Genomic DNA, 72,089 nt, shown 5'->3' with positions numbered 1-72,089 from the left:
CAGATGTGGCCCACACATGGGCTGGCACAAGGCCAGTTGCAGACACACTGGTGGTCCTGTGCTGGCCCAGAACAGTTGCAGCTCTGGCCCCAGATGTCAGCCTAATGTGTACTTTAATCAAGCCATGTAATAACAACATGTGCTGGAACATAATAGTGCAAAAGTAACATGAGGAAACTCTGTTCAGACAGTGAATGGACTGATTCTTATATAGCGCTTTTTTACTCTCCCGGATTACTTCAAGTGCTCTATACAACATGCCACAGTCACCCAATCACACACTTTCTGTAAACTGAGTCCTTCCTAACTACATTCACATTCTTGACATGCAGCCTGGAGGAGCCAGGGATCGAACCACTAACCTTCCGATGAATAGGTGACCTGCTCTACCTCCTGAGCTACAGCCACTCAGTGGTAAACTGTCACTAGGTTTTGGGTAAAGTGCACACTCACAAACCTGTCAAACCTGCATTTGAAACGTTGGCCACCATAGCAGTGTAGTATTGCAACATGGCATTTGGGTCTTCTAACTAAAATAGGAAAACAGGAACATAAATACATACATAAATAGTGCCATCATTGCCAGACCTGACCGACATCCGGTTGACATACACCCTGCCATGACACCAGTCAGTCACAAGTTCCAGCTTGATGCCAGATCCGGGCCAGACCTGCTTTCTATGGGACTGGGCCACATACACCAAACTATAATCGAGCCAGTTATGGCATGCCATCACATAGCACTAGAATTACTGAGCCTTTTTTCCCAGGTGCAAGTCCCTATTACTAGATTTACTAACCCTGCACAAATTTGCGTAAATTCCCCTGAACCTAACACCTCCTAGCACCCCGCTGAAAGGCCTTCAGCTCTATTGTTCTCCTGCTTTTGTTGTGCAAACACACCCTCCCCCAACCCCCAACCAGGAGAGAACCAGGAGAAGGTCTTTCCTTTCAATCGTTCCAATCGTTGTCAGACTCAACAACAAAGTACCTGCAGCCTACAATACACCATGCTAGTTTTTATGTGCAGTATTTCTCATGTGCAATATTAGTTCTTGTCAATCCTAGTCACTACGTTGCATGCCTGTCCGTAGACACATATACACAGAGTTGTACATATATTTATATATCCACACCTTACATAATATACATAAAGTCTAGTTGTGTATATATATATAAACACCCAGCACGCCCCTGCGGGTGGTTTATCCTTCAAGCTCGGGTCCTCTACCAGAGGCCTGGGAGCTTGAGGGTCCTGCGCAGTATCTTAGCTGTTCCCAGGACTGCGCTCTTCTGGACAGAGATCTCCGATGTTATTCTCGGGATCTGCTGGAGCCACTCGCCTAGCTTGGGAGTCACCGCACCTAGTGCTCCGATTACCACGGGGACCACCGATACCTTCACCCTCCACATCCTCTCGAGCTCTTCTCTGAGCCCTTGGTATTTCTCCAGCTTCTCGTGTTCCTTCTTCCTGATGTTGCTGTCATTGGGAACCGCTACATCGATCACTACGGCCGTCTTCTTCTGTTTGTCTACCACCACTATGTCCGGTTGGTTAGCCACCACCATTTTGTCCGTCTGTATCTGGAAGTCCCACAGGATCTTAGCTCGGTCATTCTCCACCACCCTTGGGGGCATTTCCCATTTTGACCTCGGGACTTCCAGGTTATACTCGGCACAGATGTTCCTGTACACTATGCCGGCCACTTGGTTATGGCGTTCCATGTATGCCTTGCCTGCTAACATCTTGCACCCTGCTGTTATGTGCTGGATTGTCTCTGGGGCATCTTTACACAGCCTGCACCTGGGGTCTTGCCTGGTGTGATAGACCCCAGCCTCTATGGAGCTTGTGCTCAGAGCTTGTTCTTGTGCTGCCATGATTAGTGCCTCTGTGCTATCTTTCAGTCCAGCTTTGTCCAGCCACTGGTAGGATTTCTGGATATCAGCCACCTCCTCTATCTGCCGGTGGTACATACCTTGCAGGGGCCTGTCCTTCCATGATGGTTCCTCGTCTCCCTCCTCTTTCTTGGGTTTCTGCTGCCTGAGGTATTCACTGAGCACGCTGTCAGTTGGGGCCATCTTCGTGATGTATTCTTGGATGTTTGTTGTCTCATCCTGGACTGTGGTGCTGACACTCACCAGTCCCCGGCCTCCTTCCTTCCGCTTAGCGTACAGCCTCAGGGTGCTGGACTTGGGGTGAAACCCTCCATGCATGGTAAGGAGCTTTCTTGTCTTTATGTCAGTGGCTTCTATCTCCTCCTTTGGCCAGGAAACCTATATATATATATATATATATATATATATATATATTTTTTTTTTTTTTTTTTTTTTTTTTTTTTTCAATACACGTGTCCATATTTATGTTTCCAGATTGTTTGTATAGTGCACTTTCTATACTGTACTCTTTGTAAAGTTTTTATTTTTGCTGCTTTTGTCTTGCACTGTCCACTTTTCTGCAGTGACAATGCAGATTTTCCACTTGTGGGACTAATAAATGCAGATTTGCTGCACGTGTGTGTGTGTGTGTGTGTGTGTGTGTGTGTGTGTGTGTGTGTGTGTGTGTGTGTGTGTGTGTGTGTGTGCAACATTGGCATTTGTTTACTCAGATCCAAGGCAGGCCAAACCTCTGTGTTACAACCTTCAGAAGTTCCTGCCGTATCGATACAAAAGACACACATTCACAATATATGGGTACACAAGTCTGTTTTATTTCAAAGTGTTTCAAACTTTACAGCATTTGCAGACCCAGTGTCCATCATCCCTGCATTTGGCACAGATGAATTTCTGACATGTTGCACGGGTAAACAGGCCACTTCTAAGCACTGAAGCGGACAATACCTCTTGCTGTGCAGTGTCTTTTGCAAGTTGTGGAAGCCAGACTTTATTCACCGTGCCCAGTAACGTTGTTTTGCGCTGCAGCAGTCTGTGCGACAGTGACAGTGAAGTAAAGAAATTGTCCGTTGTGACGTTTCTCCCATCATCCAAAAACGGCTCCATCAGTTTCATGACCACGTTCTCTGCCAGCCTCTCTCCCTTCTGACAACTGGGGTCCTTTCCCAAGTAAGGAGATGCACTGCAGACATATTTGGTCTCCAAATCCGTGGCCATCCAGAACTTGATCCCAAATTTGTCTGGATTGGTTGTGATATACTGTGTGAATGGACATCTCAGCAGGGGTGATTAACACCTCAGGACTTGCACCAGAAAATAAAAAAGCCAGCAATTCTAGTAGGTGTTGGGTTGAGGGAAGTTACGCAAATTTGCGTAGGTTTAGTAAATCCAGTGATAGACAGTGCCATCTACACCAAGCTCGGCCCATATCTGGATCATGCCAGAAGTCAGCCAGCAGTGCTTGATACCAGATCTGGGCCAGACCTGCTTGCTATGTAGGAGAGGGTCATTTTGCCTCTAAACAGGAAAATGAGCAGTGAAAAGGTTAAAGCAGATTCAGCAGGTTGAGGAACCGTAAAATCAGTTGTAATGGCTCAGCGTGGGGAAAAGAATCAGAGGTCACAATAATTTCTATTAAGAGCTACAGTAGATTTTCTAAACGTCCAAGGTTGAGATCAGCTTATCTAGGCTACTGCTGCTGAGGTGTACTGCTCTTTAAGGATTTACACAACTGAATTTAATAAGAGTCAAAGTGGAAATCACTCAGTGGATCTCAGCATCACCTAAAATTCACATGAATCTCTGCTACACTTGCTGTAACCTGACTCTGACCTTTAAACCACAGTCACTGTGCACCAGTCACACACTGTTCTTTACTTTAAATCCATCACAGTACAGCAAGCTAACCTGTTTATCCTGCACTAACCTGCAGAGGATTTTCATGCGGCCTTTAAATAGCAGTTAGTCTACCTATTTCGTTTGTAGCATGTTTCCTCATTGAAAAAAACCCATAACATCACACGTACAGACCCAATATCTGATTTAAAAACAAGAAGATTACATTTGAGTTTCAAATTTTCATTTTATCAAACCCTACAGAGCATCCTTACCTTTAAATCTTTCTTATCTTTCTCCATCTCTGAGTGAAGTTTGCTCTCTTTCTTTTTTCTCCCTGTCAAATACAGCAGCTGCACCTTTAGCTGCAACATACTGTGAGACAAACTGCACACAAAGATGGAAACAAAACAAAAGAAACGTCCCACTATGACCCCTGACTGTCGCACACAGTTTTTGCATGTAGGGAGTAAAATGAAAAACTGGCCAAAACAAAAACGAGTCAAGTAAAGTACAGATACCTGAAAGTTCTACTTAAATACAATAACAAAGTGTTTGTGTAACCCTGGTTAACATAGCTGTCAATAAATAAAAGCCTGTTAGTAAAAACGGTCATAAGAAATATATTACAGGTGATAAATAGATCATAATGGTTAGAAAATTCATTAAAAACATCAGCAATGATATAATTCATGGTATAGGATTTCATTTGTGTTTAAAAACATGTTAAAAGGGTACAAAACTTGCTAATTCATGGTGTTTTATGTTAATTCAGGTAAAATGGTTAAAATATGTGTTCAGACTCTTATTGTGAAAGGGCACGCTGCAGCGTGACTCCTGTGATAGCCACACCCAATCGGGTTGTTCCTTCTTTTTGATGCTGGAGAGGGAGAAATGTAGACAGTCCTTGCAGAGCTGCTGCTTAAACGAGTGAAAAAATAGTAAAAACAAGCCACAAGTCTACTTAAAGCCATTTTTGTACTCTGGAGAATATATTTTTGTTTTTCCGACCTGTCCTTGCCTCGGTGACGTTGTGAACATAACCGAACGGGACTTGGTGAGTTCAGAAATTGTATTTTGTTTCATTCAAGAAATGTTTTGTTGTATTATATTGCTCATTTCATGCAAACGGAAAGTCAAGGTAGCAGATTTAAGTTGTTTTATGTTAAAAACGGTGGATTCGTGCTTAACTGACACACAGGCTGCAGTTCAAAGGCCTTTGACGGTGTTTCCGTGCACCATATTGGCATCACCTCATTTACGGCTAAATAAGCTGGAAAAATGGACTTTTACTGTTATTTAAGGATTTAAGTGTGTTATTTTCGAATGTTTATGCACTTTATTTTGTTGTTATGGTAGGCCATTTAGGTTTGGATCGGGAAATGCCGAGCTAGAATCGGAGTTTGATCCGCTGAGCAAGAAACAAGATGGCGAGCCACCCACGGACCCATTGAACTGGAAAAGGGAAAACGCCCCCTGCTGGACGTTGAGCTCTTTCGCTAAAAAAAACTGGTAGGATTAATCCATACACCTCTGCAAAAGAACAGCGGACTTTCAAAGCACCGGATAATCATTCGGAGTAATTCCAGGATTAATAGTTAAAGGACACAGAGACAACTTTCTTTTGTTTGTTTGTTTAAGGGATTCATTCAGCCTTTTGCTGAATTGTTTTCAGTTTTTACATGTTTTTTGTAATTTATTTTGGTCAACTTTACATTTTAATGCTGTAATGGTGTTGATGGAAATGTAAATAATTTTGTTGGGTTAAAACAAAATAAGAACTGGTTGAAATTGAAAGGTGAACCTAGACCAAGATTAAATTAAATCTTGGGCCTAAAGAACTGAACTTGATTTAAAATAACACAGTGTTAATGCAAATAGATCAAAGGATAAACTTGAACTTAGAACTTGAAATAAATAAAAACAATAACCTAGGTTGAAAATAACATCCTTCTAAAGCCAAATAAAAGGTTTTGAGATAAATATGATAAACTAACAGAACATACTGAACAAAAAGGGGAAAGAAAATATCTTGCTTTCCTTAAATGTGCGATGTTGAATGTTTTATGTAATGTGTGTTAACTGTCTATTCTCTGTCTTTACAAAATAATAAGCCGGCAATTTAAACGTATTTTCTGGTCTGTGGTCTTTATTACACGCTACACTCATTACTACTCTAGTAGTCGAACCTAACTGGTCCTAGTATACTGTAACGACTCCAGAAGTGTTACATTTGCACTTCCTTACTTCCCACCTCTGATGGTAGGGCTGACAGACGATTTTAAAATTTAGTGGGAGTACAATCAAGAATCAGCTCTGACCCCCTTTCTTGTTTGCAGGTTTACAAGAAGAAGAGGTCAGGAAGGAGTCTGTGTACTAAGATGTTTGACACTGTGATCTGTAGTGAAAGAGCAGGAAGACAGAATACATGTGTGTGAATGAGAGGGAGACAGGGCGAATAGATAAGATCCAAAAAGTAGTTTTAGTGAAGATGGACAAGAGAGACAGTGCAAAAGAGAGGTAAAGAAAAGAGTGTAGTGTAGTGGTGTAGTGGGTGGAGGCGAGTGTCAGGGGTGACATAGAAGGATGGCAGCAAAGTAAAAGGGATGATTTACAAGATAGTAGTGAGACCCAGAGACACGGCGACAGAAAACGATGGGAGTGATGGAGGTGGAAAAGCTTAGAAATGTATATATCAGAGGGACAGCTCAGGTTGAGCAGTTTGAAGATTAGATTAGAAAAGCAAGCCTGAGATGGTTTTGTCATGTTCAGAGGAAGGATAGTGGATATATTGGACAAAGGATGTTAAATATGGATCTGCCAGGCCGGAGGAAAAGAGGAATCCCACAGAGAAGAATCCTTGTGGGACAGAAGAGGATGCTATGAAAGAAGACGTTCCTTCAGTTATGGGATGTGTATAAAAATAGCTGGAATCACTTAACAGTTAAGGCTAAATTTTTGTTAAACCTTTTCTATCGAAGCTGAAACTATACACTTCAATCACATGTTGATTGCTTGATTTTAAACCACATCTATCCATCCATCCATCCATCCATCCAACCATCTCCTTCGGGTATCCGGGGCCAGGTCGCGGGGGCAGCAACCTAAGCAGAGAAGCCCAGACCTCCCTCACCCCAGCCACTTCCTCCAGCGTGTCCTGGGTCTGTCCCGGGGCCTCCTCCCAGTGAGACATGCCCAGAACACCTCACCCAGGAGGCATCCTTGTCAGATGCCCGAACCACCGCAACTGGTTTCTTTCGATGTGGAGCAGCAGCGACTCTACTCTGAGCCCCTCCCAGATGGCTTAACTTCTCACCCTATCTCTAAGGGAGAGGCCAGCCACCCTTCGGAGGAAGCTCATTTCTGCCGCTTGTATCCGCGATCTCGTTCTTTTGGTCACTACCCACAGCTCGTGACCATAGGTGAGGGTAGATCGTCCGGTAAATTGAGAGCTTCGCTTTTACGCTCAGCTCTCTCTTCATCACAACAAACTGGTGCAGCATCCGCATCACTGCAGCCGCTGCACCAATCGGTTGATCTCCCGCTCCCGTCACTCATGAACAAGATCCCGGGATGCTTAAACTCTTCCACTTGGGGCAAAACTAGTCCCTGACCCGGAGTGGGCACTCCACCCTTTTCCGGCTGAGGGTCATGGGCTCAGATTTGGAGGTGCTGATTCTCATTCCCACCGCTTCACACTTGCCTGCAAACCGTTCCAAGGCGAGCTTGGATCACCCAATGAAGCCAACGGAACCACATCATCTTCGAAAAGCATGAGATCCTGAGACCACCCAAGTGAAAGCCTTCTGCCACTTGGCTGCACCTAGAAATTCTGTCCATAAAAATCACGACAGAATCGGTGACATAAAGCAGGCCTGGTTAGAGCCCATCACCCACCAAGAACGAGTTCGACTTATTGCCGGCTATGCGGACCAAGCTCTTGCAACGGTTGTATATGGACTGAATGGCCCGTAGCAATGGGCCAGACACCCCACACTTCCGATGCAGAATATTGTGTGTGTTATTTTGTGCAAAAATTGTGCAAAAACATGTGACTCCAGTGTTTACTCAAGCTTCTACTTAACTGGGAACGCTTACAGCAGCAGCATCACGCCTGTGCTGAGCAGCAAGCAATTTACTATTTACAACTGACAAACAAATGATCACAAACGTGCTGTTTTTATATCTCTGTCATCTCATATTTGAGCTTCTCTTCCTTCTATGCAGTCATCTGAAGTAAAAAAGTTGCTCCACTACTTGTTCATTTCAACAAATCACCTCTTTATATTTCAACATGAATGGATGGAAACATTCAGTACCTTAGAGTTCATCTGCAAACTACCATGCCTTTTACTAAAATTTATATACAGTGTGAAAGATGGATGTGACTTCTATGTCTAAAAAGTGAAGCCAAATCACCTTACAGTCTGCAAGGGGTGACTCCTCTTGATGCAGAAAGGTTTTCCAGTCATATAGAAATGTAGGAGAAAGGTAATTATTTTTCTGATAACTTAGTTAATTTCGAGGTATACTGAACAAAACATTAATTTAATTTTATAAATGATGGTAACTGTTAGAGTCAGAATGAAGATGAAGCAGGGTACGCTCGCTAGCTGACAAATTGTCAATTGCAAATCATTAAGTCTATAAGCGCGCAGTGTCTTCAGTTTCTCAGTCGGATCCACCCCTCATTCATCACAACCAGATTCAACGCATCAAGATGGGGATGGGAAAAAATGCTTTACTCAAGGCTTCACTAACCATTGATTGATGTCATGGTGGCAGTATCCATCTTTATTGTTGTCCAGGGCTGGGACACGTCTTCCCACCAACTCATCTTCCTTCTGTGCATTTAAAACTGGCTTAATCACTGACTTCACCAGTGTGCTGCTCAGTGTGCCACCTAGTGTCCAGTCAGTGTCATCTAAGAACTTCATCCCTAAAACACTGATCTTCTGCCTATATGCTCTTTTTGAAAAAAATGACGCAGAACACTAAATTTGTAGTAATCGTTATATGACTTTACAAGATTGTCCTCACTAAAGTCGCAAAACTGACTAGTTCATGTCAAAGCACTTTTGGATGATAGCTAAGAAAAAAATATTCTACTGCCAGAAGTGGCACCTAAGGAGCACAGCACTGGAATGTGAATGGGCCAGATTTGAAGAGCTTATTCCAACCTAAGCCTCTCTCTGAAGGATAAACATGGCACACAAAAATGAAACATTTAGTAGCTAAAGAGAATAAAAACATAATCATCCATGTAGTGTGGCGCTAGTGTTTGACTATGAATGACCATGGTGCTAAAGAGCTACAGTGGAGCTGGCTGCAATTCAAAATAAAAGCCCACACACAACAAGGACAGTTGATGGACATGCTATGTCGACAAGACTTTTCACTGAGGACATAAGCAATTTCACACTTTCACACAGAATTTTCTAGAACAAACTAAAAAAAGCTTTTATTTATTATTTTTGCATACCTGCAGAATTTCATTGAGCTTAAAGCTATGGGCTCAAAATGTGGTCATAAATATGTTGTACTTGTAAAAAAGATTTGTGTGTGCGTAAAAAAGATTTGTGTGTGGACTTAGCCAAAAAAAAAACCCTGCAAGTTACAAGTACGAATTTTGACCCTATTTTTCTTCCTTTCATCTGATTGGTCAATGTCATGTCAATCACAAATGTAACAATCCAATCAGAGAACAGATGGGTTTGGCTGTTGGAGGGGAGCTTTTTTGAACTGCAGGTCCTTGAAGGGTGATACAGTTTGAAGCTGGAGGATCTCTGTATAAATATCCGATAGCAGCTAGGTCCCCTAACTTTCAGCAGCTGTTGAAAGGAAAAAGGTGTGCTATATCAGTGGTTAGAAATACCATAATTACTTTAGGATTAGTTTAACACAAAGTCAGGGCTGACCCGGGACCATTGCTGTGAGTCACAGTGCGCAGCATAAAGGTCCTTTCACATCGGAAGCAGGATGTGCTGCTAATGCTAACTGCTAACTAAAAGCAAAGGATCCAGAATTTGTTGCGCTGGCTGCTGAGCTCTGTGGGTTTTTGCAGCAGCTCTACCTGTACTAGATGCACCTGCTCCTTGTCTTTTCTATCTCTGACTTTATGTCCTCTACAAGAGTTTCTGTTTTTTTTGCTGGTTCTTCAAATGTTCAATAAAAACATCTATGCTAATTCATAATGAAGAAAGCTTTGTAATGAAGACTGTCATTTCCAAAACACTGCCCGTCCCCACCCCGCGGTCCGCAGCGCTGTTGAAAAGGCTGTGGAAGTCCCTGTATTAAACACGTAGACCTGTGACACAAAAATCACCAAACTCAGACGACCACAGACTGTTTTACTTCGTGGTGATGAAGGAAAACGCTGGGTTGGCATGTAAAAGGGTATTTATTCCCTTCAAGGACCTGCAGTTCAAAAAAAGCGCCCCTCGACAGCAAAACCCATCCGTTCTCTGATTGGATAGTTACATTTGTGATTGACATGACATTGACCAATCAGATGAAAGGAAGAAAAATAGGGTCAAAATTCGTACTTGTAACTTGCAGGGGGGTTTTTTTTGGCTAAGTGCACATACAAATCTTTTTTACGCACACACAATTTTTTTTTTTTTTTACCCATACAAATCCTGATTTACAAGTACAAAATATTTATGACCATATTTTGAGCCCATATAAAGCTAACTAACGACTAAGTGAGTGAGTGTGTGGGAATGATGAGAATGTAGGGGTTACCAGTGTTTTGAGTGGAAGCAATCATTTCAATGTCATTTTTCAAATGTGGTTTGTAAATGTTGGAAGAACCACTGATTTTAAACAACTAATCCATTACAAGTAAAGTTATGTAGGACGGCAATTTTATGTCTGTGAAGGTTCTCAGTCATCCAGGTCATCGTAGTCAAAGGAGCTTGCAAAGAAAAGCGTCTGGACTTCTTTAAGTTACTTGAAGACGTTTCACCTCTCATCCGAGAGGCTTCTTCAGTTCTAAGGTCAAATGGTGGGGAGTCCCAGATATAAACCTGGTGGGAGTGTTCCCCCACAGAGGGACAAAAGGACCCCCTGATGTTCCTCTAATCGCCTGAGCCAAGGTGTGGAACTGGGTGTGGGTCCCAATCAGCCAGAGTTTCGGGTGAGTTCATTGTGAAACCTGGCCCCACCTTATCATGCGAATTCCTGAGGTCAGATGGCCCAGGGTGTGAGTGGGCCTTAAGGCGTCTGGGAAGGGATCTCAAAACTGGATTATAGATGGCAGAGAGTTGGTGTCGTAAACCACCGCCTCTGTTCAAAGATGGTCGCTCACAGTGGACATAGATGCTTCTTTCACTCCTCTTTCAAACCATCTGTCCTCTCTGTCCAAAATGTGAACATTGGCATCCTCGAAAGAGTGTCCTTTATCCTTAAGATGCAGATGGACAGCTGAATCTTGTCCTGTGGAGGTGGCTCTTCTGTGTTGTGCCATGCGCTTGTGAAGTGGCTGTTTGGTCTCTCCAATGTAGAGGTCTGGGCATTCCTCGCTGCACTGTACAGCATACACCACATTGTTAAGTCTGTGTTTTGGCGTTTTGTCTTTCGGGTGAACCAGTTTTTGTCTGAGTGTGTTGCTGGGTCTGAAGTACACCGGGATGTCATGCTTGGAGAAAACCCTCCTGAGTTTCTCTGATACACCGGCTACATAGGGGATGACAATGTTGTTGCGTCTGTCCTTCTTATCCTCCCTCGCTGGTGTCTGATCTTCTTTTCTGCGCCTCTTTGCTGACTTTAAGAATGCCCATTTAGGATAGCCGCACGTTTTGAGTGCTTCCTTTACATGTGTGTGTTCCTTCTTTTTCCCTTCAGGCTTAGAGGGAACATGTTCTGCCCGGTGGTGTAGGGTCCTAATTACTCCAAGTTTGTGTTCCAGAGGGTGATGGGAGTCAAACAGGAGGTACTGGTCTGTGTGTGTGGGCTTCCGGTAAACTTCGATGTTGAGGTTTCCATTCTCTTCAATGTGCACAGCGCAGTCCAGGAAAGGCAAACAATCATCCTTTGTGTCTTCCCTGGTGAACTTGATGTTTTTATCCACAGCGTTGATGTGCGCAGTGAAGGATTCCACTTCTTGTGTCTTGATTTTGACCCAGGTGTCGTCTACATATCTGTACCAGTGGCTGGGTACTCTGTCCCTCTGTCCCTCTGTGGGGGAACACTCCCACCAGGTTTATATCTGGGACTCCCCACCATTTGACCTTAGAACTGAAGAAGCCTCTCGGATGAGAGGTGAAACGTCTTCAAGTAACTTAAAGAAGTCCAGACGCTTTTCTTTGCAAGCTCCTTTGACTACGATGACCTGGATGACTGAGAACCTTCACAGACATATTGCCGTACATTTTGGGAGGAACACCCTTCAACTGGTGCGGGAGTATGAAAGGGAATCAAGGAAACTAGCGGATTATAGGAACCACCTCCGTTTCAACCTAAGATGCAGACAAACCAGAGTTGTTCCTAAGAGCCTGCGCCTTGGATCCACTGTCAGGGGATACAGAGCAGACTTGATTCTACAGAGAGCGCAAAATCACCTTTTAAGTGAAAGGATAAGACAGGTCCATTTCACTATAGATGCCCTCCAGATCAAGATCAGCCAGACTCTGCAGGAACTGGAAACCCTTCTACCCTCTCCAATCTTAGAAGAGGTTTACAAGTTTGTGGACAAGGCTCAGCGGGCCCAACACTCGAAAGGAAAAGAAAGACAACGCAGGAAATTTCACACCTTGCTTTCAAAAACACACACTCCTCTTTCTGAATCTGAACCTACACAACCCATAGAAGAAAACACACCTGAAGACAGTCAGGAGAAATGGGTTAAGAACTTTTCAGACAGGAATCTCACTGAACCTGAAAAGAGAGTATTAGCCAAAGGTCTCAATTTTGCCATTTCTCCACAACAGTTGCCCATAGTGGACCTCATCACAGCCACAGAATCTGCCATACGGATTAATAAATTATCACAGACAGAAGCAGAGCAAATCAGGATGAAAGTCTCAGCCACCCTCTCCAGTGCCAAAGTCCCTCCGTCCAACCTCACAATACAGGAAAAGAAGGCCGTCGCTTCCCTGAGCAAAGACCACAACATCACTGTTTTACCAGCGGATAAGGGAAGATGCACGGTGGTCCTAAACACTACAGATTACCATACAAAGATCACTACTCTCCTCAGTGACAACAATACCTACGAAGCCTTAAAGCGGGACCCCACAAGCAGCTACAAAAAGAAAGTTATAGCTTGCCTTCAAGACTTGGAAAAGGACAAAATCATTGACCGCCTTACTTATCACCGCCTTTACCCAGGGGATGCCATACCCTGCATTTACGGACTTCCAAAAATCCACAAGGAAGCTGTCCCACTCAGACCCATAGTCAGTAGCATAAACTCAGCCACTTATAACATTGCAAAACACCTGGCTACCATCCTTGCTCCTCTCGTGGGGAACACCCCACACCACATCAAGAACTCCACCGACTTCACTGACAAGGTCCAGAAACTTACCCTGGATCCAGATGAAACCATGGTGTCCTTTGATGTAGTCTCTCTCTTCACTTGCATACCCACCACAGAGGCAGTGGAGACTGTCAGAAAACGACTACAAGAAGACAGCTCCTTGGAGGACAGGACCAACTTCACACCCGATCAGATTTGCACACTGTTAGACCTCTGCCTCACCACTACATATTTCAAATACAACGAAGGCTATTACAGACAAAAACATGGCTGTGCCATGGGCTCCCCCGTGTCACCTATTGTAGCCAACCTTTACATGGAGGAAGTGGAAAGGAAGGCTCTTGGCTCCTTCAAAGGAAGAGTACCCAGCCACTGGTACAGATATGTAGACGACACCTGGGTCAAAATCAAGACACAAGAAGTGGAATCCTTCACTGCGCACATCAACGCTGTGGATAAAAACATCAAGTTCACCAGGGAAGACACAAAGGATGATTGTTTGCCTTTCCTGGACTGCGCTGTGCACATTGAAGAGAATGGAAACCTCAACATCGAAGTTTACCGGAAGCCCACACACACAGACCAGTACCTCCTGTTTGACTCCCATCACCCTCTGGAACACAAACTTGGAGTAATTAGGACCCTACACCACCGGGCAGAACATGTTCCCTCTAAGCCTGAAGGGAAAAAGAAGGAACACACACATGTAAAGGAAGCACTCAAAACGTGCGGCTATCCTAAATGGGCATTCTTAAAGTCAGCAAAGAGGCGCAGAAAAGAAGATCAGACACCAGCGAGGGAGGATAAGAAGGACAGACGCAACAACATTGTCATCCCCTATGTAGCCGGTGTATCAGAGAAACTCAGGAGGGTTTTCTCCAAGCATGACATCCCGGTGTACTTCAGACCCAGCAACACACTCAGACAAAAACTGGTTCACCCGAAAGACAAAACGCCAAAACACAGACTTAACAATGTGGTGTATGCTGTACAGTGCAGCGAGGAATGCCCAGACCTCTACATTGGAGAGACCAAACAGCCACTTCACAAGCGCATGGCACAACACAGAAGAGCCACCTCCACAGGACAAGATTCAGCTGTCCATCTGCATCTTAAGGATAAAGGACACTCTTTCGAGGATGCCAATGTTCACATTTTGGACAGAGAGGACAGATGGTTTGAAAGAGGAGTGAAAGAAGCCATCTATGTCCACTGTGAGCGACCATCTTTGAACAGAGGCGGTGGTTTACGACACCAACTCTCTGCCATCTATAATCCAGTTTTGAGATCCCTTCCCAGACGCCTTAAGGCCCACTCACACCCTGGGCCATCTGACCTCAGGAATTCGCATGATAAGGTGGGGCCAGGTTTCACAATGAACTCACCCGAAACTCTGGCTGATTGGGACCCACACCCAGTTCCACACCTTGGCTCAGGCGATTAGAGGAACATCAGGGGGTCCTTTTGTCCCTCTGTGGGGGAACACTCCCACCAGGTTTATATCTGGGACTCCCCACCATTTGACCTTAGAACTGAAGAAGCCTCTCGGATGAGAGGTGAAACGTCTTCAAGTAACTTAAAGAAGTCCAGACGCTTTTCTTTGCAAGCTCCTTTGACGACGGCAATTTTACATGTTAGCGACCTCTTAGGATTGACCAAGATATTATGTCATAATAAAATGTCACAGAGATTTTAATGAGACAAAAATTATTTTTCTGAACATATTCGGGATGTATGATATCAGATAATGTCCCTTCACCATGGAATGGGTTCTTATTACTTACACTTGAATGCAATATCATGGAAACTGAATTTTACCACTGCTTGTAGTTTGGACTATTATATACATTCATAGAGTCTTTTTTTCCATTTCTATCTTTATTTCTTGCTTAAATCACAGCTTTCAGAAAATGATTGAACTTTACAGCTGTGGTTTATTACCAGTGTTGGTCAAGTTACTTGAAAAAAGTAATCAGTAACTAATTACTGATTACTTCCCCAAAAAAGTAATCCCGTTACTTTACTGATTACTTATTTTCAAAAGTAATTAATTACTTAGTTACTTAGTTACTTTTTAAAAACACGATTTACAACCTGAATAGGTGATAAAGTGATAGATCTTTCAGCCCAATTCTACTTTTTCTACATAATCATCATACAAAATGTAATCAAATGGAAAAGTCTCTTTTTAAAACTTGTTTTATTAGTTTTAATCTTTTAACTTTATGCATCAAGCAAAAATTTAATTATCTGCAACATTCTCTGACTGGAAGAAATTAGTTTAACATTTAAACCTATTTTCTGCACATTCCAGCACATAAAATAAAATATTTTTGTGTTTACACTCAGTCTTTCAAATAGATGCAAGTAAAACACAGCAGAAAATAAATAAAATCAAAGACTAGCGGTCCTGTTGCTCTATTTTCACCTGTAAAGCAGGAGTGGGGTAGGCGGAGGTTTATCCTGGTGCAGGTGTGCCGCAGCGGTCAGTGGAAGAATCCGCAAGTTTCTCTGTGAGTTTCCCATTACGTCATAGCTACTCGCTGCTTGCTCGGAAGTTTAGGGGTTTTTTTCGCTGTAAAAAGAAGTTTTCTTCCCACGCACAACGGACACTAATGTTTTTGTCACTTTTTATGGAATCAAACTCAAAGTAAGGTCAGTACTTCCACGCTTTAAACGCTGCACGCTCATACTCTCTCTGCACTCGATATATGATCCATTGTTGATCTGCACACAGCTGTTGTCACGAACGTCGCACTCGCTTACGTCACTGTCATGAGACATTCTCGCAAAAAAATCACGGTTTTAGTAACGCAGTAACGCAGCGTTCCTACGGGAAAGTAACGGTAATCTAATTACCGTTTTTGCAATAGTAATCCCTTACTTTACTCGTTACTTGAAAAAAGTAATCGGATTACAGTAACACGTTACCATCTCTGTTTATTACCACAGCATGGGTAAATTCAGCTATATTATATAATATTAAAAAATGTAGTTTGATTATGAAAAACTTTAAACTCACAATACTGCATGTTGATCAAGTTTAAAATGTATTAAGAAAGAATGATCCAGCTCCTTGTTTACCGCTTAGATACCAAAACTTTGCACTTGCCTCTAAGAGTTCAGACTGTTGTTCTCTAATAGCATTATTTCCAGCCAGCCTTTTACTATTCTCTGTGTGGAGGCAGTGAAAGAGAAAGCAGTAACTACTATAAAAATGTTCTTATTTAAATACTGAAATAAAAATGTCTAAGGAAAGGTTTTGCTTAAAAAGATTGATGCTGTGTTTCAGCAAGAAGAAGAAGAGAGTTTCGTGTGGTAATTATGTGGGATCTCTGTAATGCCCTCTTGATTGGTGTGATCGCAGAGGTGACGTTCAACTATCACAAAGGAGGGACGTGTCAGGATGAGCTGTGAAGCACCTCATCATGCTGAGAGCCATCATCTAGCTTTCTAGCAAGCAGCCGAAGATTCTCTGTGAACTCATACAGCTCAAGTGTCTTCTTATTGGAGCTCACATCAGTGTCAGTAACAGCATTTATCTCACAATAGATTTGTGGGAAAAATTATCCACCTGTCACAAAGCTATGTGCTGTGTGGCAGCTCTATTTGTCTTCCTTAGTGTCTTCTAAGGGCTCGTGCATCTGTCAGAGATCTTGCCAAAGGGCAGCAGAACTTCTCTCTGTGTGCAGAGTGTTTAATATCCCCGTTGTCCTAGACGTGGCGCCTTCACCTGACTATGTGACAGCTGGGGGGCTTTGCAGGATAGAGCTGGGGTTCTGAACTGGCTGAGAGCCTGACTTAATCAACATTAAGTCAAAAGCAAAGCCTTAGAGTGCTTCATACACGTTGCCTGACTCACTGAGAGCAGCAGCTTGCCAGAGTCTGTTTATTGGCTGTAGAGCTGCTGTACAGTAATGCCCTTACAGCTTTAATATGTTCTGCCAGCCCTACTGTGCTCAGCTTGATTTTCCGTCTCAGTGGGGAAAGCTTCTTTAACCCTGAGACATGAACTCCCACTGAGCTTGAGTCAATGGATCCTCTACTTACACCCTTGTTGTCTTAGATCCACTTATTGTGTTTTCAGTAACACCCCCTGCAGCTGTCAATGAATTTTTAATAGCAAAGTCAGAAGTGTGCCGTACCACACAAATGTGGGTTGGTTCTTAAAACTGATTTTAATTGTCGATCAAATTCCCTCCCCTGGTTACTGCTCTAACCACCTCACCTCATATTTGCGGGTAGTTTAGCTCAGGATTCGCCTACTCCACGCCACTGATGCTGTTCTCTGTGCGAGTTCATACCACAAATGTATTGGCATTCCACCTTTCTGTTCTCTATAGACCAGCGGTCCCCAACCTTTTTTGCGCCACGGACCGGTTTATGCCTGACAATATTTTCATGGACCGGCCTTTAAGGTGTCGTGGATAAATACAACAAAATAAAACTAGTACCGGTACCGTAAAAAAGAAGATTTATTCATAACACACGTGAAAAGACCCAGGAAAACAGAGTAAACAATAAAAACAATAACAAAATAACGCTGAAAACCGATAAAAACCCTGAAAACCATACATTTCACACCTGAGCCTCAACTCTCGCGGCCCGGTACCGGTCCGAGGCCCGGGGGTTGGGGACCGCTGCTCTATACCACTGCCACAGCTCTCTCCCTGTGTGGATACCCCTTTAGTCAGTAATAAATATTAACATGCAAACATGCGTCTATACTCCACAATATAAAGTCGAATATGTACTCTGTACATCAAACCAGCTATGGACTGCACCCATAGTGTCACAGCCTTGCTAATGCAGTATAGAGGTAAATGAAACACCGTGAGTGAACAACCTCCACCACAGTTTATTTTCCCTGGGTGTCATTTGTTTGCTCTTGCCAGTTATTTCCCCAGCCATCAGTTTCATGACTTATAATTAGTACCAATTTTCATTTTACAGCCACCAGCGGAATTTCTTTCTGTTTTAAGATTGAATATCCACGAACCATAGTATGACAGTTGTTTACTGGGATTTCTTTGTTTTACTGCCTTGATAACATCTGTTTATCCTGGGGTCTGTAATCAAAGAAAACGCACATAATCGGCTCTTACATCTTGACGCATGCTCAATCATCCCGATAAGAAAATCCCAGAAAGTTGATTCTGTTTATCTGGATGTAGCGTTTCCACTTATCCAAGTGACTTCTTCAGTCCCAGCTGACTGCAGGTTTCCCCAACTTCATAAACAGTACATTTGCATAATAATTGAAATTAGCTCCACTTTATGAACATGAAAGGGAAAAGACCATCTCTGAAGCTGAGGAGGGGGCTTAAAGGTAGATCTTTAACCATCAGTGTTGTGATTGTAGCGTTTCCCTAACTCTCTTTAAATAGCACTCATGGCCATTGATCAGTGGTCATGATTAGTAATAATAATTAGCAATGTTAGTCAGTGCTGCTAGTTTGGGAATTGCTGCTACATTTATGGAAACCTGCAGTCAGATAAAAGTAAAGAAGTCACTTGGATCAGTGATGAAATGTTTCTCCCACTGAAAACGCTACATCCTTTCTGAAATAAACTATTGAATCACCCACTGTGTATGCTTTTTGACAATAAAGTTTTATCAAAAGCACACAGGCTAAAACAAAACATCCAAAATCACATTAAACACAACTCTTGAAGTGGACTGTATAACCAGTGTGTTACTGAGAAAGCTGTCCACGGGAATACATATTACAGTCAGAGGACAATACAAACAATGAATTAGAAAAGCAGCATACTCATACCTGACACTGCACCACAGATGTCTACTATCAGTGCAGGAATTGGATATTATGCATGTTGTGATATGTGCAAATTGATTTCTTCACTTAAAGAAGTAATCCATAAAAGCTCCAAGTGCAGTGGAATTGCCTCCCCAGTATGGGTGCCAGTGCTTTCCTGCATGTTAATGCAGGACTGTAATTGTAATGTGCATCCTACTGATAACACCACATGCTGGGACAACCCCCCTGTGCCCTTTTATTAAAACATCAGTCGTCTTTGTACCGTGGGGGGTTTCAGCAGATTGGGGAGATACCTGCTGCATATGGATCCAAATGCATATTTGAGTATCAGTAAGCCAGCCCCACACTGTGCAACTGTCAGCACTATCTGCTAATCTGCAGACAGCAGTAGCGGTCTATCTCTGGAAGTAGATGTGTGATTAGATGCACCATCACAGCAGAAGTGCTTACCTCACATTAAGAACAAAACTAAAGGAATTAGAAGTTCTAAAGTTGATACAATCAGTCAAAAAGCAATTCCAATGAGTAGTGAAGGGTTTAAAAGCAGGTCTTTAAAGATTAAAATGATACAATTGAAGAAAACAAAGCAATTAACCCTTTAAGACCTACCATAGAACCAATTCCGCTTATATCATATTTTTACATGCTGTGGAGCCATTTCTGGGAGCATTTCAAGTTGCTATACATCAATACAACCATTATAGCCTAAAGTTTAATAATATGTCTGCATTAAGTGCATAGTACTTACATAAATTGCAAAAAAGTGCAATAAACTACAAAAAAATTGAAAATCGTTTTTGTTTTTTTAACATATATTTCTAGTTAGAGAAATTTAAGAGGCTTATCCCTCAAAACTGTAAATACAAAAAAGTTGCACAAAATAGTTTCCCACCACAGGAAATTTATTTTTAATGTCTTCATAGTTTTATTTTTGAAATACACCAATTTTTATACACTGCAGGAAAAACAAAAATAAATATTATAGTGCAAATTTGCAAAAAAGCAGCATATGCATCAAAATAAACTATTTCCAGCAGTGCAATATGAGTCCTAAGCATCCCAGAAACGACACAGAAAGTCATAAAGTCAAACATAACTTTTAAAAACACCAGTATAGGCTCATGAGACCCTGATGGTAAAAAACTACATTTCCGCAAAATGACGTCACTTCCAGTTTCGGGCAGGACATGGTGGACATGCGATAGTTCGCACTGATGGATGTAGGAAGTGTTATGAACAGCTGATCGGATCGACAAAGCGTGTTTCTGGAATATTGTGTTTTTGTTGCTGCAAACGCTTTTTCTGCAGTTTTTGCAAAGCTATATGTGGAAGGAAACTGTGACCGAGGACAAGCTGATGGCATAAGATGTAAGTACAACTCCTCCGGTTTTATATGCAAAAAAAATTATTGCGCTAGCTTACGTGGTTGCAGAGCTACCGGGATTTTAAAATAGTTACGCAAAATGGAGCGTGCCCGCTCTGACCGGCTTTAAAGGGTTAAAGATAAGAAGAACATTATAAAATACAACTCAATAAGGAAAAAGGAGAAAGTGATGCAGAAAATTCCAAAATGACAATCAAATACACAAATGTGCTCCTGAAAACAAGAAATGGAAATGATTGCACATAAGCATTAGGCTTATAATGCAGGCATTTAAATATGTATTTGATTGCACAGACTATGCCTTACTATATGGATTCTTATTTCAGCTGATATGCTGTAATGAATAAAAGTAGACCGCCGTGGTTTCATTTCTTTTATAAAATTTCAATCAAGCATTTAAAAAAATCAAGGTGGTTAAGGGCTTAAAATCTGGGACTCTCCACCAATTGCTCTTAGAACTGAAGAAGCTTCTCGGATGAGAGGTAAAACATCTTCAAGGAAATTTAAAGAAGTCCAGATGCCTTTCTTTCCAAGCCCTTTACACTATAGTTTTCATTGTAAGTTTTGAAGGAAGTACTTTTCTTGTGTCCACAGTACAGTAGCTATGGATGGTCTTAATCTTCAGAATGTCGTGTTTAGCTTCTTAGCTTCTTCTGGAAGTTGTTTCACCAGCACAAAGGTCTTTAGTGATGTAAGTGAAAGTTTAAAAAAACACCCAAACATGTGAATAGTAACATTGCAATATCAGTTGTTCACCTTTGCGGTCCTATTACTAAAGCGCAACAGAGACTTTGTAAATATGCATGCTCCTGAGATTCCTCTTGGGATAGCTGACCAACACACACTTAAGCCTCCTGACTTTTCTCTGCCTCGGCTTATGAGTGCCTTGTATCTTGCAGTGACCCCTCTTTATTTAAATTCATGCAGTGTTCTCTTTATGGTAGACTTGGATATCGATACGCCTGCCTCCTGGAGAGTGTTTTTCACTTGATCGGCTATTGTGAAGGGGTTTCTCTTCACCATGGAAATGATTCTGCGATCATCCACCACTGTTTTCTTCTGCGGTCGTCCACGTGTTTTCATGTTGCTGAGCTCACCAGTGCATTGCTTCTTTCTCAGGATGTACCCAACTGTAGATTTCGCCACTTCTACTATTGCAGCAATTTCTTGGATGGGTTTTTTCTGTCTTCGCAGCTCAACGATGGCTTGTTTCACCTGCGTGGAGACCTCCTTTGACCACATGTTGTCTGTTTACAACAAAATCTTCCAAATGCAAGCACCACACCTCATATCAACTCCAGGCCTTTTATCTACCTAATTGATAATGACATAATGAAGGAACTGCCCACACCTACCCGTGACATAGCTTTTGATTCAATGTCAACTTGAATCACACTTGTGTCAGTGCCCAAATATATATGGACCTGAGTGAAAACATAAGGACTCTTCAAGACTTTCAACAAGCACTAAATTGAGACAGTGGGCACTGTAGGGGATACAAAAGGGAATCTGGGTTGCCCCTTGATTCCAGCCTAGACCCCTGAATGCTTACCACTCACTACAGCAGCACCATCATATGCTTAGCCTATACGGTTGTTTTTGTAGTCGAAGCCATGATGTTCCAATAAGTGGACAATCTTTCCCACTGCATGAGAAAGATGAGATGCAGTGGGATCTTAGCAGATTCATTGAGAAAAGTCCTGTTGATGACTCCATTCTAATAGTACCAGAATACAAATGAAATGTGTTATGGTTTTGAAACATCCTTTGTCTCATCTGCCATGATGCTGAAATAAATTTTTTTTAAATTTCAACAATTTCAGAATGGACCACTTCTGCCAAACAGTCCAGAACCTCTTTCTGGATTATCGTGCTTGTGTACTTTGTTGCGTGAATGGTCGTTAATCTACGTTTAACCGCCGCATCATGGTTTGGAACTGTTTCAAGAATTTCCCTAAAGTTGCCTTTGTTATTCGATTCCTCAGACTCGTTGTGTCCTCTCTGCGCTCTATTTCGTCTGACAGTAAGCCTGGGAGGACCTAAAATTTGAAGTTACTGATTCTAAATGTATAAATTAACAAACCAAGTTCTGAAAAAGGATGCTGAATGAAATCTAAATTGAAACAGACTGCAGTGATTTCAACTTATATTTTATTCACAGCAGAACATCGGAAACAAGTGTTTTAAACTGAGACAACTGAATTTTGAATTTCATTAACAATATGTCGTAGTCAGTGGTGCGGATTGGACTCGGGATGCAGACTCGGAAGAAATAAAAGACAGCACATTCATTTACAGCGAGGCAGGGAATAGGATTGACAGCAGAAGGGGTGTTAGTTAATGGGTCCATGGCTCCAGTACAAACAGGTCCACAGGGGAACACTTTCTGTAACTCACTCAGACACAAATTAGGATTCCTGTGCAGAGATGAACAAACAGGTGAGGAAAAGACAAAGGGCCAAAGCATGCAAGACGTACTGATGAAGGCAATGGTAAATTATAAACTATGACAAAGAAGATTCAAGACTGTTGAGCATCTAAAATCCCATATCTGACTAATTATAAAATCCCAAAAGTCCTGGAACTAGTCTCCTCTGTTCCCAGATGTTTAAAAAAGGAGAGAATGGTACAAACTGTTTAGTCAAAGGAGCTTGCAAAGAAAAGCGTCTGGACTTCTTTAAGTTGCTTGAAGACGTTTCACCTCTCATCCGAGAAGCTTCTTCAGTTCTAAGGTCAAATGGTGGAGAGTCCCAGATTTAAACCTAGTGGGAGTTTCCCCCCACAGAGGGACAAAGGACCCCCTGATGATCCTCTAATCGCCTGAGCCAAGGTGTGAAACTGGGTGTGGGTCACAATCAGCCAGAGTTTCGGGTGAGTTCATTGTGAAACCTGGCCCCACCCTATCATGTGATTTCCTGAGGTCAGATGGCCCAGGATGTGAGTGGGCGTTAAGGTGTCTGGGGAGGGATCTCAAAACTGGATTATAGATGGCAGACAGTTGGTGTCGTAAACCACCGCCTCTGTTCAAAGATGGTCGCTCACAGTGGACATAGATGCTTCTTTCACTCCTCTTTCAAACCATCTGTCCTCTCTGTCCAAAATGTGAACATTGGCATCCTCGAAAGAGTGACCTTTGACCTTTAGATGCAGATGAACTGCTGAGTCTTGTCCTGTGGAGGTGGCTCTTCTGTGTTGTGCCATGTGCTTGTGAAGTGGGTGTTTGGTCTCTCCAATGTAGAGGTCTGGGCATTCCAGACCTCTACATTGGAGAGACCAAACAGAGAGGACAGATGGTTTGAAAGAGGAGTGAAAGAAGCCATCTATGTCCACTGTGAGCGACCATCTTTGAACAGAGGCGGTGGTTTATGACACCAACTGTCTGCCATCTATAATCCAGTTTTGAGATCCCTTCCCAGACGCCTTAACGCCCACTCACACCCTGGGCCATCTGACCTCAGGAATTCGCATGATAAGGTGGGGCCAGGTTTCACAATGAGCTCACCTGAAACTCTGGCTGATTGGGACCCACACCCAGTTTCACACCTTGGCTCAGGCGATTAGAGGATCATCAGGGGGTCCTTTTGTCCTTCTGTGGGGGGAAACTCCCACTAGGTTTATATGTGGGACTCTCCACCATTTGACCTTAGAACTGAAGAAGCTTCTCGGATGAGAGGTGAAACGTCTTCAAGCAACTTAAAGAAGTCCAGACGCTTTTCTTTTCAAGCTCCTTTGACTACGATGACCCGGATGACTGAGAACCTTCACAGACATACAAACTGTTAAGCATGATCCTGTCCCAGCTTTTTTGATGTGCTGGGTAAAGTTGGGATGCATGGTGAAAATGAATGAGCTTCGTACACAATCTTAAAGTGGACTTATTCTGGTTTATTTACAGATGTTTATGATGGGCAGACAGTCAGAAGAATAAATGGAAGATGGCTTTAAAGAGAAAGAAGCTAAAACATTGTGTTTCAGCCCACAGTGGGTGATCTGTGGGGCTGTGTCAAGCCCGTATATGAGGTAAATAAGGATTATTTTGGACTATGATGCTGGAAATGAACATAACAGGTCCCCTTTTAATGCTTGTACTGCAGCTGGTTTCCTATTACAGGCAACACACACAAGGTGCTTGTGCAGGGACCTCCTGCCTTTCATCCTGATGAGGTAACAGGAACAGAGGTTGCTGTGGTGTTTAATACTTTTCAAATCCTATCATTAGCTCCATGGTAACCACTTCAGCTTCTGTTTTGCTTCTTTTGTTCATTAACCCTGCCTTGTTTTTCATTCTCAGGTTCTGAGTCATCGTTATCTCACTTTCTGGCATTCTTTCATTTGTTCTCTTGGCTGCATTTCCTTTAAAATATTATTCAGTCATCTGTATTAAGTCATGTTTGACCTTATTAACATATACTGATCAGGCCTCCTGAATGCTAACAGTTTCCAGATGATATTGCGTATTTGTCTAATCTAATGCTGGCTTCATGCTTCACATATTTTACAAAGTACTAACTGAAAAACATGTAATTTAAATGATATATTTTAAGATTATTCCCTGTAATGTTTAAAACACTTGGATTTCTTTGTTAAAATATATCCTTTCTATTCTATATAAAGCTTTGACTATCATTTGATAATGATAACACACAGAAACCCAGTAGGTCGATGACTTAATGGGTGCAGACGCTGCCAAAGCACAGCTCAATTTTCCCGTCATTTTTGTTTTTGGAACATCCAGTTTCAAATAAGCTTCACGGTGGCTGGTTCACAGTTGCACGGACCAGGTCACATGGAAGCAGGTTCTTCAGGTCATTACTGCATGACAGCAAAGCCACAAATGATTTGTCACTAGGAGCAAAAACGGCTGACATGGTTGTACTGTAACGTAACAAAACTGTAGCAGTGAATAGTCTTTGCCAGTCAACTGTGCAATCATTAGCGAATGATTAACTTATTAATATTTACTGTACTGTATATAATATATCATAACCAAGTTATTATTGCAAGTTATTACAGTCATTTGTCTTGTGCTTCATTTGGGCTCAGTCTAATGGAGGAATTATTGTTATCGTTATTATAAGCTCTTTCCATCCACTGGAATGCAAGTGTATCACAATCCAAACGATAATAATAGAGCAGATTTCTCCTGTTTTGGCTTCCTGTTAAATCCAGAATTCAAAATCCTGCTCCTCACATACAAGGTCTTAAATAATCAGGTCCCATCTTATCTTAATGACCTTGTAGTACCATATCACCCTATTAGAGCACTTCGCTCCCGCTCTGCAGGCCTACTTGTTGTTCCTAGAGTATTTAAAAGTAGAATGGGAGGCAGAGCCTTCAGTTTTCAGGCCCCTCTTCTGTGGAACCAGCTTCCAGTTTGGATTCAGGAGACAGACACTATCTCTACTTTTAAGATTAGGCTTCAAACTTTCCTTTTTGCTAAAGCATATAGTTAGGGCTGGACCAGGTGACCCTGAATCCTCCCTTAGTTATGCTGCAATAGATGTAGGCTGCCGGGGATTCCCATGATGCATTGAGTTTTTCCTTTCCAGTCACCTTTCTCACTCACTATGTATTAACAGACCTCTCTGCATTGAATCATATCTGTTATTAATCTCTGTCTCTCTTCCACAGCATGTCTTTATCCTGTCTTCCTTCTCTCACCCCAACCGGTCGCAGCAGATGGCCCCGCCCCTCCCTGAGCCTGGTTCTGCTGGAGGTTTCTTCCTGTTAAAAGGGACTTTTTCCTTCCGACTGTCGCCAAAGTGCTGCTCATAGGGGGTCATATGATTGTTGGGTTTTTCTCTGTATCTATGAAGCGCCTTGAGGCGACTTTTGTTGTGATTTGGCGCTATAGAAATAAAATTGAATTGAATTGAATTAATAGAGGTTGTTTGTCCCCCTACAGGTGGCAGGGCTCAACATGATTTGATATAGTGGCAGGGTACATACACTGCAGCCTAATAACATTTAGCATGTCATGTATGTCTTAGTATGTCTTTTCAGTTTTTTATGTGGCATCTAACACCATTCAGTCCCACGCTGACTTGTCACTGTTATTTTATCACTTTTTATTAACAGCACAGCACGGTGAAAGGAAAAGCCCAGAGCAGGAACGAGACAAAAACCACCATGCAGACACGTCACCGAGCAGGTGCGAGTCAAAACGACAAACAGCTTGCTGTAATGAAAAACCCCAAAACAGTCAAATGATGGATGATCAGCTACCCTCAGCCCCCGCAGCCTCCTTCTTATACCTTTACAGATAATTTCTTACATGTATGAGATGTAAGCTACACATTATTAGAGGTTTCAGATTTTCTACAGAGAAATGAATCAGCTTCTTTTTGTTGTATGTGGACTTAAATCCCACATGTATTTTTACTCTGTGGAGTAAATTACTGGTTCGGTTTCAACCTTAAAATACTTAAATTGTTCCATCTGTGATGAATTCTTCTGCCTGGGTAGTAGGAGGGAAAAAAAGAGGAAGGCATGGAGGTCAGATCGTCTCTGCCCTACATTCTTGCTAAGTGGCCGGAGGCGATAAAGAAGAGAAGTTGCTTTTTCTTTTTTTCTCCGTTTTGTTACACTATGTTTGCCTGCATGCCCTAACTTTGTTGTCAGGAAAATTTGTTCATCTTGGCTAAACAGTTACTCGTGTGCTTTTTCATATTCACATCAATGATGCACAGCAGCACCTTAGAGACTAGAGGAGGAGACCACAGATCCACTGAGAAGAGCCAGCTTTAGATTAGAAGGTATGTATAATACAGTCAGTGTTGGGAAGGTTACTTTTAAAATGTATTCCATTACAGATTACAGATTACATGCCCCAAAATGTATTCTGTAACGTATTCCGTTACGTTACTCAATGAGAGTAACGTATTCTGAATACTTTGGATTACTTAATATATTATCATGCTGTTTACAACTACATGAATGTACTATTGCTGTGATTTATTACTGTTACTGAAGGTCCGCGGCTCCGAACCGTAGTAAAGGGACCTCTGGCTAATACGGTGGGTTCTGTGTCGGCTCGTAGCTGAAAACTAGCTTTACTTTGTTGTCTGGGTCAACTTTGCTAGCAGAGACAGAGAGAGGCGTTGAAAGGCTGCTCCAACAGAACTTATTGTTTTTGGAGGAAATCACGAACACGGTGTACAGTCGAGTCTTAATAGCTTACTTACAACTGGGCTCGTCAGGCTCTCTTCTTGGCTGCAGTGGTTATTATTATATTTACATGCTTCCAGCTCCCGTTTCTGCTCGATGACAGCTCGTACTTTTCCTTTTTCTCCCTCCCTCGCTCACAGACACATAACGGGTATGGCAGTCCATTCTCCCTGCAGCACGGACTACACTGCCCATGATGCTACATTCTTTAGAGCTATACCTGTAGCATTCTGCCTGTTAGCTTAGCACAACAACAACAAAAAGGCCTCTCTTACCCAGGAAACACGCAGAGAGAGCGTCACCCTGTAACCATGGCAACTGTAACGCTGCCTGGAACAACAGAACGTAGCTGTCAAACAAAACCCAAACAGTCCTGACCCGCCACAATATGAAACAGGGAAGTACCGCCGTGTAATCCATTTATTTCAACAAAGTAACTGTATTCGAAATACCAGCTTTTTAAACAGTAACTGTAACGGAATACAGTTACTCATATTTTGTATTTTAAATACGTAACGGCGGTACATGTATTCCGTTACTCCCCAACACTGAATACAGTTATGTCATTCTATCATTTAGAAACAGGTTGCTTTTACATTAATGTTACTTAATTATTTGCATTATTCGCTGTTAGTTCCTGATTGATGTTGTCACTATTTCAGAAATAATTTATTAAAAGTAATTAAGACAGTCAGTGCTTTTTTCTTGTGTGCAGCTCCGTGCTACTCCCTGGGTTTGGGAAGCTGCTGTTATGCAGAAGAAACACATTAACCCTGAGATCTGCTGAGTCTTGTTGATTTGACCTGTCACATACTGTCATTAAGCTGAATTACAAACACTGCATGTGTGTGTTATAAAAATGTCTTAGTTGAGAAATTGTTGAGCAATGTATCGAAGGGAAAGTGTAACACACACTTCTGCTGTTTGGTGGTTTGGGAGAGGATTGTGTCTGTGTGTGTGCCTTTCAGAACAGCAATTAACCATATCTGCTAAGAAGAGGAGGTTATCAAAAGGTGAGGGTATTTCGCACACAGCATTAATCTTCTTTAATGGAGAGGCCTCAGCCACTGTGACTGGATGGCTCCAATCACAGTGGATAGGTAGTTGGTCCAGATGAAACACCTGTGGAGATACGGATACGTCGAGAAAAGAGGACGTCGGGTTTTGAGTGGATTATTTAAAGCAATTTTGGAGATTAGGAGGATGCCTAAGGAATGGAGAAGAAGTGTACTGGCACTGATTTCCAAAAACAAGGGTGATGTGCAGAGCTGTAGTAATTAGGAGGGGATATTTTAATGCTGAGAAACAGCACAACAGATGTGACGTTTGCTTTGAATGTGTCGAGCCAGTGGTGATGGACAGGCTTACCGATGAGGTCAGACAGGATCTGTAGACTATGGTGTTTGCAGATGTTTGATCTGTAGTGAGAGCAGAGAGAAGGTGGAAGAGAGTCTAGAGAGGTGGAGGTAACTTCTGGAGAGAAGTGGAGTGAAAGTCAGTAGAAACAAGACGGAACTGAAGATGCAAGGAGCGGCGATCGTGAAGGTAGATGAGTGTACATACCTGGGTTCAACCATGCAAAGGAACAGACCGTGCACCAGCTAGGTGAAGGCAGGGTGGAGTGGGTGGAGATGAGCATCAGGGGTAGATTTTCAGGATGGTGGTGCTATGATGCATGGTTCGGACAGGGTGTCCGACAAAAAGACAGGAGGCCGAGCTGGAGGTGGCAGACTTGAGATCAGAGATATCACCTAGGAAACCTACTGAAAACGTGCATTTCACAAATATGACAAATGTATATATCTATGTAAATAATGTGACAAATACTCAAGCTGCACATAACTGATCACCAGTAATGGCTGTAAGAATTACCAAGAGAAGAAGGGGCCATTCGTTTTTTAGATCAACTGCTCTCCACCAGCTGTGCAGCCAGAGGTTTTGATAAGTTCAGTTTAGAGATTGACTTAAAAAAAACATGCCAGTGCTCATGTATCAACATGTGTGATGTGCGAGCCCCATCGTAACCCCTAACCTTAACCCTTTAAAACCGGTCAGAGCGGGCACGCTCCGTTTTGCATAACTATTTTTAAATCCCGGTAGCTCTGCAACCACGTAAGCTAGCGCAATATTTTTTTTTGCATATGAAACTGGAGGAGTTGTACTTACATCTTATGCCATCAGCTTGTCCTCGGTCACAGTTTCCTTCCACATATAGCTTTGCAAAAACTGCATAAAAAGCGTTTGCAGCAACAAAAACATAATATTCCAGAAACACGCTTTGCCGATCCGATCAGCTGTTTGTAACACTTCCTACGTCCATCAGTGAACTATCGCATGTCCGCCATGACCTGCCCGAAGCCGGAAGTGACGTCATTTTCATGGAAATGTATTTTTTTTTACCATCAGGGCCTCATGAGCCTATACTGGTGTTTTTAAAAGTTATGTTTGACTTTATGACTTTCTGTGTTGTTTCTGGGATGCTTAGGACTCATATTGCACTGCTGGAAATAGTTTATTTTGATGCATATGCTGCTTTTTTGCAAATTTGCATCATAATATTTATTTTTGTTTTTCCTGCAGTGTATAAAAATTGGTGTATTTCAAAAATTAAACTATGAAGACACTCAAAATAAATTTCCTGTGGTGGGAAACTAGTTTGTGCAACTTTTTTGTATTTACAGTTTTGAGGGATAAGCCTCTTAAATTTCTCTAACTAGAAATATATGTTAAAAAAACAAAAACGATTTTCAGTTTTTTTGTAGTTTATTGCACTTTTTTGCAATTTATGTAATTACTATGCACTTAATGCAGACATATTATTAAAATCTGGGCTATAATGGTTGTATTGATGTATATCAACTTGAAATGCTCCCAAAAATGGCTCCACAGCATGTAAAAATATAATATAAGCTCTGGCGGACTTGTTCTATGGTAGGTCTTAAAGGGTTAAAGAAAATATGGTGTTTTTCAAACTTTACAGCGCGGACCTAGCTGTGCATTTCAAGTAGGCCTACTCGCTACCTTGAAATAAAAATGATTAGGTGTCAGAGTGGTAATTTCCAAGTGGCATGGAAATTCATACAAAAGGTCGTGACATCAAAATCAGGCTTATTATTCTATGGCATATACGTATCTATAACAACAGAGCAGAATTCAGGATATTTTCCTTGAATTATGAACTTAAATGCATTAAATAGCAGCCAATTAGCTATCAGAGTTTTACTTCAGAGTTTATCTAACATGAAAGTTTGCATAGCAAGTAAATACTTAAAAATCAGGTTCATCAGAGTAAGGCACATATTTATAACTTGTCTGCAGTTGCAGAGGTTCAAAATCACAGCTGAATATGTTTCATCATACGATGGTGTGAAATGCTCGTGTTATTTTTGTTTAATAGTAAAATTTGTTTGATTATCCAAAACACGGACAAAATAAAAAACAAAAAATAGGAAATCAGGAAGGGGGCAAACACTTTTTCACACCATCGTACACGATGATACGAAGACGACATTTTCTTGATTTCATTTGCTGAGGAAAAAGATTTGCCACAGGTTTAATGATATAGAGTGGATTTATAGCAGCTGTGTACATCATAGCAACTTTATGTAAAATATACAGAATATGACAAAAAGTCCAGATTTATTTCAAAGATCATCGTACAGACATTCCTGTACCTCAGGCATTCTCTCACTATCCAAGACTGTGTTAAGTTATGTAGACAAGAAACCCATTGTCCTCTCTTGTAGAGGTCTCCATATTGCCACAGGTACAATATGTCATCAGGACCCTGGATTTCCACTTCATAGCTGCCCGCTACTTCCTCCTTACTAATGCATCCATCCATCCATCTTCATCCGCTTTATCCGAGGCCGGGTCGCGGGGGGAGCAGCCTAAGCAAAGAGGCCCAGACCTCCCTCTCCCCATCTTATCCGGGGGAACACCAAGGCGTTCCCAGGCCAGCCGAGAGATATAATCTCTCCAGCGTGTCCTGGGTCTGCCCCGGGGCCTCCTCCCGGTGGGACATGCCTGGAACACCTCACCCAGGAGGCGCCCAGGAGGCATCCTTGTCAGATGCCCGAACCACCTCAGCTGGCTCCTTTCAATGTGGAGCAGCAGCGGCTCTACTCTGAGCCCCTCCCGGATGGCTGAACTTCTCACCCTATCTCTAAGGGAGATGCCAGCCACCCTTCGGAGGAAGCTCATTTCTGCCGCTTGTATCCGCAATCTCGTTCTTTCGGTCACTACCCACAGCTCGTGGCCATAGGTGAGGGTAGGGACGTAGATCGACCGGTAAATTGAGAGCTTCACTTTTACACTCAGCTCCCTCTTCACCACGACGGACCGGTGCAGCGTCTGCATTACTGCAGCCGCAGCACCAATCCGTCTGTCGATCTCCGGCTCCCTTCTCCCATCACTCGCGAACAAGACCCCGAGATACTTGAACTCCTCCACTTGGGGCAGGACCTCATCCCCGACCCGGAGTGGGCACTCCACCCTTTTCCGGCTGTGTGCTTTTCACTGAGCTGTCGCACACTGTTGACATTATAGGAAACAAAACATCAGTTTGTGGTGTTGGTTTTAATGCACTTCAATTGAATTCAATTTTATTTATACAGCATCGAAATCAAAACAACAGCTGCCTCAAGGTGCTTTATACTGTAAGGTCAGACTGTTCTCATTCCAAACGCATAACATACCAAAGATTTGTCACGTCCCAAGCAAATGGTAACATTCCGCATCCCTATGTTACGCGCTGGATTATGGATGGGATCCAATGGAATGATGCTCCCGGTGGTAACACACGTTCCAACCGTGTATTCCAGCCCTTACCATAACCTTATCCATAACCTTAACATCATGTTAGATAGTGTTTTCCAAAGCAATTCATGATGAGAAAGTAAAAGAAATGTACATGTGTAGATTGCTTCCAAACGGTTCTCATGTTTTCGAACACGTAACATACAGACGAGTTAGGCGGCCGAAAGCGTAACGTACCAACGATTTGTCACATGGCGTTGAATGTTATGCTTTGAGATGCGATTGTGTTGGTTAAGTAGACCCTACAATAATACATACAGAGAAAAACCCAACAATCATATGAGCCCCTATGAGCAAGCACTTTGGTGACAGTGGGAAGGAAAAACTCCCTTTTAACAGGAAGAAACCTCCGGCAGAACCAGGCTCAGGGAGGGGCGGGGCCATCTGCTGTGATTGGTTCCTGATTCATTATTTGTCCTCCATCTGTCCTCACTCTTTCTCATTTTCTTCATTTATCAAAACCTCAATGTCCTTCAATCTTCTCAGCACAATCTCTTCATTTGTTAGCACATTTCCATCTCTAACCTGCTGCACAAATGTTTCAGCAAATGTTTCAGCAAATGTTTCAGCTCTGTCTCTCTGGCCAGCAAACACATATACGAACTACACTCTTATTTTCCCTGTTACGGTCTCCTAAGGAAAATTATTCTTGGATGAGGGACCAGATTAAATGTGATTTAAATGTCACTATAAAGACTGCAGCTAGGTATCATGAAACCTCTCCGTGTCTGGGATTTCTTGGGCTCCACTCATGGAATAGGGTGACCAGGTGTCCCACTTTATGTGGCATCATTTTTATCCCCTATCCCGCTTGTGCCATTGAGACCATTTCCCACATTTTGATTTGCTCTAATTTACAAAAGTCAATGTGAGAGGCTCACAGGAAACATGGCACAGAAAGAGATGTAGGATACATCTATACTAAAACCTGAAGCTGATTAGGAGACAAAAGCATATTTCTCCTGTTTTGGCTTCCCTTCATTGGCTTCCTGTTAAATCCAGAATTGAATTCAAAATCCTGCTCCTCACATACAAGGTCTTAAATAATCAGGCCCCATCTTATCTTAATGACCTTGTAGTACCATATCACCCTATTAGAGCACTTCGCTCTCGCTCTGCAGGCCTACTTGTTGTTCCTAGAGTATTTAAAAGTAGAATGGGAGGGAGAGCCTTCAGTTTTCAGGCCCCTCTTCTGTGGAACCAGCTTCCAGTTTGGATTCAGGAGACAGACACTATCTCTACTTTTAAGATTAGGCTTCAAACTTTCCTTTTTGCTAAAGCATATAGTTAGGGCTGGACCAGGTGACCCTGAATCCTCCCTTAGTTATGCTGCAATAGACGTAGGCTGCCGGGGGATTCCCATGATGCATTGAGTTTTTCCTTTCCAGTCACCTTTCTCGCTCACTATGTATTAACAGACCTCTCTGTGTTGAATCATATCTGTTATTAATCTCTGTCTCTCTTCCACAGCATGTCTTTATCCTGTCTTCCTTCTCTCACCCCAACCGGTCGCAGCAGATGGCCCCGCCCCTCCCTGAGCCTGGTTCTGCCGGAGGTTTCTTCCTGTTAAAAGGGAGTTTTTCCTTCCCACTGTCGCCAAAGTGCTGCTCATAGGGGGTCATATGATTGTTGGGTTTTTCTCTGTATCTATGAAGCGCCTTGAGGCGACTTTTGTTGTGATTTGGCGCTATATAAATAAAATTGAATTGAATTGAATTAACCTGCTGCACAAATGTTTCAGCTCTGTCTCTCTGGCCAGCAAACATATACAAAGTAAACTCTCATTTTCCCTGTTACGGTCTCCTAAGGAAAATTATTCTCAGATGAGGGACCAGATTAAATGTGATTTAAATGTCACTATAAAGACTGCAGCTAGGTATCAAGAAACCTCTCCATGTCTGGGATTTCTTGGGCTCCACTCATGGAATAGGGTGACCAGGTGTCCCACTTTATGTGGCATCATTTTTATCCCCTATCCAGCTTGTGCCATTGAGACCATTTCCCACATTTTGATTTGCTCTAATTTACAAAAGTCAATGTGAGAGGCTCACAGGAAACATGGCACAGAAAGAGATGTAGGATACATATATATTAAAACCTGAAGCTGATTAGGAGACAAAAGCATATTTCTCCTGTTTTGGCTTCCCTTCATTGGCTTCCTGTTAAATCCAGAATTGAATTCAAAATCCTGCTCCTCACATATAAGGTCTTAAATAATCAGGCCCCATCTTATCTTAATGACCTTGTAGTACCATATCACCCTATTAGAGAACTTCGCTCTCACTCTGCAGGCCTACTTGTTGTTCCTAGAGTATTTAAAAGTAGAATGGGAGGCAGAGCCTTCAGTTTTCAGGCCCCTCTTCTGTGGAACCAGCTTCCAGTTTGGATTCAGGAGACAGACACTATCTCTACTTTCAAGATTAGGCTTAAAACTTTCCTTTTTGCTAAAGCATATAGTTAGGGCTGGACCAGGTGACCCTGAATCCTCCCTTAGTTATGCTGCAATAGACGTAGGCTGCCGGGGGATTCCCATGATGCATTGAGTTTTTCCTTTCCAGTCACCTTTCTCACTCACTATGTGTTAACAGACCTCTCTGTATTGAATCATATCTGTTATTAACCTCTGTCTCTCTTCCACAGCATGTCTTTATCCTGTCTTCCTTCTCTCACCCCAACCAATCACAGCAGATGGCCCCACCCCTCCCTGAGCCTGGTTCTGCTGGAGGTTTCTTCCTGTTAAAAGGGAGTTTTTCCTTCCCACTGTCGCCAAAGTGCTGCTCATAGGGGGTCATATGATTGTTGGGTTTTTCTCTGTATCTATGAAGCGCCTTGAGGCGATATTTGTTGTGATTTGGCGCTATATAAATAAAATTGAATTGAATTGAAAAGAGCTTCCATTATAACACAGAACAGTTTAAAATGTTATTGTAAGAGATGGTGTAAGGATATCACAAAGGACCATTAAACACAACCTTACATGTTCATTTATGCTCACAGGTTGTGTTCAAATAAAATACAGTATATCTGTCTGATATTATTCTTTTAATCTGCTTAAACTTAAACTTCAAATCCCTTCTCATCATTATTAACACGTCCCATATTATTCCGCAAAAATGTGTTTCTTGCTCTAAATGTAGGTTTTTGGGATCTGGTCACCCTACTGAAGGAGCGGCTCATTAGTGATTGGTTTGTAAGCAGCCAATAGGCCCAGATGGGCCCTATGGACGTTGGGCTGGGCACCCTGTGGACTTCGGCCCACTTAAGTTTTGCAGGCACAGGATGTAGTCCTGTGGTTTGTGGAGCAGGTAGCAGTTAAAGAGGCCTTTGGTATCGAAACGAGCTTGGGGGGAGGGAGGTCTGGGCATCTATGCTTAGATTGCTGACCCAGATAAGCATTAGAAAATAAATGGTTGGGCATGCAGCTACAGTGAGTTTTCCACCTAACTAGGCCACTTTCCCTCTGTTCTCACAATCGGTATGAGAGAAAAACATTTCTAGTCTCCAATATCAACCTGTTGTAACGGCTCTTTCAAATGCTGCCAACTCTAGAGCATTTTATAGATATGTGGTGTAATTCATTTACAGAGGAGTGCCAGCCAGCCACGATGTTAGCACCACAAATATCACCATCAATTCTAAAAGGTGTGAGAGGCACAGAAATGATTATTGATGGGGTGCTGTGCAGTGTTTGAATGTAAACAGCATCTCTTCGACAAAGAGATCATTGCGTACAGTAAGGCCAGCATGTTTGTGGAGCGGTTAGCACCGTCACTGTCAAATTAGCATCCCAGAACCCCGTAGCTAATTGGCTTTGTGTGTACACAAGAGCAATTAATTATGGAATTATGAGCAAATGTAAATTTGAAAATCTGTGTTTAATTATTAGCCGTGTTAGAAGGGATAATGAATATTTTAATTAGTGACCAGGTTTTCGCATTGAACAATATTACAAGTGATAAATGGATCAGTCCTAATAATATAAACCCCTCTCATTATAAGACTCTTTTATGATATAACATGTTGAGCCATTACAATTTCCTACAGACATTTCCTATTTTTATACGCTATACAGTAATCACGTAATGAGTTCTGAAGGAAATCCAATCATCTGATGCTGATTTATAGCGTTTATTATTGGCTTATTTTTTAATGAGCTGCAATTCAAACTGGACTAAGCAATAATTTATTAGAGCATAGAAAAAATACAGTCCTGTGTGCATTGCACTGAGCTGTCGCACACTCTGTTGACACTATAGGAAACAAAACGTCAGTTTGTGGTGTTGGTTTTCACATATATCTCGAGTTTAAATCTCGTCTAAGCCAAACCCATTAGGCTAAAGCTCAAAGCTTTGCTGTTCTTTTCCCTGTAACTGCTTTTGGCCTCTCAAGACTGTCAAAGCTTCATGAAATATTCAGGACAAAGGATACACACTACCAGAATTCATGTACTGTTGGTTAGAGAGGGGGTTGATGAATGACACTATGAATGATAGTGACACACCATTAAACGGCAATAGTAAAAAAGGATAAATAAATAAACGCATGTACCAGTTTCATACAAAGAGAAAACACATCAGTTCATAATAAGTTTTACGTCGCTTTGCTTCATTCAAAGCCAGATTTCATTTAAAGCTTTTGAAGTTGTTCGGAGTCTCTGAGCAGATTCCACTGAAGCTCAACAAAGATTCATTCATGTATCCTGTCTTCAGGATTTCGGTTTTAGTTTCGTTGATCTTCATCGAGCCCCGCTCCTGTACCACCATTACTAGAGTCTGTGATGGGCGGACATGCCTTTAAATCTCTTGTCGTCACTATTCTCTTAAAACGATCATGTGGCGCTGCTGTAAAAAGAAGATGGAAATGCTCCTCTGACATATGGGAGCATGTTGACATGACTGCATCACATTTTCTGCAGATTTCTCAGCTACGCAGTCATGCTGCCAATTACCACTAATATCACAGTTTTTTTGTCTGTGTGGGGTTTTTCTTTTCAGAATTTAGATGTAGTTTGAGAGAAGCTTTGTTTTGTTAGATGTTAGAGAATGGACATGATCAGCACCAATATTCAGACAATCCATTCCAGCTATTTATTGATCAGTATTAATGATATTATCTAAAGTGTACTAGGAAAAAGCAGACTGGTTCAATGAATTTTACGGAGCCCCGCAGGGGACATGGGAGAAAAAAAAATTAAGACGGACTTTTGCGAGATCTCGCAAAAGTTGAATTCCAACAATGGCGGCAGCTACTTAGTTGTAATATTCCTCTTTCTGGGTCACAAAATACACTTTTAAGATATTTTGAGGCGTGAATGTAGTTGTGTAAACGTCAGATACCTGCTCGGTCTACAAGACATCACATATTTGCAAAAGTGCTCCGACGTTTTTGGAGATCTGACACCCACTAGCTCGAAGCTAACGGGAGGTCGAGACCTACTACAGCGAGGAGGAACACCGCTTTCCCGGCACATCGTGCCTCGACCTCCCGGTCGGCTTCGAGCAGGCGGCCTCCGAAGAATGCGGCTAAAACTTTTGCGAGATCCCGAGTTTGTTTTGCGAAATCTCGCAAAAACTTTTGCGAGATCTTAAAAAAAAATATTCTCCCATGTCCCCTGCGGGGCTCTGTAGAATTTCAATATTTGTTACAAATCATTATTGATTTGTCTAGTTTTCTATTTTTTGGCTGGATTGAAACTGAGGTACTGTACTGCTGGAGCACATCGCTCAGAACCGCTGCAAAAATTAACCTAGCCTCTCTTTTAACGCCGACAAGTGTTGTTCTTAGCATCACTCCCTCTTTGGTCATTGCTTTGTGTAGGCAGCTGGCTAGTGAGTGGTAAGACCACACACCTTTGGAGCGGAGGTCCCAAGCTCGATTCCCTCCCAATATGCAGTAAGAGTCTTGGCTAGGCCCTCCATGCCAAAACACCAAGCCCCAGAATGGCGCGGCTCGGACAAAACATTTCACTGCATGTTGTTCTCTCTACGATTGTGTATGTAACCAATAAAGCTTCTTTCTGTTCTGTTTCTTTGCTATCACACGATTCATTATTTTTTGAACCTTTATTTATACAGGTAATGCTATTGAGACCCAATGTTTCATTTCTAAGAGATAATACAATTAGATTTAATGAACGCTAAAAAAGATAAAATAGCTAAAATTGTCTAAATGTTGCGCAGTCAGTTTAAGTTCCCAGTGATGATTTCACAAAATCACATTTACATCTTTTAAAATCTGCAAGTGAAATAAACTGAGTGAGCTGCAAAGTCTCCTGTAACCTATTACATGAAGAATATGGCAGAATGCCTTCTTTCCGAGCTCCCTATGAACTGATGGAACAGTGAATATAATGACGTCCTGAGACTGCAGACTATGACTAAACTGTTTATATTTAACACATAATGTGATAAATAAGAGGGAAGTAAACCAGAAGTGGATTTATAGATGTATTTATATCAGTGAATCTTATTATAGCGCTTTATAAATATAATTTCACAAGCAGCAACCCATGGACCTGAAAAACTAAGACACCAACTGCAGATCCTGGACTGTGATTAGGATGGATCCAACAGACAGATTTTAAATATGGTTCATTTTTATGTAACTCGCTGCTTTGAATTATAGAAATTTGTAAAATTCCATTTAATTGAGCTTATTTCTGGACAACTTTGACAGAAAACTGCACCAAAATACATTTAAGACTAACTAAAGGTAAAAGTCCTGTTTTGGTTCTACAGCTGATATCATGATAATATGTGCAATCTATGGTCTACAGCACGTCCACGCTGGATGCCTGTGGTCTTTGCACGGCCCTGCTTTAAAAACAGTCACGATTGATTCTGTCGTAAAAATCACTGCAGTGCAGGAACACTTCCAGAAAGCTGTGCCATCCACAAATCAAAAGCTAGGCTGTCATCATCGCTGGACGAGAGCTCATTTAAAATGAACTGAGGAAAAGTGGAGAACTGTGGTCAGATGAGTCAAAAGAGAAGGTTTGTTATCAGCATTCATGTCTGCTGGTGTGGAGCTGCATGAGTCCCTATAGGATCTAAAAAGGCCCCATCAATGTAAAATGTATATACAGGTTATGTATTCAGATTACATGTTTTTCAAGGAACCTCCTGCATATTTCATGCATCGATGGCTTCATCTTAGAAAAGGTGGATGCTGCAGTCCACACCCTTCATGCACTTGCACATTTGGTGCATCGTGCAACATAAAATATGACAAAGACTCCATGTTGGAAAAGAAAAGGAAAGATTCCTCCCCCCTAAAAATTCCAGTAATCGAGTTTTCAGATGTTTACAGGCTGAACAGGAGTGAGCGGTGCACAGCGGTAAACATGACCCTGTTCTTAAGTGGCGAAAGTCTCTGGCTTGAAATTTCTGATGTTTTCTATATTCTGTTGTGAGCAGGTGGGTGTAGGTGATCGCATTCTCCTTTACATTTTACATTTAAAGCATGCTGATCATTAAACACTGAATATAGAGCTGTGCAGAGCAGGGTTTTTCTGGAAACATCGACTTTGCAAAAGGAAAATGAATTGTTTTGGTCTCTGATTTTTATAGTGCTGTCTAAAAGGAGTGTTCTGTTTACAGTGTTGTCAGGTCTTAAACAACCAGTCAACATTTTCTATAAAATCTCTGATTAGAAGACGAGAGGAAAGAATTTCAAGGTAGCGAACATAGAATAGAGACGTGAGAGAAGTAGGTGTATTCACTTCGCAGACTGGCACGGCCTCACATGAACTCGGTGAACACAAAGTGTTTTCCATTTCATCTTCAGAGAACAGAAACGACAGGATGCCTGGAGTTGATGTGCTGGGAGTAATGTCGGAGAAGTGGAAGAGTAAGTCAATAGAAAGGCATTTAAAGCGATGACAAGTCTTTCTTTCTGCAAGGATGATATGCTGCAGACAGAGGAACAAGCAAGCAAACACAGACAAACACATTTTAAAGCTGCTGTAATTACATAACCCGAGGTAGACAGAAGGTGACAGGGTCATTACTTACCCATGACATCCACTTCTAGTCATAAACATTGCTTAATTAATTTAGTATACTCTTAGTCTTCCAGTATTGAGCAATGACTCTGAAAGACTAACATTATATAATGGTTATATAATGGTTCAGAGACATGTGCTTCACATGAGTTTAGTCTAAATCACCTTCTAAACTCACTAACACAGATCCTTGGTCCTGACCCCGACAAAACCATAAGCTGTAAAGTAACTGCTAGTTGATGTTCGAAAGGCCATCAAAAAGATGTTAAACCACTAACACATTTGAAGGATGGGCCGGGTGTATCCTTCGTGGCGCACCATATCCCAGAATTCATAGTGCAGCCCAGCCAATTCCAGTTTCCAACAATGGCGGCAGCCAGAGATGGGCAGTAATGCGTAACGTGTTACTGTAATCCGATTACTTTTTCCAAGTAACGAGTAAAGTAAGGGATTACTATTGCAAAAACGGTAATTAGATTACCGTTACTTTCCCGTAGGAACGCTGCGTTACTGCGTTACTAAAACCGTGATTTTTTGCGAGAATGTCTCATGACAGTGACGTAAGCGAGTGCGACGTTCGTGACAACAGCTGTGTGCAGATCAACAATGGATCATATATCGAGTGCAGAGAGAGTATGAGCGTGCAGCGTTTAAAGCGTGGAAGTACTGACCTTACTTTGAGTTTGATTCCATAAAAAGTGACAAAAACATTAGTGTCCGTTGTGCGTGGGAAGAAAACTTCTTTTTACAGCGAAAAAACCCCTAAACTTCCAAACAAGCACCGAGTAGCTACGACGTAATGAGAAACTCACAGAGAAACTCGCGGATTCTTCCACTGACCGCTGCACACCTGCACCAGGGTAAACCTCCGCCTACCCCACTCCTGCTTTACAGGTGAAAATAGAGCAACAGGACCGCTAGTCTTTGACTTTATTTATTTTCTGCTGTGTTTTACTTGCATCTATTTGAAAGACTGAGTGTAAACACACAAAAAACTATTTTATTTTATGTGCTGGAATGTGCAGAAAATAGGTTTAAATGTTAAACAAATTTCTTCCAGTCAGAGAATGTTGCATATAATTAAATTTTTACTTGATGCATAAAGTTAAAAGATTAAAACTAATAAAACAAGTTTTAAAAAGAGACTTTTCCATTTGATTACATTTTGTATGATGATTATGCAGAAAAAGTAGAATTGGGCTGAAAGATCTATCGCTTTATCACCTATTCAGGTTGTAAATCGTTTTTAAAAGTAACTAAGTAATTAATTACTTTTGAAAATAAGTAATCAGTAAAGTAATGGGATTACTTTTGGGGGAAGTAATCAGTAATTAGTTACTGATTACTTTTTTCAAGTAACTTGACCAACACTGGCGGCAGCTACTTAGTTTTAATATTACTCTTTCTGAACAGCAAACTCCCAGCACATTGTTTTCATCATTAATCGTGGCAGCCAGATCCAGAGCACCCCACCCAACCCACACCTGTCTCACCTCCATTGCCACTATGGGCCCTCCACCTCATATATATATATATGCCTGTCTGATGGATGGATGGGAAGGAAGTTCATGTTTTAAAGAAAGTAACTATAAAATGGGCTTAAATATGTGTATATTATATGCATATGTTTCATATTATATTTTAAAATATTTATTAAATTATGAAAACGTAGTATTTTAATGTATATTTATAATAATTTGGTTTTAAAAGTCACACTAAGCACGGTTTATTGATATCCATTTAATAATTTAAATACAATGAAATTACATAATTTTAAAGCCAGATTGACAAGAAAACGATTCTTTTGTTGACTGGAAGTAGGTGCAGGTTTCCAGTATGGATCGAGCAGCATCGATCTTTTCCAGTTTGATTGCGTGGGGTGTGTGGCCTTTTACATTTGCTTACCCTCAGGCCTGTTCTCTCATAATCTATCCTTGTAGTCGTTACATGGTGTTTGGGAAAACACACAACATGACCTTCAAGATGAAATTGCAGATACAACTCGAACCCTATCTCTGACGATTAATTGACACATGCTATTTTGTAAAAACAAGGCAAATAATAATTTGAGAAATGAATAAATATTTAAAAGTCCCGTGATTAACATTCCTGGTTCAAAGCTTCTTGTCAGCTGGGAAGTTAAGAAAATCAAGGTATGCTACAGATATCAAACAAGCTTTATTAGATAGATTAAATAGATATGATGAAAATAAAAACATAAAATATATAGATATATATACCTACACTTAAAATCTAGACACCATAGAGATGTTGTTTTTTCTCATCACAACAATCAGGGAGCCATCTGATCTCTGCCAAACTCTTTCTGCAGCAGGTCTGTGACCCCCAACAGCAGCCAAAACACAATCTTCATCTTTTAGGAGCCCTGCTATAGATGGCCTGACCCCTCCAGCGTAGACTCAGTGTGGGATCACATAAAGAAACATCAGATACTGCCTGGATGAACGTACCTGCCAAGTATCTCAGACAACATTATTTTGTTTTTGTCTTAATTGATAATAGTTGCATTACTCTTGAGTTTCCTCACTTCACTTCTGCCGTGGGGAACATTTTCAGAGTGCTTTATTTACAACCAGATGCACATCATCAGTTTGTGCAAAGCTGTTTTTGAAAGTGCACTTCCACAAAGTTTCCTTATTTTTCCTGAGTCAAACTTTTTTCCCTCGTCTTCTTCCTCCGCTCTTCTTTGTGCCTGCGTTTGTTCTTTATTCAAAAATGGCATGTGCAGCATGTTGCACCAGCTGGTGTATTCACTTCATTTCAAATTCTGATTGTTTGCTCTCTTTAAGCGTTGTGTAGCATCAGTCACACTTTGAAAATTTGAGCTTACATTTCTGAATTTCTCTGAATGTTGCAGGAGGCCATCAAATCAACCGCTGGAACAATGCGTGTCTCACAAAGTTTTATCATCCAACATGACAAAGTATACAGAGATACAAAGTCCAAAACAAAATTAACCCTTTCTAGGATAAGGTGCCCTGGAAGCTGGAAAGAATTGTTTTAACTGCCTGTTGTGTTAGCAGCAATACATTGTTCCACACAGGGACAGACTTTATAATGGCCGAGATCCTGTGAGTCTGCGCAGAAATAAGGCTAGGCTCAATGCATGGCAACGTTATTCTAGCAGAGAACAAAAACATACACTTGATGTGCTCACAATGTCACATTTGGCCTGTGATTGGCACTAAAGGAAACGTCAAGGTTTATATAAGAAGTAGGTCGATGCCTCCTGCATAGAGAATGTGCTGCAAAGCCAAAAACCTGATTCATGACACAATGTCTCCATAAGTAAAACTGCATTTCTGTGCCGCCACACAGAATATGAAAAAATAGAAATGCACCCACAAAGGAGCATGCTTTTTGAATGAAGGATTACACTGATTTCAGATATGACATCAACTTTTTTATTTTCACTCACTTTTATGCACTTTATTATTTCACAGGTTTTTTTTCCATTTTTTAACCCTTTAAAGCCGGTCAGAGCAGCACGCTCTGTTTTGCGTAACTATTTTTAAATCCCGGTAGCTCTGCAACCACGTGAGCTAGCGCAATAATTTTTTTTGCATATGAAACTGGAGGAGTTGTACTTACATCTTATGCCATCAGCTTGTCCTCGGTCACAGTTTCCTTCCACATATAACTTTGCAAAAACTGCATAAAAAGCACTTGCAGCAACAAAAACATAATATTCCAGAAACACACTTTGCTGATCCGATCAGCTGTTTGTAACACTTTCTACGTTGGAATAGAGGTCAGTGCGAACTTTTGCATGTCCGCCATGACCTGCCCGAAACCGGAAGTGACGTCATTTTTGCGGAAATGTAGTTTTTTTTTACCATCAGGGCCTCATGAGCCTATACTGGTGTTTTTAAAAGTTATCTTTGACTTTATGACTTTCTGTGTGGTTTCTGGGATGCTTAGGACTCATATTGCACTGCTGGAAATAGTTTATTTTGATGCATATGCTGCTTTTATGCAAATTTGCATTATAATATTTATTTTCGTTTTTCTTGCAGTGTATAAAAATTGGTGTATTTCAAAAATTAAACTATGAAGACACTCAAAATAAATTTCCTGTGGTGGGAAACTATTTTGTGCAACTTTTTTGTATTTAAAGTTTTGAGGGATAAGCCTCTTAAATTTCTCTAACTAGAAATATATGTTAAAAAAACAAAAACGATTTTCAATTTTTTTGTAGTTTATTGCACTTTTTTGCAATTTATGTAATGACTATGCACTTAATGCAGACATGTTATTAAAATCTGGGCTATAATGGTTGTATTGATGTATAGCAACTTGAAATGCTCCCAAAAATGGCTCCACAGCATGTAAACATATAATATAAGCTCTGGCAGACTTGGTTCTATGGTAGGTCTTAAAGGGTTAAGTAACATACCCGTATATGTATCCCTAAATTCTACTTCTCTCAGTTACATCCTTTAGAGGTCGCTGTCTGCCTTCATCTCACCTTATCCCCATCCTCCACTCTCACACCAACCCTCTGTATGTCCTCCTTTGCTACCAACACAAAGCTCCATAATTAACATCTTCTGTCCAGCGATACTGGTCTCCACCCACTCCACCATGCCTGCACTGTCTTCTGCACCTTTCCTGTGCACTGTCCTTTGCTTTGGATGGTTGACCGCGGGTACTTAAACTAGTGTCTGTCCCCATAAAATAATTTTCAATAGTCTGGGAAAGCAAAAATATTTCATGGCATGAAGTGAAGAAGTTGCATCCAAAGCAGGATTGGGCAGACCAACAGTAACCAACCGAGCAATCGACAGCACAGAAATGTTGTGTGTCAAATAGTGGTTACATTTTATCTAAAGAACTTTTGGCAAAGGAAAAAGGCCAAACATTCGAGGGAGGCCAAACATACCATAATTTCTGAGTGACTATTGAGAGCAAAAGTCCTAGCTACTGATGATGATGGAAGAAGTGTATATATAGGACTAACAGGAGACAAAATAAAGCTGCAGTGGGTGAAATCCACAGTGAAACACAGTGGTGGAAATAATGAAATCTAGAATTGGATACCTGCAGCAAACTGTCTCCACCCTGATCAGGGAGAAGTAGCACTTCATTCTTCACAAGCATTCGCCACCCTTTAGTTACGTATTTGTGAATTCACACTGCAGCCGGGTAATGAGTCCATTATCCTCAAAGCTCTGAAGAACTACACTCAGAAAGAAAGTGCAGTTCTTCAAAGCTTTGAGGATAATGGACTCATTAATGGAGAGAGTGTAATTATTGCACCTTGAGGAGTTCAATGTCTTGTCAGTTGGGCAGTACCAACTAAACTGCTGAATCCTTGACACCTTACAGAGAGCTGTCTTTAATCACTGATGCGATTTTGTACCCTAATGTAATGTTAAAGAAATTGACCTTTAAACAGGTATAAAAGTAGGTACAAGAGAAATGTATATTTTTATTAGTACCTTTGTTAAATTTGCTGGCATGTCGATGGACGAAGCGATCCTGTGGTGCTGTGTTAATGCACACATGGACACAGCGAATTGCTCGGATGTCTGCTTTTATAGAGGTGTTCACACGAGCTGCAGCACCTGGTGGTTACCAAGATTATTTTAGTTGACTTAAACTAAACTACATCTAGATAAGAAAAGAAGAAAGCTGCATCTCTTAATTAAAATAAAAACGTGATTATTTGAACTTGAAAAATGAAAACAGACTGAAAATACACTCAAAAGATCCTTAGCTTTAGTATCGGTTACAACGTTGCCTGATGAGGCTTTGATGGACGTGTTCATTGAGACCCTGGAAGTCTACAAGGCTGTGAGTCAACTACTTTTCCTAAATCTTGCATCTGACATATGCCTTGCATAGAAAACTGAATTTAACCCTTTAAAACCGGTCAGAGCAGCACGCTCCGTTTTGTGTAACTATTTTTAAATCCCGGTAGCTCTGCAACCACGTAAGCTAGCGCAATCATTTTTTTTGCATATGAAACCGGAGGAGTTGTACTTACATCTTATCCCATCAGCTTGTCCTCGGTCATGGTTTCCTTCCACATATAGCTTTGCAAAAACTGCATAAAAAGCGCTTGCAGCAACAAAAACATAATATTCCAGAAACACGCTTTGCTGATCCGATCAGCTGTTTGTAACACTTCCTATGTTGGAATGAGCCTTTACTGGTGTTTTTAAGTTATGTTTGACTTTATGACTTTCTGTGTCGTTTCTGGGATGCTGAGGACTCATATTGCACTGCTGGAAATAGTTTATTTTGATGCATATGCTGCTTTTTTGCAAATTTGCACTATAATATTTATTTTTGTTTTTCCTGCAGTGTGTAAAAATTGGTGTATTTCAAAAATAAAACTATGAAGACACTCAAAATAAATTTCCTGTGGTGGGAAACTATTTTGTGCAACTTTTTTGTATTTACAGTTTTGAGGGATAAGCCTCTTAAATTTCTCTAACTAGAAATATATGTTAAAAAACAAAAACGATTTTCAATTTTTTTGTAGTTTATTGCACTTTTTTGCAATTTATGTAATTACTATGCACTTAATGCATACATATTATTAAAATTTAGGCTGTAATGGTTGTATTGATGTATAGCAACTTGAAATGCTCCCAAAAATGGCTCCACAGCATGTAAAAATATAATATAAGCTCTGGCGGACTTGGTTCTATGGTAGGTCTTAAAGGGTTAAAAAAACTAAAACATTGAAACTAATATAAATAAAATTCAAGCCAGACATTTTCAAACAATAAAAACTTAATGGAAACAAAAAAAATACAATTATTAAAATGAAATAAATAACAATGAATGCAAAAATGAGAAAATACAAAACTATCATACTTACCTTCTTAATTCCTGTGAGCACAGTAAGGACGTACTTAAAGGCCTTTTCCACTAGCGCTTAGTCAGTTCGACTCGGTTTTTAGCGAGCACCTGCTCGTCCAGGGCTCCAAGTAAGCCGAGTCAATCTGAAAATGTGATGTCAACAAGACTGCATGCGTTGAGCTCACTGCTGCACAAAACTCAAAGCTGTGGTCCATGTGTCTGACAAAAGCCAAATAGCAGCAGGTGTGGTACTCCCTTTACATGATGTGTTTGTGTCGCATACAAATGACGTCACAGGTAATTCAACCACATTGCTTTAATGACCCCACACAATTGTAATGGAAAATGACTGAAACAGAGCAGATTGGAGTCGAGCCGAACAGTTACTAGTGGAAAAGAGGCTTTACTTTACCTCACTGGCCCCTGAAAAGGCACATATAGTTGGATACATTCATGTAAAATATCCCTGCAGGGACAGAAGATGGCTCTTCTTTTCTGTGCACCTATTTCTGAGAAAATAGGAACACAGTCATCCATGAGCTGATGACTTTCACACACCTTTTCACAAACACCCCAAAAAGGTTCAACAGGGTTATTTCTTAGCGTATATACTTTACAACAAGATTAAAAACCTGATGATTGTTGCAAAGCTGTAAGGACATTGGTGTATTAGTACTGAAATGCATGCGCTTCATCTGCTATGCCATATACCTGCACAAACGTATAAACGAGACACATCAATCAAACACAGAAATATTGCAGCAAGAAGAATCGTGCACTGTAATTACAGTACAAGTGATACCACATCAAAGGACTGTTAATACTCTCTTTCCTTCTTTCATACTCTGCCTCACACTCAAACACGCAGTCAGCAGTCAGAAGAACTGCAAACCCTAAAGCCATGTTATAAGTCAAGACAGGGCGCAGGGTGCATGTAGCTCTAATCCTCCAATTAATTCTCATTCCCCACAAGTGGAGGACCCCTGAGAGCTTCTTGACACTTCTATTAAAAAGTAAAAATGAAACACAGCATGAAGGTGAAGCAAGAGGGATCTCTTTCTTTAGCCCATCTCCATGGAGAGCAAAGTTTTACAACACTTTTGGCAAATTTTCTTTCTTTCTTTTCTCAAGTGGGGAAACTATTTTTGTTGAGAGCACAATACATTTTGTAAAGCACTGGTTGAATAACTACAATACAACATTTGCATGTCCTTGGCTTTGACTAATGCAACAATTACTAAAAGAAAAACATGATGTGGTGCCAAGTTTAGAGAAATTGTGTCTCAAGATGTGCAGATCCATCTACATATCAATAATATCAATACCAACACTGGTACTGGTATTGGATTGATACTTCATCAATACCTTTGTTGTTTTCCTCCAAGTTGAGTATCTAGCCCAAATATCTGGGGCTCTCCACCATTTGATTTTAGAACTGAAGAAGAGCGATCGTGGCTCAAGAGTTGGGAGTTCGTCTTGTAATCGGAAGGTTGCCGGTTCGAGCCCCGGCTTGGACAGTCTCAGTCGTTGTGTCCTTGGGCGAGACACTTCACCCGTTGCCTACTGGTGGTGGTCAGAGGGCCCGGTGGTGCCAGTGTCTGGCAGCCTCGCCTCTGTCAGTGCTCCCCAGGGTGGCTGTGGCTATAATGTAGCTGCCATCACCAGTGTGTGAATGGGTGGATGACTGGATGTGTAAAGCGCTTTGGGGTCCTTAGGGACTAGTAAAGCGCTATACAAATACAGGCCATTTACCATTTGTTTCCTCTGTCATCCCAGACTTTAATAACTTTAAGTTATTCCTCCAAGCTGTAATGGCGGATAACGGTCTATGTGTCAGCTGGAAAAGTTGGGGAACCCTTGGTTAACCCACACTCTTGAAGTTTGGCAGAAGGTAATCAACATTTGTGGGATACACAGGAATTTTCAGGTGGTTTGCTTTTGACTCAGATTTTATTCCAAACAGACATGACTCCAACTTTAAGCCATGGATATCATATGACCTTACAACATTCCTCTCTTACTCAGAGAAACATTGTGCTCAGATGTGAGACCTTGCAACACAAACACAACCTGACACAATAGGACTTTCAGAGATACCTAGAGCTGAGATCATATATTGATCATGAGTGGAAATTGTCCGACTTTACAGATTTCACATCCTGAGAAATCCTACAACCATGACCCCTGCTAAATCCATTTCCAAACTTTACAAAGCTCTTTCTAGTGCCAGCAGGATAACACTTTATACATTAAATGGGAAAGGGAATCGGGGATTGATATTTCTGTGGGGGAGTGGGAAAATATTTGGTCTTGCCAGTGGCTAGAAGAACATTATTGTGATATTAACGTGATAGTATATTGTACAAACATTAAAAGTATATTGTTAGAACAATATACTTTTCACGTTATAACACACAATGTTGAGTTGAGCCTTATTTGAATGGAGCTTGGTCTGTAGCTGTAGAGGAAAACAGGACAAAGGACGTGCTGTGGCAAAGAGACACAGAGTAATAATAAACAACAACTGTAATATAACTAATAACTATTTTGGGGTGGGGTGAGGGAGGGGTTGTGTTTTTGTTTGTATTTTTTTGTTTTGTAAAACTGTTTTAAAAAAATACAAACAAAAACACAACCCCTCCCTCAAGGCTCAACTCAACATGTGGACAAATCCCGAGACATTCCAGCATACTTGTTGGTGTTTTAGTGTCATTACTCAATGTGCAGAATTATTACTGTAGGCTGAAAAAAAATGTTGTCTTTGCCTTTAAATTAGCTAAGATAAGCTAGGAAATGACTTTGTTACAGCAGTTAATTAAGTTAAACAATGCAGTCAGGTAGTAAATAGCTTTAAGCAGGCAGAGCTGTATACAACACGCCCAACAAACACCCAATAAAGTAAAGGAATTAGAAATGTTAAAAAAATAATAACACAAAACAAATTTAACAACAAAAACAGCAGGGTAAACATCAAGTTACATTTATGTGACATAGTACAACAGTACAGAGTAGCTGATAATGATCAGTGTTATGTGACAGTTTAAATGATCAGTTAAAGCGAGAGAACAGATGATTCTCTCTTTTTATTACATCATAAAATACACAACATACATTTTCACTCCTGTAGCTGGGGAGGCGTTCACAGGGATGCCAGATCAGTTCATACGAGCAGAATAATGAAGCAGAGAGCCGTGGTTATGGAAGTGTCTGAAATGTTTGTGTCACTACATTTCAACTGTTCTTTTAGTTTGTATTTACATCATATATACAACAAACGTGGCGTTTTTGTTGTTGTTGGTTTACCTCATCATTTCATCATTTCTAATCATTTGCAAATAGTTTTTCCTAAACTGTTTTTGTGATGTCTGGGTTACTGCGGTGTGCATTGGTGGTGCTTTCAGTGTTGTTCAGTGATCATTGCACACCATTGTTCACTAATTGCACCCATTTGAACATTTACCTGATCATTTAGTGCTTGCAGCTAAAAATGGTATGAATGAGAACCTTCAGCCATGTGCACAGTGTATAAAGGTGTGTTGAACTGAACTGGTGCCTATAAATTACATTTAGTTATAATTTAATAAAATGCTTTAATCTTTGCACTTTATCTTTCTCACATCAATGACTAATTTAGAACCACAGTTCTACAAACATGTCTTTGGAATCAAGAGAAACTTTTCATGGTTTAGAGCAGGGGTCCCCAATCCCAGTCCACGAGGGCCGGTGTCCCTGCAGGTTTTAGATCTCACCTTGGGTCAACACACCTGAATCACATGATTAGTTCATTACCAGGTCTCTGGAGAACTTCAAGATATGTTGGTCGTGTCCAAATTCATGGGCTGCTTCCTCCTGAGGCCGCATTTGTAGACCGATTACGTCACAGCGACGCGCCGAAGGCTGTCCAAATTTGTAGACTCCTCCGAATGCAGTCGACAAATGCGTCCTCCTTTTCCCCGAATTTGAAGGATGGGTCGAGTGTGTCCTTCGTGGCCTACCATATCCCAGAATTCATAGCGCGGCCCAGCCAAACTCCAGTTTCCAACAATGGCGGCCGCTACTAAGTTTTAAAATTACTCTTATTAATCTTTCTGGGTCACAAAATAAACTTTTAACATATTTTCAGGTGAGAAAGTAGCTGTGTGAACATCAAATATCTGCTCGGTTTATCAAGATATCGCATATTTGCAAAAGAGCTTCGACGTTTTCAGAGACGTCTGCTACCCACCAGCTCGATAGCTAGCCGGGAGCTCGAGGGTCACTGAAGCCGCCGAGAACGGCACAACTCCCGGCACATCATTTTCAGATCACCGCGGACTTTCGCTGCTCGGGTTAAACGTAATATATAAGTCACTTAGACAACCTAAAAATGTTATTGTTGGGCTTTTTTCAGTGTTTTGTTTGTTCGTGAGTAAATCGGTTTGGCTGAGATTAAAGTTATTAGATTAGATTTGATAAAATAAAACTTTATTAATCCCCGGGTGGGTTCCTCCTTGGTTTTCACACGGCTGAATAAACGTCAAACAGAAAACTGATTAAACAGAAGTATGAGACGGTCGAGAATTTACGCCAGTGTCCTGTTATATTTTAGATAGCAAGGAGCAGACGGCCGAGTTTATTAAACTCCACCGACACAGCAGTGACGCTAATCAGAAGGCTAGACCGTCCAATTTCACGGCCGTTTACTTCCGGCCTACCCGACCTTCTGAGGACCCGGCCCACGTAGACCACGAAAGCCGGGTCCTCAGGAGGATGCAGCCCATGAATTTGGACACGACCGTTGAGAAGGTAATTTATCCATTTAAATCAGCTGTGATGGATCAAGGACACATCTAAAACCTGCAGGGACACCGGCCCTCATGGACTGGGATTGGGGACCCCTGGTTTAGAGAATGCAGTTACAAGTGCTGCTGAGAACAGCATGGGTTGAGGACACAGACCTACAAAAACATCAGAAACGATTCTTGGCACAAAAATCACATTTTTAGGTCACAAATAACAAGCTGAGGCATCTGGCCCATCTGGACAAATATGTGAAAGTGGTTATTAATAACACTCACTTGAAATTTAAGGAGGTCCGGTTAGAGAGAATTCTAGTATACTATGAAATTCCACATGCATCATAATCCACTGCAATATATTTTTAAATAGCCAACAGTATCAGTGTCCTTTTTCTTTTCCTCGTTTTAAGGGAAATAAGGTTTGCATTTATAAATAAAGCGTTTTGATTTTCCCTTTTTCTTCTCCTTGTAGCTTCTCTTTTCTCTCACACAGCCCAAGACCAATAACAGGAATCAGCATTAGCATAGAGTAGATCAGTTAGACTGAAGTGATCACTGTTATTTCATTAAGCTGTTGGTTTGTTGCTGCTAAATTGCTTAAATAAACGATCCTGCATTCAAAAATCTAAAAAAAACGTTTATTAGACATGTTCCCTTTTTTACTCTTTGTGGAAGACTAAAGATAAAAATGAATATTGCATCACTTACATGCTTTTTACATGTTGCTCTTAGGCTTTAAAATTAACAGCTCCTTGGGGCCTTTTCTTTTCCTGCCCTCGGAAGTATAACGCAGTCGATTTTACCAAATGCACAGATCTTAGAGAGAGTTGCTATAGACGGGTGTGGCTGATGTTTGGAATTGACCTCATTTATGTTTTGTAGGATAATATAGACTGTTCAAAGTAGTTTTCCTGTAGTGGAAAATTACTGGGCACAGGGAGAGGGCGTAGATTGTGGTGTGTGTGAGCAGGGAGGAGTTTTTTCTCTTCAAAGGGACAAGATCCCCGATTGGAGTGAAGATGTACGATGAGCCAGGAACCAGACCAGCTGCCAAACAGGGAGAGCTAAGTTTAAACCGTGGCTTCTCACCAACTTTTAACCAATCACGTTAGTTTGACATTATCAAAAGTTTGTCCACTAGAGTGGCACCCTTTCTTTGGCTACGTTCACACTGCAGGTGAAAGCGCATCAAATCCGATTTTTCTGACCCTATGTGACCCATATCCGATCATGGTGTGACAGTGTGAACGGCACAAATCCGATATTTTCAAATCCGATCTGGGTCACTTTTGTATGTGGTGCTGAATCCGATACATATCCGATGTTTTAGAAAGCGACTGCTGTTTGATGGTCATGTCGCATTAAATCCGTCTTTTACGTCACTGACACAAGACAATTATCAGCTCCGGAGAAGACATCGCGAACGCTTCCTGGCCATCCAGTGTAGATGTCAGTGAAACTGTTGGGAAGACAACGTTGGAGAAACGTGAACATTTTATTTGTTCTGTATAATCTGCAGATTCTGACAGAAACCTGCAGCTATCCTTTGAAGCAGCGCTCCTCTAAAACAGCAATAAGGATCATTATTAGGTTATTTACATTATTATGTAAATAACAAAATAACTTAAAGCAAAAATGGGGAAACGTAAAGTCCGAAGTCTTTATATTAAGGGTCATCAGTCAAACAATACTGTTGCTCTGTGTCTAAACAGAGCTGTCGCATTTTATTTGTAGTGTGAACGAGCAGACAAAAAAATCTGATTTGATCAAAAAATCGGAATTGAGCATCAAGACCTGCAGTGTGAACGTAGCCTAAGTCTAGACTACAAGACAGAGTGAGGTCCAAAGCACTAGGTTGTAACTTCAGTCTTCAACCGGTTAATACATTTTTGAAAACTTCTAATTTGAGTTTGTCCATCTTCACTGATAAGGTTACTCAGAGAAGTGTTTCGTTAGCGAGGATAGTGGGATCGACACTTGGAGCTGGGCGTGTCTCCTCATCCACAGCTCAATCAAGTAGTGATGGTAAATTTGATTCTTTTTACTGAATCGAGTTTTAATGAGTCACTCACCAAAGTGAATCGGGTTTTTTGAGTCATTTGATTCACTGAGTCAGTTGACCAGAGAGTGCAAAAAATGTACATTTTCACTCAAACTTAATTTGTTTCTCTTTTCATGTAAATCTCACTGCTAAGATGAGTGATTCTAAAATAAAAACAAAACAACTATTTTATAGAGCAAAAAAGAGCAAAAACATTTCTAAAATTAAGCAATTTCCTATCAAAATTGCTTAATAAACATTTATTTTGTTTATTTGTATTTTATTAGTATTTTCCTTAAATGTGTCAAATATATATTTTCTCATCTAAATGTCCACTGAGCTGTGAGCCAGGGGGCGGTAATGCGCCTTAACATTGGTTGCCAACCAAGAAGAAGAAGAAGCTGTGAGCCAGGAGGGAGGGGGTGAGTAGCTTATGCTGTTAGCATGTTAGCAGAGCGATGCTACTGTGAACCGAGGAGCTATTTTCTTGATGTGAGCTTCTACTCAGGGTTTTTTCTTCCAGTTCAGAGAAGAAATGCTTTTGTTAAGAAACTGGCTGTTGTTTTTTCCCCCCCACAATTTTAATTATAAGCTAGATATATTTCTACTAATGTAATTAGTTTGCTAACAGCAACAGGGATGAGTCAGTGAGTCAGTTGAGCTTGTGAATCATGATTCATGAGTCAGTAAAGTGATTCTCGAGTATTGAACGATTCGTTCACGAATCGAACATCACTACAATCCAGTTTCTGGATTACCTGATAGGGGACACACCTTAGACCTAGAAACGTGGAGCCTTTAGAAGAAGAGCCACTCAGACATCCTGTCCAGGAGTAACTGGCTGACCCTCATCATTTTAAATTAATGTACATGATCAGCCTGTGTGTTTCCTGTGTACATACACTGTCTACTGCAACACAAAGGGAAAGGTTCAAATAGGCAAACATAAAAACAGTCCATCAAAATCTAGTGATAGGTTCGGGTCAAACAACAAATTCAGACTGCGGTTGGTGACTCCATTGGTGACACAAGCAGTGACAAAGATATCAGACACATTTTGGTCCTAATTTTGGCTAATTTTGGTCCTATGACGTGGTTATATTTTGAAGGGATATGAGATGTGTCTCTGGCCCAAAGGTCACAGGGAACCTGACATCTAGTTCATATAAGAAGCTGAGCTGTAAAAGTCCAAATCCTTCTTATTTAGTTGGATAAGTGACCACGAATCAGGGCTGTAAGAGGACAAGTTCATCTGTGAAACTGAAATTTTAAAGATTAAATTCTAGATCCAAAAATTTAGATTCAAGGTACTTTATTTTAGTCTGTATAAAGTGACATTTACAAAGTTTGAATCTGTGTTTTATCAAAAATGATCAGTTAATGAAATGAGCAGAAAGGATAAAATTTCATTTTTTTTTAAATTTAATTTCAGTAGTCATTTGTATAATTGGCCCATTTGTTCACTTGTTTACTTTTTAATGATCTTTTCTCGTTGGTGCTCTGAGAGTGCTCTCCTTTTTTCATAGTGTGTGTGAACCCTGGAGACACTGCAGCTCCTGTCGCTTGTACACCTTTCCTGGAAGATATAGTGTGTGTGTGTGTGTGTGTGTGTGTGTGTGTGTGTGTGTGTGTGTGTGTGTTTGTTTGTTTGGTTAATATCATTAATCATATCCGTGACAACCCTAGCAGCTGTAACAGCGAGCTGGTTGCTCTTTGTTAACATGCAGGTCATACAGAAAAGCTGACCTGTAGTTTGAGTTATTTTCAACACCTATAAATCAAATTCGGATACGATTTCTGCAGCATTAATAATATATTGGACTACGCTGTGGTTAACAGCTGCTTTTAATCATTTAAAAACATGTTGCTTGAAGACGTTTCACCTCTCATCCGAGAAGCTTCTTCAGTTCTAAGGTCAAATGGTGGAGAGTCTCATATTTAAACCCAGTGGGAGTATGACGTGAGTGGGCGTTAAGGCGTCTGGGGAGGGATCTCAAAACTGGATTATAGATGGCAGACAGTTGGTGTCGTAAACCACCGCCTCTGTTCAAAGATGGTCACTCACAGTGGACATAGATGCTTCTTTCACTCCTCTTTCAAACCATCTGTCCTCTCTGTCCAAAATGTGAACATTGGCATCCTCGAAACAGTGACCTTTGACCTTAAGATGCAGATGAACTGCTGAGTCTTGTCCTGTGGAGGTGGCTCTTCTGTGTTGTGCCATGCGCTTGTGAAGTGGCTGTTTGGTCTCTCCAATGTAGAGGTCTGGGCATTCCTCGCTGCACTGTACGGCATACACCACATTGTTAAGTCTGTGTTTTGGAGTTTTGTCTTTCGGGTGAACCAGTTTCTGTCTGATCGTGTTGCTGGGTCTGAAGTACACCGGGATGTCATGCTTGGAGAAAACTCTCCTGAGTTTCTCTGATACACCGGCTACATAGGGGATGACAATGTTGTTGCGTCTGTCTGTGGTGTCTGATCTTCTTTTCTGTGCCTCTTTGCTGACTTTAAGAACGCCCATTTAGGATAGCCGCACGTTTTGAGTGGTTCGCTTTTCTTTGCAAGCTCCTTTGACTACGATGACCTGGATGACTGAGAACCTTCACAGACACATTAAAAAACACATTAAAAAACATTACTCACCTCTCCCAGCTTTCACTAAACGTGTTTGATTAGACACCACTTTCTCTCCTTTCCCACGTACAAAAGATATTTATTCTAATCTTCTTCAGTGTACGAATAATACTGGATTCTTTAGAATTTCCCCTGGCTTTGATTTTGCTCATGATGTACCGGGGAAAATGAGAAATATTTTACTTAACCTCTTAAGCCCCAAGCCTGACTGATCTCATGCCTTTTGCCCCCGCATCAGGGGGCGTTGGGGCTTAAGAGGTTAAAATCATCCTTTTAATTATTCCCAACGGTTTGGTCTTTTTTCCCCACTCGTTCTCTTCTCCTATGGAAGAAAGAGCAGAAATTTAAGCTAATTTAATGCCCTTACACACACTACGTGAGGCCCTTTTTTCCAAGCCAGGTTCTCAGATGTTCCGATGAAGACCTTGACTCTGTGGCATCCATTAAAAAGGAGGTTAAAACTTACCCGTTAAGACTGCGATTTGGGTTGTCTTTGTGTTCCGTTGTTTTGCCATGTTCATGTGTGTCCACATTGCTATTTTGGGCTGGCTTTTATTGATTGTGCTAAATAAATAAACTTAGTTACTTGAACCTGATCAATGCTGATTAAATACATGTGTTAATAAACCATTGAACAAGTGAAGCTAGTAAAATGTCTAGTGAGTATAGTTTATAAGTAAGTATTTGAGAGTGAGGGTTAAATTAGGGTTAGTCAAGTATAGCAAGCGCAAATGGTAGATGGGGAGAAAAGAGAAGATATGGAAAACTATCCAAACTGTATCCAAGACATTATCTCAGAAGAAGAAGAAGCTATATATATATATATATATATATATATATATAAATTCACCACTCGCCCCTGTGGGCGGTCAATCCTTCAAGCTCGGGTCCTCTACCAGAGGCCTGGGAGCTTGAGGGTCCTGCGCAGTATCTTAGCTGTTCCCAGGACTGCACTCTTCTGGACAGAGATCTCCGATGTTATTCCCGGGATCTGCTGGAGCCACTCGCCTAGCTTGGGAGTCACCGCACCTAGTACTCGGATTACCACGGGGACCACCGTTACCTCCACCCTCCACATCCTCTCGAGCTCTTCTCTGAGCCCTTGGTATTTCTCCAGCTTCTCGTGTTCCTTCTTCCTGATGTTGCTGTCATTTGGGACCGCTACATCGATCACTACGGCCGTCTTCTTCTGTTTGTCTACCACCATTTTGTCCGTCTTATCTGGAAGTCCCACAGGATCTTAGCTTAGTTATGTGCTGGATTGTCTCTGGGGCATCTTTACACAGCCTGCACCTGGGGTCTTGCCTGGTGTGATAGACCCCAGCCTCAATGGATCTTGTGCTCAAAGCTTGTTCCTGTGCTGCCATGATTAGTGCCTCTGTGCTGTCTTTTAGTCCAGCTTTGTCCAGCCACTGGTAGGATTTCTGGATATCAGCCACCTCCTCTATCTGACCTGACCCCATTTTCAGGTAAAAGTGTTTAAAAGTTGATATATTTCCAATTTGTACACTGTTAAGATATTTAAGAGGTAACCCTTCATTGTTTTGTAAGCTTTAGAAGCATTATACTACAGTTTTGTGCACATATACGTGGCAGTTTTGAGCCTCAGTTTTGTGTAATGGCCATTAAGATAACGGCAGGAGTTAAAAATGCCGCTATTGTCAGCCATTTTATCAGGAAACCTGCTCAGGTATATGTGTCACTACCCGATCCGTACCAGAAACCCGATCGGTACCCCGCATGCGCGAAAGGTGTCTACTTCTGGTCGAAGCGTTATGGGTCAGTGTATCAGTTAAGATGTTAAGAATAATAAGTATCTCTTAAAATGTTTGCAATAATGAAGCATTTAATATAATGTAGACAAAAACGAAAAATAAAAAGATAGTTACGGATCAGGACTCCCGATCCTTACTGCGCATGTGCAAAGTCGGACCGTACAAATCGGGTCTACCCGATCCGTACCGCGCATGTGCAGATGTTTTCTTCTTCTTCTGTTCGTTTAATGGCAGTTTCCAGTGTACGAGGATACTGCCACCTGCTGACCGAGCGAATGAACCCTATTGTAAACTGAATTGGCGTCATTACAAACGTGTGTTAAATTTGATTTAGTGATAGTCGAGTGTGTTTATGCTTGTCTGTGTGGAGAGGATTGTTGGAATAGTGATGATGATGTCTGCTATCACTGTCAGTTGTCAGTAAACACTTAATCTGGCTGATGAATCTTCACGTGACACATTGCTAAGTCAATATTATTAACTCTGTAATTAGGCGCCATTCTTCTTATTTTACGACGCTGTTGTTCAATCGGGGAACGCTCTCTGTTGAGGAGAAAAGCATGAATTTGTTTGTATACGGATTATCCATTGTTTAAATGTCCCGGTAGTCGAAAAGGAGGCAGAGCTGTTGAGAAATGCTAAGAGCTAATTGGGCGCTAACCGTGTCATTCAAATATATTGAATGTCGCAATGTTGGCAAAGAGAGGAAGTGACGTAAGATTTGCGCATGCGGGGTACCGATCGGGTTTCCGGTACGGATCGGGTAGCGACAATATGTATAGTAAGCACTTTAGTATTTTGGTTTCTTATTTAGTGTTTTTCTTCCACCATGTGACATTAAGCAGTACAGAATGTGAAACGGTTCTGTTCATTTTTACTGCAATAAACGACTTCATGAGAGACGCAAGTCATAATCACTCTTGTGATTCTTTCCCCCTGTTTTTAGGGGTGTAACATATATACATACACAGACTGACAAGTGAATATTTTTTTACTATCCATGGCTATTCAACACCCTTTTTTTTTCTTTTTTGTAAACATCAGATATATGAGGGCCTTTGTCTCCCAGGCTGTGACTGAGGGAGAAGAGTGATGATGATGATGGTAGTGGTGGGGTTGCTGGTTCATGCTCTTCTGCCTGCACACCTGTTTTGCATTAACCTCATCACCTGCAGTATTTAAGGACTACCTCCTGTGTGGCCGAAGAGCAGCGTTGTTTCCAAACTCACTAACTGGTGTCCTATGGGCTGGTCTAGTATTTGCCTGAGTACTAGCCCTCCTTTGGGTCTGATTCACCTCTGAAACCTGGTTAGTGACACCTCCCTTAGTGTTCTTCCAGTTTTTAACAAATAAAGGAATTGAGTGACTGTCAGAGTCAATCAGTGACTTTATTGCTCGACTGCTGTTATTACTGCATCTAATGCCCGTCTCCTCTCCTTCAGGACCACGATCCTCATTGTTACATATTGCACCTGTGAGATGTCCTTTTGTGTCAACGGGAACTTTAAGTTTCTGATGCCTGGGTCCTGCTTCACAGTCTGTTTAATGGCTTTGCCATTTAAGACCATGACAGAATTACAACTGTTTTTATACATAATTCCCCATTTTCAGAGGCGTAAAAGCCCACATAGTAGACGCTGCCAAACATCCTACACGTAAATTGCATTTTAAAGACATTTATATTTAATAAATCCAGGATGTAACCTGTATGCTGATTTGTGGCAGTGAAGTAAACCTAAAGTTAATATCCTTTAGAATTTGGAATACAGGGAGTGTAGATTTCAGCCAATGTGTTTTCTTGTTGTCACATAAGCAAACGCAATCTCACCAACATATTATTATTATTATTATTATTATTATTATTATTATTATTATTAATTTTGCTGTGACATTTGCTTACACGGCAAAAATAAACGTCTTGGCTCCCTTGGAAACAGGGCTGTAATCATAGCTCCATATTTAGAAAGACTGACCACCAGCCTCATATTTTTGTCATTCTCTTGTTTTTGGTAATCTCACAGAAAAATGAAGAATAGTATGTGTTCAGTAGAGGTGGGAATCACCATACAGCCCACGATACGATATTATCACAATACTTAACGCACGATACGATGTTATTGCAATTTTTAAAAATATTTTGTGATATTCAGATTCTGTACATAAAGGTAAACTTTATCAATATTCATTTTCTCTAATATCAAAGTCTCACACTCAGTCTTTCTCTCATTTCAGTTTGATTGTTGACAAACTGAACGGTTTGTATTACAGTCTAGTCCAACTTAACTGAATCAACCATCTGGTACAATTATAGCTATTCTGAACTATGCAGTTTATGAAAACTATGCAGCCCCTTCAGCAACTGAAGAATTTGAAAGTAAATTAAAACAAAATATTATTTTACATTAAATAAAAAAGTTTTAAACTTAATTAAAATAAAACATGTCTTAAATTAAAATAAGTAAACTGTCATGTTTATTGCTGCCAAAAAAAAGTTAAACACATTTGGACAGTGAAGGAATGTCAGGATTCTTGCTCAGAAAAAGGATCAACATGCTCTGAAGTCAGAGCACAAAAACCTTTTTTGTAACAAAATATTGATTTCTGCTGTCCCTGTATTGATACATTATTAGCAAAAAAAATATCACGATGCTACGCAGTATCGATTTTTTCCCCCACCCCTAGTGTTCAGGGTGCAATAGATATTTTTACAATAAACTGTAAAACCAGTCCAGTCTAAAAATGTAAAACTGTAATGTGTCTTTGGTTTATCGGGTGTGATATTCCTCTACGTTTCAACAAAACAAAGCTGAAAATTGAACTTTGCAAATTTTGGTGACAAACTTTTTAAAAAAAGGATGAAGGAATGGTATTTAACCTGTGTCTACTTATTGTGACCCAACGTATCGTTTACACATTTTGAAACTTTGTTGGATTATCATGCTGGCTTGTTAGACTTTTTTTAATAAGACCCTCTTACCATTAGTGTCTTTACAGGAAGTCCCATAATAGGATCTGTCCACGATACTCATCTACTGTTTCGTTACTAACGTGTGTTTTAGGAGGAAGCAGACACATGGAATCCTCCTGGAGACCAACAACCATTTGCATAAGCATCTTTTTCCTCAAACAGTGGGTCTCTAAACGTTCACAAAATGGCACAAAACCTTTGCTAATTTTATTTTTATTATTTCAAGAATTTTGGTATCCGAGTCTGTTTGTTTCTCATGATAATATATTGTCTGGATAATCAGATCAAATAAATAAATATATATTGTATTTTAATATCTTATTAATTTAAACCATGTATTTATTGTAATTAAAATTAATTTGCATTGTGTTTGTTAATAAATATCATTAAAATGAACTGATAAGGTTTTGACATCAAACTACTTGGTAGTTAAGATATTAAAAACCTCTTGGCTCAGTTTATAAAAGGTCATAGTGTGGATTAAAATACAAAAATAAAACGGTTGTCTTTATTTCAAAATTATTTTCTTAGTTGCCATGGTGACACTAATACAGAAGAATCTGGTGCTGCAGACACAAAGTATCCTTCCAGCTGAAATTAATTACTCACAAAGGTGGTACAAAGTAGCTGATTAACATGAAAAATGTTGCAAAAGATGTTCTTAGACACACTTATGATTCTGTGACTCCCAAAACTACTTTAATCACATGAACTGTAGTTAAGGTTTGATTCCTTTTGTATCACTCTGTGAGAAAAATGATGGTTATAGTTATTTATGGTAGGTCTTGCTTTTCAGAAAATCCCCATCTGCCTTGATTTCTTTTTCTAAAGACAAATGTCAGAAATTAATATGACTGTGACAGTTGCTCTAAAGGGACTTGGGAAAGAGTTTTACAAGACCCCAAGGAGAAAGGGAATCATTTCCTTGAATTATCTTCTTTTTATTTTTAGACTCTGTTTTAGTTTAATTCACTGCAAGATATTATTGGTCACTGTTGGGTTTATTTTCAGAAAGTCTTTGAAATTGTGGATTAACCAACAATATTTGCCACCAAACCACTCGCTAATGTTTCAATAAAGATCATGGTTCGAGTCCAAATAGACTATTTCCCAGTGTACTTTGTTTTTCGCTAACAGCATCGTATGAAAACAATGTATTCAATCTAGTAGTGACTATGGATTAAAAAGTTGTGAGGTTTCATTCTGCCAATTCAAACTTGAATAAAGAGTCTCTCGAGTCACGTTAGAAAATCTTGGATGAACAAATTCATGGACTCTTCAGAGATTATTTACAAAGTGTAATCAGTGTGAAAATGTGGTTGGTTGCTATGCATTGATGGCATCTGCAGTCAGTTTAAATTAATCACAAGGATCTATATACTGTTGTATCCTTGTGATTGCTTTGGTCACTAGTAGATTGTCACAGTCCCCCATAGTTTGCATCAAAGATTATATTGTTTCTCTTAATATAAACACCAATAAAGTGGAGTGACCAGTGCAGATTGTACAGAGTACTTGTGAAACTGTAGGACAGCTTCTGAGTGCGTCCTGTGGAGTGTGGTGTGTGTGTTTAAGAGTAGTGGTTAAGGTGTCGTGAGGCTTGATGGTAGAAACTGTTTTTAAGTCTTGTAGTCCGAGCAGACAGACTCCGGTAATGTCTGCCAGGAGAACAGCTGATGTGCTGGGTGGCTGTGGTCCTTGATGATGCTTTGCGGAGGCATCGTTGGAGATAAATGTCCTGAATGGCAGGAAGCCTTGTGCCAGTGATGTGCTCTGCTGCCTTCACCACCCTCTGTAGTGATTTACGGCTGCTGGCAGAGCAGCTTCCATACCAAACTGTGATGCAGCTCGTCAGCAAGCTCTCAATTGCACACCTGTAAAAATTTGAGGTGATGTTGGCGTTCATGCTAAACTTCCTCAGCCTCCTCAGGAAGTAAAGCCGCTGGCGAGCTTTCCTGATAGCAGTGTCTGTGTGAAGGGTCCAGGAGAAGTCCTCGGTGATGTTGACTCCAAGGAATTTGAAGCTGCTGACCCTTTCGACCTTGACACCGTTGATGTGGATGAACTGCTGTTCCCGGTAGTCCACTATCATTTCTCTAGTTTTGCTGATGTTGAGAGTCAGGTTATTTTCCAGGCACCACTCGTATAGTGCCATCACCTCCTCTCTATAGGCCGTCTCATCATTGCCTGTGATGAGGCCTATGATGTTGTGTCATCAGCAAACTTGATAATGGTGTTGGACTCATGTTTAGCAACGCAGTCGTGTGTGAACAGGGAATATAGGAGGGGGCTGAGCACACAACCCTGTGGCGTTCCTGTGTTTAGGATGAGTGGTGAGGAGGTGTGCTTACCAACTCTCACCACCTGGGGCCTGTTTGTGAGGAAGTTTAGAATCCATCTGCAGATTGATGTTCCCAGCCCAAGGTCGACGAGCTTTGAGGCAAGTTTTGAGGGGATGATGGTGTTAAATGCCGAGCTGTAGTCGATGAAGAGCATCCCTGCATATGTATTCCCTTTTTCCAGGTGAGTGAGGGTGGTGTGCATTGCCAGGGTGATGGCGTCCTCTGTGTCTCTCTTTATACGATAGGCGAACTGAAGAGGGTCCAGTGTGTCAGGGAGGGAGGAGCAGATGTGACCTTCGAGGCACTTCATGATGACGGATGTCAGTGCAACAGGACGGTAGTCATTCAGACAGAAGACCGCTGATTTTCTTAGGAACGGGAATGATGGTGGATGCTTTGAGGGACGTGGGGACCACTGACTGCCTCAGGGAGAGGTTGAAGATGTTGGTGAACACCTCTGCCAGCTCGTCTGCACACGGTCTGAGAAGCCAGCCTGGGATGCCATCCAGTCCCAGTGAGGCTTTGTGAGGATTGACCTTTTTAAAGGTCCATCTCACAGCTTCTGTTCTCAGAGTTAAAGTTACAGCCTCACTGTCCTCCTGAGGGTCGAGGATCTGCTCTCTGTTGTCTGCGTCAAAACGAGCATAGAAGTTGTTGAGCTCGTCTGCGAGAGATGCAGTGGGCTGAACACTGCCTGTGTTGTCCTTGTAGTCAGTGATGCAGCGCAGTCCATCCCACAGTCGCCTGGTGTCAAAGCTGTGGTAGCTGGACTCCATTTTGTCCATGTAGTCCTTCCTGGCCTTTTTTATGGACTTTCGGAGGTCGTACCTGGCTGCTTTATATGCATCAGAATCCCTGGAGTTCAAGGCAGAGGGCTGCACTGTTAGCTTGGCATGAATGTCTTTATTTACCCAGGGTTTCTGATTTGGATATATGCAGACAGTGGTTTTAGTGATCGTCCATGCATTTTCCAAGATGCCAACTTGACTGCACATTCTTACATACTACTCACCAAATATTAGAGAAAGTTTCAAAACAAACCAGAAGCTCATTCGCTTGCACAGAGTATGTTTCAAAAAGTGCACTTTTTCACATTTCACAAGCCAAGTGGAATATGTTACTGTTATGGTAGCCCCGTCTCTTTATCTATTTCTGTTTCTCTCTAGTTGCTTCTGTTGTTGTTTTTTTTTATCTCTCCTCATGTTTTACTGAATCATTATTAGGAATAATTTGCCATAGCTGAGGAATTACATGCACGTTCCTACAGGGCCACTGCCAATGCATAACAACACTTAATGGGCACTTAAGAGCAGTCAGTGGTAGCGATTAAACAATGTTGTAGATAATTTTGGTCTTTATGGATACTTTTAGTGTGCTCGTTGAATTCCAGGAAAACTGACGTTTGGGGAAATTGTGCCTCAGGAGGTGAGGTGGAAGAAAGCCAGACATTAGAGCATAGAGGTGAAAGTTCAGACGGATTTCATGTCATCTTTTAGGATCCTGAGCATGAGGTAAAATGACAACACCCATTTTTCATTACTGGTAAGAAGCACTGTGTAAGCTAGGGCTCTGAATATACAGGATTTGGTTTATCGACTCCCTTACAGGACAACAGCGTGTGAAGGGAGCCATCATTCCACTCTATTAAAGAGTGTACTCAATTTCCCAAAGGCTTTATTCTTTAGACATTTGTTATTTTTGATAGATTGTATGTGTGTGAATTCAACTGAAAGTTTATTATTTAATACATATTTAATATACATTATATTTAATGCCTAAAAACTTCAGAGCCCTACATTAAACAGTGGTCATTATGGACAAAAGGTGCAGTCACACTGTCCCCGCTTTAAAAGTTGGTTCTTCCTACTCTAATGTCTGGCCTTCCTCCACCAAATCCCCAGACAGCAGGAAGACTGACTCCTCTTCCAGATTTCAGAGTAAAATCATTTCTGCCTAACCCTGCCTTCTAATTCTTGTACGAACAATAGGAATGGGAATTAGAGGGCAGGGTTCCCAGTAGTTCAATTCCTTGGAATTGTTAGGCAGCTTGCCTAGAGATTCAACAAGGCTCTAATGCCTGTGTCTCAATCTCACGGCCCATGTCCACCCCTACTTGTGGCCCACATGACGTGAAGAAAAATTTTTAAAAATTATTGTTCAAAAAAATTATTTAATATGAAGGCAGAATGTTACAGACATCGCCCTAAAGAATGAGAAGAAAGAGAAAAGAGAAGCATAAATTCTGCCAAACAGTAATTCACATCAGCAGTAATGAAACTCGGTTACATGAACCGGAGGTCATTAAAATTAATATTGAATAGCAGTGTTGGGGAGTAACGGAATACATTTACCGCCGTTACGTATTTAAAATACAAAATATGAGTAACTGTATTCTGTTACAGTTACCGTTTAAAAAGGTGGTATTTAGAATACAGTTACTTTGTTGAAATAAATGGATTACACGGCGGTACTTCCCTGTTTCATATTGTGGCGGGTCAGGACTGTTTGGGTTTTGTTTGACAGCTACATTCTGTTGTTCCAGGCGGCAGCGTTACGGTTGCCATGGTTACAGGGTGACGCTCTCTCTCTGCATGTTTCCTGGGTGAGAGAGGCCTTTTTGTTGTTGTTGTGCTAAGCTAACAGGCAGAATGCTACCGGTATAGCTCTAAAGAATGTAGCATCATGGGCAGCGTAGTCCGTGCTGCAGGGAGAATGGACTGCCATACACGTTATGTGTCTGTGAGCGAGGGAGGGAGAAAAAGGAAAAGTACGAGCTGTCATCGAGCAGAAACGGGAGCTGGAAGCATGTAAATATAATAATAACCACTGCAGCCAAGAAGAGAGCCTGACGAGCCCAGCTGTAAGTAAGCTATTAAGACTCGACTGTTCACCGTGTTCGTGTTTTCCTCCAAAACAATAAGTTCTGTTGGAGCAGCCTTTCAACGCCTCTCTCTGTCTCTGCTAGCAAAGTTGACCCAGACAACAAAGTAAAGCTAGTTTTCAGCTACGAGCCTACACAGAACCCACCATATTAGCCAGAGGTCCCTTTACTACGGTTCGGAGCAGACCTGTTTTATATATGCACAGAATAGTTTTGTATACGCGATCGCTGCAAAAAGTGCAGCCTTACCTAATGTAGTCCTATGGTTACAACGCCATTACTGTTACTAACAAGAAAATGCGGTGCGGTTGCATTACTATTTTTCAACAAACAGACGGTTGAAGCTGTGTTCAGTTTACCGCATCTTATATCAGTTGCACGTAAGTAGCTGACTATATAAGTAATCTGGGCGGTACAGCTTTAAGCAGCTGCGCGCGCTCCTGCGGACGGCAATCACTTTCTGGTAGACAAATCACATTTTGGCACAACCCACTTGAGGTAGGGGGAAAACAATCCATGAGTGCTGCTGTTTGACTGAGGAAGAATAAAGTAGTCGTGGTAAGCCAATCACATGACCGCTTAAAGACAAAGCAACAAGGTGATATATACCAGTTTATAAACTGTGTTGATCACGTAAAACCAGAGTCATGATAAACAATATACGCGGCGTTTTTTCCTGAATAGTTTCATCACGTTTACTGTCTAAGGACAGAGCAGCGAGCACTCTCTGCTTATGAGCAAAAAATAAAAAAATAAAACAAAAATCAGCCCGTTCGTGTTGGTGGAAAAATGCACCATGTCGACCAATCAAAAATGATATGCAACATGACATTTGGTTGTTTAGGAAGAGGGGAAGTTTTAGGAGTGACCACGAGAGAGAAAGAAAGACAGCAAAAAAAGAGAGAGAACGAGTTTTGAGATGTGAGAGATTTGTGACGTTTAGAGTGTTTGGAGTGTGTAGTTACTGTGTTGTCTTGTGTAGTGTTGTGGACTGCTGTCTCCAGGCAGAAACAGGAGCAGTGATACACCTGCTGCTGTCAGACCTGCAGGTATCAGGCTGTGATTTTCTCCTTTACTGTGCACAGAAATTATTTTTTGGAGTGGCACAAATAATTTGTGTGGCATCTTATTGAAGAACAGCTGATTGTTGTGTAAACAGTTTGAAATGGTTATAAAAAAGGGTAAAAGGTAAATGGCTGCAAAACTTGTGCATAGGATTTTAAAATTCACAGTTTATATTTGCATTTAAAGTTATGAAATATGATTCAATGAACATGTTTGTGGTTGTTACAGTGAAAATATCACTTTTTTATTGATTTTAGATCAATTGTGTTAATACAGTATGTCAAAATGAAAACATAACTGTAAATTCAGACACGTCAGGTTGTGCTGAAAACAATGATACCAAACAAGGCAAAGTAAATAGTTTGTAAAGGTGAAATGTGGAGGAAACATCAAAAGTAGTTAAAATGGCCAATTATACCCTGGACCCCAGAGGGTTAAATGTTTTTTTTTAAAGTAACGCAATAGTTACTTTTCAAGTAATGAATTACTTTTAGAATCTGGTAACTTAGTCATTCACTCAGTTACTTTTTTGAAGAAGTAACTATAATTAATTACTTTTTCAAAGTAATTTGCCCAACACTGCTCATTTTATATTAAGATTTAAAAATCTAGTTGCTATTGGTATGGCGAGTAACCTTCAGTAAAAGTAATAATTCGCACAGCAATAGGACATTCATGTAGTTGTAAAAAGCATGATAATATATTAAGTAATCCAAAGTATACAAAATACATTTTGGGGCATGTATTCTGTAATCTGTAGTGGAATACATTTTAAAAGTAACCTTCCCAACACTGTCTGATTATTATTATTATTATTATTATTATCATCATCATCATCATCATCATTATAGGGTCTCTACTTGACAAAATTAAGCACCTTAAAGGTGACTGATGTTGTGATTTGCACTATATAAAAAATGTGAATTAAACTCAACTGAACTGAGGCAAGTACTCCCTGTACATGTTGTCAGTGTGTTGTAAGGCTAACACACTGGGGGCAAAACTCCTTTTGCACTGATTCTCACTGTATAAGTAAGGAGATTGTGAATCAACACAGGTGTACTACAGGAGGGAAACCCTCTCCAAAAACGGACGGAGCAGTGGAGCAGCCAAGGGAATGCACCGAATTAAAAACTGTATGAGTAAAATATAATTTATTATATTTAAACAGTTAAAAATGTAAGATGAATTAAAACAACCCTGGCCAGGGAACAACACAATAAACATTAATAAAACACAACATTAAAAACCCAGTGGCGCCACGGTATAAAAGTCACTAAAAATTTAAAATCCAGGCAAGCAGTGTAGAAGGGGGAAACCCGGCAGCGTCCTCGCCTTCCTCGTTCTCCTTTGCCGCACGGCTCGGCCAGCTGCCTATAGCCGGGCCTCTGTGCCGCTCTGCACAGCCGTCACCCACACCGGTTACCACGCCATGTCTCTCCCCTCCTCTCCCTCACACTCTCTCTTATTAAATAGCTGTCGCCAACCCCAGGTGTGCCAGGTTAATGATCAGGAGGGGCGGTGGAATGGGCATCCTCCAGGAACAAATCACATAACAAAACAAAAGCATGCAAAAACCCAACAAAATAAAACACTACAAGCTAAAAAAAATCAAAGAATAAAACACATCACTACATGCAAGCAAATAAAAATACCAAGTTAAACTTTGTCCATTCCACCTTATGACATATGCATCAGTTTATTTTCTTTCCATATGTTTAGAAAACTAACAGTTTTAGGACCATTTAAACATTTAAAATAAAAAGTAACAACAATATCTGTCAATGTGACTCTGATTTGTAGTTTTCAATTTTATTTTTTTATACTTTGAAAAGTCATTCCCATTAGGACTATTTTTTAAAATGTAAGAACTAAAGGAAGTTATCAAATTATTGTTCAGCTGAATCTATCCTATAAATTTTGCTGTATGTTCTGATTGTTGTCATGCAGTCTGTTGGTCGACTCACCGATAGATGATGAACAGTACCGGTCCGTTCCCAAAAAGGCTGAAGACAAACGTGAAGTAATAAAGGATGGACAGTTGAGCTCCCAGAATATTGTCCCCGTCCCTGCTACGTGGTTCAGGTGGTGGATACGACCCAGTGCTGTAGTCATAGTCATATGACGTCGTTTCCATCTTTGTGTCAGAGAAATTCAGAGAAGTGTGAATCAAATGTAACACTGTTCATTGGAAGTTTACTATACTTGTTGGGACCAAAATCCTGTTCCCCACAAGTTTGAAGGCATTTTTGAGACCCAAAATGTGGTTTTACACAAGTTTTACAGTTAGGTTATGTTTAGGTTCAGGGTAAGGTCAAAAGCATTATGTCAATGAGATCCCACAACGATATAAATATACATGTGTGTGTGTGTATGTGTGTGAATGAGAAGAGAGTATTGCAAGAAAGCTCAACACATCAACACACTCTGAGTGTAAAGTTGTGTCAGCACATTCAGTTCTCAGTTGATTTGGTAATATTTAGCAAGAGTGATCTCTGTCATGAAGATTTTAACACATAATGTGAGCCTAAACTGCACAGCTAATAAACAGAATAAATATTTGGTTGTTCATCTAAACAACATACGATGCCAGGATCAGTCATCTAATCACCAAATACATTAATTTCTCTCAATAAAAGTAATTTCTCCTTATTGAAATGCTGTAATGCTCTCTGGCATTTAGTTCTGGGTATTTCGGTGGTTTTTATTTGCTATTGGACTGGATTAGTCAAACAGAACTGAGGTTCACAGAGACAAGGTTGTGTTGCTCTAAATGAATTTGAAAAAGTCTAAAACAGTATTTAAGGACAGAATGATGTTGTTCTTTTGATGTTGATCTTTTCTTAAAACAATGGTATTGTGATCTACAAAAGGGTCTGACTATTGCAATATTACTGTAAAGGGAAATGTCATCATTTACAGTAATGTACAAAAGTGTTGACACATTGGCTTCAAAAACGGAAACATGTGCAATGATTTATTGAAACATGTACAAAAAATACATGGAAATATAGTATATGAGGCAATAACAGAGTTTGTATAATTCTAATGAACTTCACAGTCAATATGAAATCATGCTTATTCTTCAGCACAACCCATCAACCATCTGAGGCAAGAAAGCTTGCGATCGTGGCTCAAGATTTGGGAGTTCGGCTTGTAATCGGAAGGTTGCCGGTTCGAGCCCCGGCTTGGACAGTCTCGGTCGTTGTGTCCTTGGGCAAGACACTTCACCTGTTGCCTACTGGTGGTGGTCAGAGGGCAGCATCCGGCAGCCTCGCCTCTGTCAGTGCGCCCCAGGGTGGCTGTGGCTACAATGTAGCTGCCATCACCAGTTTGTGAATGGGTGGATGACTGGATGTGTAAAGCGCTTTGGGGTCCTTAGTGACTAGTAAAGCGCTATACAAATATAGACAAATATAGGCCATTTACCATTTCTTGTAAAATTTTAATGTAGTCTTCAGGAATTGTTTTCTAGGCTTCTTGAACGATATTCCAAAGCTCTCTGGATGTTGGCCTCCTTTTACTTCAATCTCAGTCACAGGCTCTGGTGCAAGGTTCCAGTTTCTAATCTGCAAAATGTTCATGCAAGGAGGCTCTCAAGTGAGTTTATCTCATATGACGTTTGCTTAGGTTGGATTTTGCTCATATTCAATATTTATAGTTATCCCTTTCAGTTGTTTTCCTGTCCCATGTTGCCTGTGTTTAGTCTGTTTTTCTACCGTGTTTAGGCAGTCTGGTCCTTATGTTTGTTTACCTTTTGTCTATGTCAGATTTGTGTCTCGGCCTCTTATCCCGTGTGCATTGTGTTCACTTTTGCTTCCCTTGTTTCATATGTCAAATTCAGTTCACTGTGTTCCCTGCTGTTTTCTAATTACCTTGTGTGTATTTAAGGCCTCAGTTTTCATCAGTTCTTTGTTGCATTCTCCCCATTATATATTTCTAGTGTTCTATAGTTTGTTTTTTGTGTTTTTATAAGTTTTATAAGCGGCCTTTGGAGTTTACCCTTTGCCTCTGGAGTCCTGCCTGTAGTGATAGTGTGATGAAGCCCCATGAGTGTGTCCAGTCTTTCCAGACAATTGCTTTGCCAAAAAGCAACTGTTCCTCAGCTCCAGCAATTGAACCGCTCCAAAATGAGCTGTTCAGACATCTGCTGGTCGATGTACAGCAGTGATAATACATGTGGGCTACATAACACTGGATATGCAAACATAATGAAGTATCATTTGCAGAATATCCATATGGTCCTGCATAACTTAATACACATACATGCACACACAGACTTCGTTTGGACACACCCCCTTTACTCGACTGCCACACAGCATCATTGAGACTGTATGTTGTACATCAACAGGCAGCTCTATCACAACCAGAACACCAGCCCATCAGTAGTTTGCTTTGTTTTCAAACAGACAA

The sequence above is a fragment of the Neolamprologus brichardi genome, chromosome 9, assembly GCF_056152115.1.
Source record: "Neolamprologus brichardi isolate AB-2024 chromosome 9, ASM5615211v1, whole genome shotgun sequence".
Taxonomy (NCBI): domain Eukaryota; kingdom Metazoa; phylum Chordata; class Actinopteri; order Cichliformes; family Cichlidae; genus Neolamprologus; species Neolamprologus brichardi.
The sequence above is the reverse complement of the archived record's forward strand: the minus strand, read 5'-3'. Positions refer to the sequence as shown.